Genomic DNA, 72,089 nt, shown 5'->3' on the forward strand with positions numbered 1-72,089 from the left:
GAAACATGTTAACAACTTGTTAATCATGTTCGAAACATGTTAGAAACATGCTAACAACTTGCTAATCATGTTAGAAACAAGCTAGCAACATGCTAATCATGCTAGAAACATGTTAGCAACTAGCCAATCATGCTAGAAACAAGCTAGCAACTTGTTAATCATGTTAGAAACAGACTAGCAACATGTTAACAACTTGCTAATCATGCTAGAAACATGTTAGCAATTTGTTAATCATGCTAGAAACAAGCTAGTAACTTGTTAATCATGTTAGAAACATGCTAGCAACAGGCTAAAAACTTGCTAATCATGCTAGAAACATGTTAGCAACTTGTTAATCATGTTAGAAACATGTTAGAAACATGCTAACAACTTGCTAATCATGCTAGAAACATGCTAGAAACAAGCTAGCAACAAGCTAGCAACATGTTAACAACAGGCTAACAACTTGCTAATCATGTTAGAAACATGTTAGCAACATGTTAATCATGTTAGAAACATGTTAGAAACATGCTAACAACTTGCTAATCATGCTAGAAACAAGCTAACAACTTGTTAATCATGTTAGAAACATGCTAGCAAAATGCTAACAGCTTGCTAATCATGTTATAAACATGCTAACAACTAGCTAATCATGTTAGAAACATGCTAGCAACATGTTAACAACTTGTCAATCATGATAGAAACATGATTAGCAACTTGCTTATCATGCTAGAAACAAGCTAGCAACTTGCTAATCATGTTAGAAACATGCTAGCAACAGGTTAACAACTTGTTAATCATGCTAGCAACATTCTAACAACTTGCCAATCACGCTAGAAACAAGCTAGCAACATGTTAACAACAGGCTAACAACTTGCTAATCATGTTAGAAACAGACTAGCAACATGCTAGTAACTTGCTAATCATGCTAGCAACATGCTAGCAACTTGTTAATCATGTTGGAAACATGCTAGCAAAATGCTAACAACTTTACTAATCATGTTAGAAACAGACTAGCAACATGCTAGCAACTTGTCAATCATGCTAGAAACAAGCTAGCAACTTGCTAATCATGTTAGAAACATGCTAGCAAAATGCTAACAACTTTATTAATCATGTTAGAAACATGTTAGCAACATGTTAACAACTTGCTAATCATGCTAGAAACATGCTAGCAATTTGTTAATCATGCTAGAAACAAGATAGCAACTTGCTAATCATGTTAGAAACATGCTAGCAACAGGCTAACAACTTGCTAATCATGCTAGAAACATGCTAGAAACAAGCTAGCAACATGTTAACAACAGGCTAACAACTTGCTAATCATGTTAGAAACAGACTAGCAACATGCTAGTAACTTGGTGATCATGTTAGAAACATGTTAGCAACTTGTTAATCATGTTAGAAACATGCTAGCAACATGTTAACAACTAGCTAATCATGCTATAAACATACTAGCAACTTGCTAATCATGCTAGAAACAAGCTAGCAACTAGTTAATCATGTTAGAAACACGCTAGCAACATGTTAACAACTTACCAATCATGACAGAAACATGCTAGCAACTTGCTAATCATGTTAGAAACAAGCTAGCAACTTGCTAATCATTTCGTTTCAGACTGGAAACCATCAAACCTTTGAAACTTCTAAAATCTTTTAAAACTTTTAAATCTTTTTAAGACTTTAAAACTTGTAAAACTTTTACAACTTTTTAAAACTTTCTGGTCCAGCTTTCTCAAGCCAGTTTAACGTTTGTCTACGTTTGTCTTTGTAACTATTTTATCTAGTTTTTCATTCAAATTACTTTTAATCTCTCTATGGAACAAGCATGTGAAATCTACTCTGAGTCAGTTTTAAATAAACTATTGCACTTGTCTATTTCTATGGAAGTCAAAGGCAGAATCCACTGCTCTTCTGTCTTTCATTGAACTGTTTATGGAACAGTCCTGTGTGCTCTAAAGTGCTCTAACAGTCCTCTAATGTTTAAGAAAACACACACTCACTGTCAGTATGTCATATATTATAAAAGAGAACATTAAATCAACACATTTTGTCCTATATTTTAGTGTAAACAGCAGAGAACACTTCAGCATTTATTGCATTTCACATTTCACTTTCACATTTATGTTTAAATGTTAAAAAAATAAAAATGATGCAAAAGGAATCTTTATGCAGCTCTTTTTCACACAACAATTCATAGTGACCACAAACTAAACTAAACCAACTAACTTGATGTGTGCACAATTTTCTCAAGTTTCCAAATTAGCTGAGATAAATGCATTTTTGGGTAAACTACTGTTTTACTGCAGCTTTGCAGGTTCTTGCATATATCTACATTTAAAAATCTAGTTTAAATCTAGTCTAAATCTGGCATGAAGCTAGCCATTTCATACCCATATTTCTCCTTATTAAGTTTAAATCATGATATTTATAAACTAGAATTTTAAATAGGATCTCTATTGACAGAGGACTTTATTCCAGGAACAGGCTTAATCTGTGACTGGAAAGGGTCTTTAGAGGAGTCCTGCTCTTGTTCTGTGAAGTATGTGAGTCAGTAGGAGAGTGTGTAGCAGGCGGGACGGGTGTCTGCAGGTTGTGTTTGCTTTCTTAACACTCAGCTCAGGAGTTGTGCTGTCAGACCAGTGCATTTGTGATCCACACAGACTTGGGCTCTACTGCTAAGCATCTCTTATAGATGCAACAGTTTTCAATTTGGTCAATTTTAAAGTATACTAATCCTTACAAGTAATTGTATACATGCTTTACTGTATAAGGACAAACCTTCACACACACCTATGGAAGCCTATTTCCATCAATATGTAAAGATAATTGTGAAAATGTTTACATTTGTAGCCACAATTGTGAGATACGCTACCAGTCAAAAGTTTTCAAAAAGTACGATTTTTAATGTTTTTTTTAAGTCTCTTCTCCTCACCAAGTCTGCATTTATTTGATCCAAAGTACAGCAAAAACAGTAAAATTGTGAACTATTTTTACTATTTAAAATAGCTGTTTTCTATTTGAATATATTTTAAAATATAATTACATTCAAACGCTTGGAATTTTTTTTTTGTTTTTGTTTGTTTGTTTTTTTTTTGCAAAGATGCTTTAAATTGATCAAAAGTGATGTCAAAGACATTTATAATGTTTCTAAAGATTTCTATTTCAGATAAATGCTGTTCTTCTGAACTTTCTATTCATCAAAGAAACCTAAAATTCTAACTCAGCTGTTTTTCTTTTAAATATACTTATTTTTTTAAAAAAATAATTTAAAATGTATTTTCAATAGTAAAAATATTTCAAAATTGTACTGTTTTTGCTGTACTTTGGATCAAAGAAATGCAGACTTCTTTAAGCAGAAGAGACTTTAAAAAAAAAAAAACATTAAAAATCTTACTGTTCAAAAAAATTTGACTGGCAGTGCATAAAAGTACAAATATGAGAAATTACAAGAAATCAGTGTTGTTATTGTTAACTAAAACTATTAATATAATTTTTGGTCATTGAAATGGAGTTAATTTAAAAAAATAAATTATTAATACTTTTATCTTTAACTTAAAATTGAATGAGAATAAGAAATGTCACTGGCGAATAACATAAACTTAAGTACTACAATTACTGAATTAAAAATCAAATTTAATTTTTAAAAATAATAATTTCATCTTCAATTTAAATTAGAAAATTAGAAATGCTGCTTTGACGACTAACTGAAATAAATAAGTTTGAATACTACAATTAGTAAAACTTAAACTGAAATAAAATAATATAATAAATAAAAATAATATAAAAATAATTTTAATTAAATTTTATTACAATTAAATGTTAATAAAAAATAAAAATGAAAATATAAAAATAAAAGCTATTTTAACCCTTCCAACAAAATAAATAAATAAATAAATAAATAAATATAATGATGGTGTAAATGTGTGAAACCCATATTGTCCACGTTCACATGTTCATATGTGATTGCATAAAAATGTTCCAAAACCACATTTCACAAGTATTTCACATACGTTATACTTTATGACTGCACATATGAAGTTCATGTTTTGTTTTTTTTTTCTGCAAGGGATTAATTATTAATAAATACTAGTAGTATATAATTAATACTAAAATAGCACTAATACTGACTGAAGTCAGATTTAAAAGAATCAGAGTCATTATTGTAAAACATAAAGGCACCATCACAATAAATAAAGTCAATTCTGAGAAATAAAGTCACTTTTACCTTTACTTTTAACTCTGAGATGAAGTACAGACAGCTCTGGAATGACAGCTGTACAAGGATGTCCATCAGTGTGTACATCCTCTTGATGAATAACACTCCAGCTGTCAATCAAACCTCTCGTCCTGAATCCGTCGGCTCTCGCTGTGTGCAGGTGCTCAAGCCTCCGGCTAGGAAAACTCAGGTGCTTCAAAAAGAAATGAACAAAAAAACACACACACATACACACATCTGGTGAGGCCTGAAGCAAACTAGAGGCAACTTCAGAAATGAAAGAGCCATGACTATTTCCTAAACTAATCCATGAAATATGAAAATCGCTGGTGTGATCATATTACCATCATAATCAATAAAAATTCTGTCATTTATTCACCGTTTTGTTGTTTTAAAGCTGTGTGACTGCCACTTTTTCTTCCATAATAAACATAGGGAGATAGTTTATCCACTGTGAATTTTTTCATTCAATGAAAGTGATTTGTAGTTTTTAAAAGAAATCGCTGGTGTGATCATATTACCATCATAATCAATAAAAATTCAGTAATTTATTCACCGTTTTGTTGTTTTAAAGCTGTGTGACTGCCACTTTTTTCTTCCATAATAAACATAGGGAGATAGTTTATCCACTGTGAATTTTTCATTTAATGAAAGTGATTTGTAGTTTTTAAAAGACAAAAAAAAAACAAAAAAAACATGTACTTATCAATATGACTACACCTGAGAGTGAGACAATCACTGTAAATATCCCCTGGCCTTTGTTTGTTCCAGTGCATTGTGGGATTATTATAAATTATAAAATATATAAATAAATGATAAATAAATTAATAAAAAAAATTAAAAAAAACTTTTAACTTTTTTTTATCATTATATTTTATTATTAGCGTTTTTGTCGTTTTCCACTTTTTGTGCCTAAAATATGAGGAAAACTGCCAATGGGGTGAAAAAAAAAACTGAATTATATTTATTTTTCTTAAACCACTGGCAAATATTTTTCTTAGTTTCACCAAAAACTCAATTTTAATTATTTTTTCTTTTAAATAAGTAAATAAATAAATGCATCCATGCTTAAATTATGATAAAGATACCTGCCAATGGAATGAGAAAAATTAATTAAACGTAATTCCTTTCTTTAATTAAATTAAATTAAATTTTTTATTTTAGTTTTTTATTTTTGTTTTGCAGTGTGTGATGCTGCTTTAAAATGAGTCTAGAAGAAGACAGGTCACATCATTTAATTTCTTGATATTTTGAACATGTCTTAAAAAGTGTTTTAAAACTGTCTTTAAAAGATTTCTGCACATCATTCAATTTTACTTTCTTGCAACACACTATTCCACTTGAAATCAATAGATTTACAGCATTCTCTGACGCAGTATAAACCATAGTAAAGGCCTTTAGCCCAAGGTTTTACTTTTACGTCAGAGTTGCTTTAAATCAGGTCTATCAGTGCACCTCTCCTGTCTCTGTTATTGGAAGTCAAACTTTCCCAAGCAGTGTGGTCACTTGTGGGATACTCCATCATTAAAAACGGATTAACATTAATTTGATGACTGTTTTACGATGGCAACGTGTGGAATTCGACTTGGACCAACACTTTACACACTCTTAAAGCAATCAAGCTCTCTCCATTCCTGGAGAAAGAGTGCTTCTCTTTTAGCAGAGAGTCTGTGTCTGAATACAGGCCACTGGAGGTTGGTCTGGATAACTCACTCTTGAATGGACCCTGACATTTTTATACTCACCCTTAAAACATAATCACCCAGAGCTAAATGCAGCCTTTCAGGTAAAACCCTTCACGGAATTCAATCTTTCCTTCTGTCCATGCAGACATCTGTCCTCTCATGAGTTATACAACAGTCCCATGAAATGAACGAGTGTGAGAGATGAGTAAACCTATAAATAATAAATGAAAAAAGATGAATGTCTCAGCTTGTGCAAACTGTATACATTTGTATTATATATATGACATATTGGATAATCACAATATCAACACTTTCATTCAGCAAGGATGCATTACATTCATCAAAAGTGACAGTAAAGACATTAATACAACAGGCCAATTTGATCAAATGTTATTAGCATTTTTAAAAATTTCTTTATAACCTTTGGCCACAAGGTGGCTCCGCCCTCAAACTTTTTGCATGGTGAAGACACATACTGAGTTTCGTAGCGATATGCCAATTCGTTCATAAAATATAGCATTTTTTGACAAATTCAAAATGGCTACGGTTCGACTCGGCATGCTCCACCCAATCTAAAGAGACCAGTTTTGTGAATTTTGGCCAAACCCTTGAGAAGTTCTAAGCAAAAATAGCCATTTTCATATCTCCTGACCACTAAGTGGCACTGTCCCGAAACACTGCAGGTAGCCTCAAGTCATGCTTTTTATAACACAGACTAAGTTTGGTCTCAATACGCCAAACCATTGCGGAGATGTAGCCTCACATCCATTTTTGCACGTTTTTCGTCAAATTCGTTCGCGCATTATTCAAGAACGATTTGACTTATCAACTTGAATTCCATAACTTTTTGCCAGCATGGTCTAGAGATTATCTGAGCCAGTTTTGGTGAAAATCAGACAAACCATGTAGGATGTGTATGAAAAAGTATGTTTCTCGAACTATTAAAAATAGCGAAAAAACTACGAATTTTTAATTTTGGTGTCCATTTAACTCGGCATGAGCTAAGGATTCAGAGCAGGTGCTTGGCCCCTAATTACATTTTAAAATATATTTAAATATTGTGTGCAGTTCTATGGAAACAAATTATACTTTTCCACAAAGTTTTGATTCAAAATCATAAATAACAGTGCAAATGTGAAGTGCAGTTATTTATTAAATATGTTCGAATTTATAATGAGCAATAAACAGTGAACAAACTAAAATATAAAACAGAATTTTATTTGAAAATAAAAATCTAATTTGTCATACTGTAATTTATTCACCATCATGTTTATTCGCCCATATGGTTACTTCTTTCCATTCTGAAACCAAGAGGTGGCACTATGTAAAGATAAAGCTATTATTTGCTGAAAATTGTTTCCCTAACACAGCAGTTAATCATGCATATTCATAATTGCAACATAAAGACACATTGTGCAAGCTTTGACGTCAGTGATACCACACGTCACTGGTTTTCAAGTCATGTGTCCAAACGAGATGCTGTGATATAGACAATATAAAAGTGCAAATGAGATTTATTGCTATATTAGCTTATGTAAGGGAGAGCCTGACATTTATCCTATGGCTTCAGAGGACTTTATAATGATTTAATGGTGCAGTTTTTGCCTTTTTGTAGCTTGATTGCCTCTGGTGACTGTATGCTTTCATATGGAAAAGAGCAGACGTTCTGCTGAAATCTCCTTTTGTGTTCCACTGAAGAAAGAAAGTCATGCGGGTTTGGAACAACATGAGGGTGAGTAAACGATGACAGACTTTTCATTTTCGGGTGAACTATCCCTTTAAGCTTTAATAAAGCACAGCACTCATCAGTCACAGTCTAAACATCTACTCTAACAATGCAGATACTGTATACAGTATATAATAGAATAAAAGCCCCACAGACCCTCTTAAAAGATAAACAAAGGGGAAATAACGTATTAGTGGTGACTAGCAGAGAAACATGTTTGGACATGCTCCTTCACACAAACACACATGTGTACACATTAACAATCTGCACTCAACGTTGTGTTGATGCCAGTGGCTTGTGTAGACATCTCATTGACATATCAGAGATGCTTGGCTTTGTTCTTGCTCAGATGTGGTTTAGAACAAAGAGGATTGTGGGTAATGCCGAGCCTCAACAGAGGAATGGATGGACAGGTTTACAGATAGATGGTTTTAGGGGATGCCTTGCTTTTCGCTGCATGACACTTACAGCACTAATAAAATCAGACAAATGGTCTCCACATGAGAGTAACATGACATCAGAGTAAATCAATACTTCTCATCTCTTCAAACCGAGAGAATTTGTCTTTGTGCGGGCGGCCACACCTGCGCACACGTGTCTTACATTACGGCCTGTAATGGTTTGTCCTGTGTAATATTAAAGCCCAGCATTTGGGCATTTAAGGCAACATGAAATGAAAATTGGCTTCTTTTGGAATATGAATGCACGTTATTCCAAAAGGAAGAAATAAGCATGTATTTGCAACCTTATCAAAATAAACTTGCACCGCCTCTAAAATGACTTTCATAAAGCACTTTTACTTTTCAATCCCTCTGATTCAACCATCTGCCTCCATTCTGGATTGTAATGCTTACCTTTCACAATCCAATCAATTCCTGATGAATAAAAACTCATTTTATTTTCTTGTTGAACATCTTTTGTATATATATATATACAATTTTTAGAATTATTGATGTTGAAAACAGTTGTGCTGCTTATAATTTTTGAGCAAATTGTGATTCTTCAATTACTTTACATTTAATACTAAGTTCAATACTCAAATTTATTTATTAAATTCACAAAGTGTTTCCTGTCTTCTGATCAATTTAACACATCCTTGCTGAATAAAAGCATTCATTTCTAAAAATGTCTTTAAAAGAAATTATTGGCTACTTGGTTTTATATTTTGCATCTAATGCAAAGAATCAGACATTTTTGACAGGTCTGACTCAACATACATCATAAATATATACAAGTACACTGAAAGAAAGTTGAATTAAATGCTAAAGCATGTAAAGAAGTGACTTTCTTTCTGTGGGAAAGTGTTTGTGTGAGTCTCTCAGAGGTGCTGAAGGGATTCAGAGATGTTTTTAGGTAAAGAGAAAATGTTCTTTGATGTCTGAAATCCCATATCTGTGGTTTTGTTAGTGAATGAAGCTCTGAGACTCAATCAGACAACCAGCATGGGAAATCCCTTATGACAGCAGACCATACACACACACACACGTGTGCACATATTTATGACAACACCCACACACATACCAACTGTGTGAATATTTATACAAATACTTTCTGTATTTCTTACATCCTATCAGGAATCAAGGAAAAATCACAAGTGAGATCTCAATAATGTTTTCCCAGCCCTAGAAATTGAACTGAAATGAATAGAGGCTTTTTTTTTTTTTTTTTTTTTTTTTTTTTTTTAGATTTTTCTCCATTGACAGAGAACCCAGTCATTTCTCAGATTTTCAGCCAATAATCTCAACAATGTCTCAAATTGTGCTCAAACATTTCTCATTATATTCTTCCAAGACCAAATGCTCTGAGTTGCCACCCATTCATTTTATTGCAACAAGTAACTAATCCGAAAGAGTTTAACTAAATTTAGTCTTTTTAGCTATGAAACAGCAATAAAGTTTCGCTCTAGGTACAGCAAGTGCATATTTTCAAAATGACAATCCACACTATACACATAAATAAAACTCTATTCAAAACACACACACATACACACACACCCAGTAAAATACCTTGTGCATGATATCAGATGCTGGTGGCTTGAAGGCTGTGAGCCCTGTGAATGCCTACATAAAGATGTGTTTGTTTTCTTGTATTCATCACTGTCTCAGTTCCACATATGACAACAGATTTTTGTTTACCTTTCACTCCCCCTGCTGCACTTCCTGTTGCTTGTTTTATTTGCTTTATTGCCTCACAGATACAGGTACACCTTATCACCGAACGCTTCTTTCTTCAGCCCTCTCAAAGTTTCCGCTACTTTAAAAGCTCTGTGCTGCATCCCGGTCTGTCGCTATGGTTTGTGTTTTGAGGCCTTTGTGTCTTATTTGGATGGCTGCGTTCATGAATGTGGAGGAGAGAGAATGAGAGATGGATCAACAAAAAGAAAACATGACATGGAAAAACTGAGAAACATATTGAAGATAAAAGCTCAGAATTAAGGAGTAGAGATAAAAAACAACTGTTATCAAGATCTGTTTCTTAAAAGAACATGCAATGAGCAAAATCCTTCTGGTGTCATTTGTTTTCTCTCCTGATGAAAAGCTTAAACCTGCTTGCATAAAAATAAAAGCATCTTTGGTTTCATGAAGAATCTTTAACATTCATGGACCACAAAGGCTCTTCAGAGTATTAAAAAAGAACTGTTCACTGAAAGGTTCTTTGGGGAACCAAAAATGATTCTTCTTTGGCATCACATCTTTAGAAACCTTTAAGGAGAATAGAAAGCCTAAAACAAAATATAGTTGAGGTCAAAAGTTTACATACACTTTGCAGAATCTGCAAAATGTTAATTATTTTTACCAAAGTAAGAGGGATCATACAAAATGCATGCTATTTTTTCTTTAGTACTGGTGCGAATAAGATATTTCACATAAAAGATGTTTACATATAGTCCACAACAGAAAATAGTAGTGTTTTTTGTTGTTGTTGTTGTTTTGTTTAGTGATAGTTGTTCATGAGTCCCTTGTTTGTCCTGAAAAGTTGCCATTTGTTCTTCAGAAAAATAATTTCCCACAAATTCTTTGGTTTTTCAGCATTTTTGTGTATTTGAACCCTTTCCAATAATGACGGTATGATTTTGAGATCCATCTTTTTACACTGAGGGACTCATATGCAACTATCACAGAAGGTTCTCCAGAAGCAAACACAATGCATTAAGAATGAATTTGAAGATCAGGGTAAATTTACTTATTTTGTCTTCTGGGAAACATCTTCTGTACCTTCTGAAATGCAATACTAAATAAAAATATATATATGATAATTAGGCAAAATAAGAAAAATGTACACATCTTTATTCTGTTCAAATGTTTACACCCTCGGTTCCTAATGCTTCGTTTTTCCTTCTGGGCGTTTGAACCTTCTGTAATAGTTGCATACGAGTTCCTCAGCTGTCCTCAGTGTGAAAAGATGGATCTCAAAATCATACAGTCATTGTTGGAAAGACCAATTTGTGGGACCTGAAGGATTTTTATGATGAACAACGGGCAAACAAGTGACTCATGAACAACTATCACTAAACAAAAAAACAGCTGTGGATCATTCAGGTAACAACAATTAAGCATCAAGTGTATATAAACTTTTGAACGGTAACATTCTTATAATTTCAACTATTATTTTCTCTTGTGGACTATATGTATATGTCTGTTATGTGAAATATCTTATTCAGGTTAGTACTACATAAAAAATAACATGCATTTTATATGATCCCTTTTATTTTGGTCAAAAAATTAACATTTTGCAGATTCTGCAAGGTGTATGTAAACTTTTGACCTCTATTGCATTTGCTGAACATTTACTCACCCTAATGCAGGCCATCTAAGATATATATAAGTTTGTTTCTTCATCAGAACAGATTTGGAAAAATTTAGCATCACATCACTTGCTCATTGCAGTGAATGGGTGCCGTCAGAATGAGAGTCCAAATTGTTTATAAAAACATCACAATGATCCACACCACTCCAGTCCATCAATTAATGTCTGGTGAAGTGAAAATCTGTTTTGTAAAAAACAAATTCATCATCAAGACGTTTGTACCTTCAAACCCTTCTATCCATAATGCTGCTTTGGACTCTCATTCTGTAAGCACCCATTCACAGCAAAGTGAGCAAATGATGCTACATTTTACCAAATATGCTCTGATGAAAAAACTAATTAATCCACATCTAGGATGGCCTGAGGATGAGTAAGTTGTCAGCAGAGTGGCTCACTAGGTTTTGCAACAGAGCATGTGTGTTTATATGACATTACATCAGCATGTAGTCATTTACTCACACCCTTACTGGTATGCATAGTGGCAGAGGAAGACACTGAAGGTACAAAACTGTTGTGACATCACTATAAGGAAGTGCTTTGAAGGGGATAAGGGCATAGGGACATCCTGAGAGCACAATGTTAGCATTATTACATCCACTGGACCTGTATCTACGGCAGAGATTTAAGGCAAGACAAGATAAGCATCACTTTCCCCTTACGGGCTCATGCAGTAATTAGTTTACAGTCCAAGGCCTTCGCCTCACACTGATCAAAGCAAACGGCTGAGACGCTGGACCCTCACAGCGCTGCAGGAAGACATTTTACCTGAGCCAACATCACACATACGTGACGTACGGACAGACAGGCATTCTGGTAAACATTCTTATCGAAAACTATAATAGATCATCTGTAGTTCAAAGTCTCAAGCAGTGATCTCATTTTTTTTTTTTTTTGTTGATTTCATTATATTTAACTTGAAATTAACCATATTACCATAATGCAAAAATATCTCATTCTCATTACTGTTATGCAATAACTAAATGAATAAATTGTAAAAAAAAAAATTTAAATTAACAAAAATTATTGTACAATAGTAATGTAAAATAAAAAAAAAAAAAAAAATCTAATGAAAATCACCACTGAGAATGATGAGAATCATAAAACTAATTTGTATAAATAAAATATCAAAATGTTTTAGTCGTTAATAAAACTATAAGTAAACTGAAAGTAAAACACCCAGAGGCAAGAGAACAACAAAACGAAAGCAACATTTTTTTATTTATTTATTTTTTTTTTTTTGCATTTTAGAGGTGATGTGACTTGGACATCGTTTTCCTGAGATTCAAACACGGGTCAAATACTGCACTTAATGCTTAGGTCATAGCGCCACCTGCTGGTAACAGCAGCCTCCGTTATGAGGAGGCAGATACACTAAGGCAGATACATTAAGGGTGCGAAACATCATAAAGGTCCGAAAAATACACTTAATTTTCTTAATGCAAAATATAATAACTGGTGTACGCTTGATCCTGGGTGGGGACATAATGACAGACAACAGACATTTAAAAGTTTGATCAAAATTATTGCTATGCTAGGGACAACTTAGCAGTTGCTGGACAGGAACATGTCATAGTGTTCCTGCTAAATTCTACACCCTTGGAAAATCATAACAAATGATTTCTGACTTTGGAAACTATAGTTCTTTCCTTAAATATGAAAAAGTCAAACAACCGATTTAATGAGTTACTCGAAATTTCACAAGAAGCTTATGTATTGTAAACATTATGTAAGCATTTTCTAAGTGACTTTTCTTTCGGATTTAAAATGTTTTCTTTGGATTGTATAATTACTCGAAAGAGAATATAGGAAAATATAACTTAATTTGTGTTTCTCGCTGGCAAAATTTCACACAAACAAAAATAATAATACAAAATAATTTGTTTTTTTTTCTTTCTTTATTTTTCTGTTTTGTTTTTATAACTGTACTGCATTAATGGTTTAATGTTTTGTACAATTAAAAAACAGAAAAAAGATTCATGCACGCTCCCCTTACTACAAATAAAACCAAAAAAACATGGTTACTATAGTTAAACCATGGTAACTCCTGATCTGTAAGTCCTGATCTGAATCCAAAGTACTATTTTACTGCTAACTAGTAAAAAAACTCCATTAAAATGACGAGCTGCACCTCAAATTACATGTTAGATGGAAACATTGTGCATTATGATCGAGTTTGTAGCTTAATTTACTATATTTTAAATAGTTTGACCACTGCAATTTAGTTGGTGATGGTTCAATAGGAAATCAATTGAAAGCATCCAGTCATGTCATAGGCCTACCACTGAAGTGAATGTTAAATTTACCAGAATATTGTAATAAATAAATAAATACATTTTTGTTGTAAAGCACATTTGACAACCTGGGTTGTAATTAATGGTGCTCTATACATAAAAATCCCATTGCCATAAATATTTGAGATATTACTGTTGTAGGCCTATCTGATTCTATGAGAATGATAATCAATGTGAACTGAAATTTAAAGCACCATATGATTACCTTCTATCCTTTGATTTTGTGGTGAATATGACCTGGACATGATTTGTGAGACGCATTTGTTTAGAAGGCTGCCTCGAAAACCTAATCAAACCATCACGCATTTTATGACTTTGATAAAACGTTGTATTTTATCTTAATCGGATTTTGCTTGCACATAAAAGGTCTGTTTGTGGTATTTATTTTTGTATCTCTCCGGTATCTCACTTCCTCTCCCACATCCTGTGGTTGTCAGAGGTAAACTCATCTAAAGACAGTGTGGCACAGTTTGACTTTACCTCACAGCGCCACTGCCAGTGATGAGGGCTCGAACCCTGATGCTATCTGTCGTCCTGTTCTCATCAACACTCGTTTCCTGTGCACATCACAAAAATGCACATGGATTTCAGATACCTTTAGTGAAATGAACAAAGGAAGGTCCACATAATAAAAAAAGTCCTTCAGCTCTTGGAAAGTCATTATACAGACATGCATTATGGTCAGTTTAAAACCATAATAACAGCACTTCACTTTTTCCGGTTAGTGTTAAAATGTTTCCATTGTACTTGTAAAGATCAACGTTTATAAAAGGATTTTTCAGGTTTTCTGTAAGTCAGGCATCGTACGCAAGAGGGCGCCAGTGGCTAATTGTTCAAACGAAGTTCGTTTAAGCTATTGATTTATTGTGTATGTACATAAAAGTATAAATACATATTAAAACGTATACAGTTTAACCTGGATTTCAAATAAATTTGTGTTTGTTATGAATAACTCTTTTTATGAGTTATTTTTCTAAGATGCAGAGTCTTAAGAAATCTACGTGACCGAATCCTGATACTAATAATTTTACACTATTTATTTATTTATTTATTTTTTTTTTACTTTTGCTGGATTTACTGCTTCGAGCGTTTGATCACGTAACCTCATTAAAATTCACGTCCTCGACGTTTACCAAAGCAAGATTGGCAAATTCACTGATCAGCCTCAGTCAATGTCCGCCAATCAGCCAGCGATGGGCGGGGTTTCCGTGGTCAGCGCGGTGGTGGGCGGGGTTGTACAGGTACTGTATACACTCAGTGGCTTCGTCCAAACACAATAGTTGATTCACACTAGGACGCACACTGGACAAGCTCAGACACATAGCGGATCTCGTTATTCTCTCGCCTCTCTGGAAATGTCTAAACAGCAAGTCTGATAATGTTGGGAAGAAAAATACCTGGGTCAGGTGTGCTGACCGCAGCTGCAGGAATGGACCGGGGGGAGGACAGGAGAGAGACTGCACGCAGCGCTGGCCGGTCTGCAAGAGCTGCATTTTCTCCGGGACAAACAAAGTGCCATGGTGCACTGGGCTCTGACCCTGAACAGAGAGGAGCCTGAGACATCAAAACACGAGAAAGTGAGCACAGAGGAACTGAGACTGGAGGCAACACTTAGTCTACTCAAGCAACAGCTGGTGAGACATCTTATTAATAATTTTGCTGAAAGTATGTGGTTTGGTGGTTTATTTATTTATTTTTTGGCTAACAGGCAACAAAAAGATTCAAGCATAAATGCATATTTAAATTTACTTTGCATTTATTAGTAAAAAAAAAAAAAAACTGAATCAGTGAGTTAAATCATTTTTATTCACATTAATAATAATAGATAATAAGCATTTAATTATTATATGTATCAAATATATTTTATATATCTTATTTGCCTTACTTTTATAGAGCTTTGATAAAGACATCTTCTTACAGAAGCAAACTGGATTAAACAGCTCTAGTCATATGACTGTTTACACCAGCCAATTAAAAAATGCTCACCACATCAAGACAGTTTATTCTTTCATACAAAGCTGACAAAACCATGTAAAATACACAAATGACTCCTTTAAAACACTTCACACGTTAATATAAATTTTGGTTACAAATGTTAACGAAAAACAGCTCTGACGTGATCATTTGTAATAAATATAGAAAGAGCTACCCAATGTTTTCTGTGATTTAGTCAGTTCTTACATTATTGAGTGGTTTTCTAGCAGCAAATGAGATTTTTTACTGTAATGAGGAGTCATTGGTGTATTTTGTGCATGGTTCGGCAGTGCCCTTGATGACTGAATCCATTGCAGAATCACAGGCTCAGCTGGGGGTCATATAGTAAGGGGTCATAAATCAAGGGCTCTGAGGGGGGCCAGTCCGTTTCTGATGATTAACCCAATTTAATGAGAATGGCAACAGAGGAACTGTGGCCCGGTCGGCGACACAGATTTGACCCCGTAGCCGATGCACGTTTGAACCTTTTGGACTTTTGTTGAACCCTTCTAATGCTCGACGGTCAAAGTGAATTTGGTCTATAGACACTTTAATACTGCGTTCTTACACCATCATGAAATGCAATCTCTTTTTCCAACCAAGGAAATTGCACAGCTGATATCATCTACAAAAAAAGCTCCACCTTAAGTGGATGTATGTGTGCTGACATGTTGTTTTTAAGTACATTTCTATAATTAACAAAACTAAATAAAATATAAGTACATTTCCTGAAAGTTTTCGTAGTGAAATACTTTTCTAGTTATGCTCTGCTCTATATTATATATTCATCAGCTAGAAATTGCTCATTTTGCAATCTTTAAAAAGAAAGGATTCATTCGTCAAAATGTCTAGGAACCCTGAGAAAACATCTGGCGGGTCTATCTTCTTATTTATTCAAATATCAGTACCAGGTTGCAAGAAAAATCCTAAAGAAAACCCTCCGTTATAATGTTAACCATATTATTAATAAGGATTTTCTCAGTTTAAGTGGTTTGTTTTAACTGGCTGCATTATCCACACAACCGTAGTTTACAGTAATACCCTCAGATAAAATTGGATTAGCGTTCCTCATTGTTCTCTTTCACTAACCGGCAAGTACAAAGAAGACAGATTAAAATTTGTGTGCCGTCATAGTTTGGCACAGGTGTGACTCTTTACTTTGCAAAGCTGGTTTACAGTCAACCCGTATAGATGCACTGTATTGGCATGCCATTTCCTCTGGTTCCTATACGTTTGCTCTACACAATAGTTTGTGTTCCTCTCCAGGAGAGAGATTAGTAATCTTACAGCACTTCCCCCGGGCTACCCTTTATCCTTGCCTAGTTAATAGTCAACTGCTCTCCTTCTTTATTTGCTTCCTCTCTCTGTCTTTTCTCCTCTTGTCTACGTCGTATAACAGCAGGAGTCATATCAGCCATTAAACGTCTGGAAGCATCCAGTTTTCCATGTTCTTCTGTGGTTAGTTTGGAATCAGAGTTAAGAATAGCTCAACAAGTAACACTTAGCTCTACTGTGCTTTATTGCAGTTCTCAAACTTTCATCTTAGTATTTGTAACATGAACACTGAGTTTATATACAAGTCTGCACATGTGGTTAATAAATGTACTAAATATGATGCATGATATAAAGGTGGAGGTTTTGCAGTTGCAGGGTTGTAGGTGTTGCAATTTAACATGCTGCAACCGATATATTTGAATGTGTGTTTTGTACCTGCAGACACGTCTACGCAAACAGGATGTGGGATTGAAGACTCATCTCCAGCAGCTGGATCAACAGATCAATGACCTGAAACTGGATGTGTGCAAAGCATCCACTGAACACCTAGAGAGTGACAGCAGACCCAGCTCAGGTGACTAAACCAATTCACATTTCACTTCATGGTAAAGAGTGTAATTTCTGCTCCATTTCCCAAGACCAAATGGAACTGTAAACTGTTTAAATGGCTTCAGTGTGTTGGACATAACAGTGATAAATAACACACTTCACCTTTAAAAATGTACACTGGCTTAACAGTGCTAATTTCTACTCCCAGGGTTCTACGAACTCAGTGATGGTGGTTCAGGCTCTCTTTCCAATTCTTGCACCTCCGTCTACAGTGAGAGTCTTTCCTCCTCATCTCAATCCAGTCTGCTTCCTCATCTCTCCACCTCATGTGCGCCACATGGCCGTAGTGGTTCCAGACAGACTGGCGTGTCCCGCCGTTGTTCTGCTGATGAAAGCACTGCCCAGTCTGATACACCACGATCAGGAGTGAAACTTGGAAGCAGTTGTATACGAACCACATCGGCTCGAGCAGAAAGAGCAAGACAAAGACCTGTTTCCACCGGTAAGCATGAAAATGTGTCCTTTAGGTCAATTTTGAACCAAGAACTATGGGATATATGGGCAGAATCTTGTTGTAGGCACTAACCAGATTCTGAACTGTAATTTTCTTTCAGGGGACCTTGACCGAATGATTCCACCTGGATTTGGCTCCTTCAAATCCACTGATGTGAAGAGCTCCACCCCTTGTGGTAGCCCCCAAAACCCATCAGTAGACCCCAAATACCAGAGTAACCTGGTGTCTAACAATGGGACAGAAGTGTACTGTTACCCCAGTCCACTGCATGCTGTGGCATTACAAAGCCCCATCTTCAGTTGCACCACTGATCAGGGAAATCCAGGAGCACTTGATGGAATGCCTGGAGTGGATCTTGAAGAGGAAACCCAAAACCCAATTGAAGGTTCCACTAATTCCAGGTCTGCTGGATACATCAACAAACTACTACAGCGTAGCTCCAGTAAGATAAACCTGTCAAATAGCATAAAAAGAAACGACACTGTTAGCAGAATACAGGAGCAAAGACCCAGAACCCAAGATATGTCCTACGGACATCTGAATTGTCCTCAACTTCAAGGATCTCTTCAACAAATAACAATGCCCTTAGAAAATGCACTGGAGACTGCAAAAACATCTTCAGCATTAAACAGCAATCAGCAGCAGAGGAATGCACCGGTGTTGGAGCCCAATTCCGAAAGAACTGAAGTCCAGATATTGCGCCAGGGCACACACCCAGCACCTTCCATGGATCTCCAAAAGAATTACTTTCCCATAAAGAATGCCACAAGCAAGGCTGGTATTGAATCTGAGAATGGATTCTCAGACAAAGGGAGTGGACATTTTTCCAAGGAGTCATCTATGATCCCCAAGCCAGTTGAGAGGAGATCAAGTTTTACCTTTAGAAGAGAAGACGGTAGAACTTCTCTTGGTGATAAGGGTGGCACACCTCAATCAGAATTTGTCCATGCACAGTTTGTTCCCGCAGGGTCTCAGAGGGTCAAAGTGCGACAGGCAGACAAGAAAACTAAATCTGTAAAACTGAAAAAGAAGAGCTCTGAGAAGCCTTCAGCAAAGAAACAGCAGCAAAAACACTTGTCTCGAGAGTTTTGCACCAAAGCCCGAGCTGACTTAAAGCAGTCCAGCTCATGCAAAGGGAGAGTAACAAATCTGGAAGAGTCCCAGATTAACTCTTGCTCAGATTGCAGTTGTAATGGACTTTTCAACTCGCACTGCATCCAGAGCCAAACCTCCAAGTCCACCAAGTCTCGTAAACCCCCTGAACCTGTGCACCTTCCTCTAGACCAAGCCAAAAAGAAACAGAGTTCTCGGAAATGGACTTCCACCTCCGAGATCCCCTTGCCCCCAACTCTCCATACCCAGAGACCCAAAGAGATGTTAAACTCTCGAAAGGGGGCCATCGTAAGGAGTGTTAGTGCTAGGCCTCGCTCAGGTCAATGGGGTTGTCCTCCACGAGCCCTTCCCCACTCGCTCTCCACCTCCTCTTACTTCAGTTACTTGGAATCTAGATATCCGGCAGCTCCAGTCTCCAGCCGCTACCCTCCTCGTTGCGAGTCAGAGTTTTCGGAGTACTCTGCAGAGTGTGCATCGCTCTTTCACTCTACTATCGCAGCAAGCAGTGATGGAGAGATGAGCGACTACACCACAAATCGTTTTGGAGACAGCGAGTCCAGTCAGGGCTCTCAGACGGCCTCAGACTCAGACAGCAGTCTCTCACTGGATGAGGAAGACCTATTGGAGGAAGAAGAGGAAGATGAAAGCGGTTTAGTGTGGGCTCAGGCTGCGATGGGGACCACGGCAGCGGGCTTTTCTCTTCAGCAACACCATCGCTCAGAACCAGCAGCCTGTCGCATCAAAGCTTCCAGAGCACTGAAGAAGAAGATCCGCCGCTTTCAGCCAGCATCACTCAAGGTTATGACTTTGGTGTAGCTTCACTAAAGCTTAGGGTGGATCCTGTCAAGTAAACCTTTTACCTTCATCTGAAATTTGGGACTCACATGGAGCCATTTTTAACAGACTTAGACTGGTCATGGTTCACTTGCACTTGTGATCCAAGCAAACTTGTAAGAGTATTTGGAGATGCCAATCCAAAGATGCAATGTGCTGTAATGGCCAAACCCAATCACTGATCTCCACCCAACTTTACCAAGAATACTTCTTGAGCATAATACTTGAGCAATTCTGTCATATTTCATGCTAAAAAGATTTGGACTTCTCAACACCACCAATCAGGGGTGGTCAACCTCGGTCCTAGAGAGCCACAGTCCTGCAGAGTTTTGCTCCAATGTTGATTAAAACTCATCTGCCTGTAGCTTTCTAGTAACTCTTATACCTTGATTAGCTTGTTCAGGTGTAATTGATTAGGGTTGGAGCTAAACTCTGCAGTACTGTGGCACTTCAGGACCAATGTTGGCCACCCCTGCTCTATACTGTAAATAAAGTCTTTGAATATCTTTACAAAATTACCTGTAATCAAAACTGTAAATAGCACAATGAAAAACTGCTTTGGGAATATAACTGTACTTGATGTAACTCAATAAAAATGTTGCCTTTTCATGTACATTTAAGCTGTGCATCTTATTTTTCTCTTAAAATAATTCATTTTTATCATATTATTTAAAGATGTTTTCCTTTACTTTCTTATCCATATTGTCCATTCAAGTATAGTGCAAAATTCAAGTGATCCAAAATGTGGTTGTAAACAATCCCAGCCGAGGAAGAAGGGTCTTTAGTGCAACGATCCTTTATTTTCATAAAAATAATACAATTTATATACTTTTTAATATCAAACACTCATCTTGTCTCGCTCTGCCTGAACTGTGTTTTTCCGGTTCACGAAGTTAGGGTATGTCAAAAAAAGTCCCATCTCATGTTCTCCCTTAACTTCAAAATCATCCTATATCGCTGTTTTACCTTTTTTGTTAAGGGTGTTTGATCTTCTTTGCATGTTCACTTTGCAAAGACTGGGTCAGTACTTCTGCAGTGATGTAGGATGATTTTGAAATTATTTTTGAAGTTGAGGGAGAAAATACGATTGGAGTTTTTCAACATACCCTAACTGTCTTGAACCAGAATACACAGAGTTCAGGGAGAGCAAGACAAGACGAGCGTTTGAAATTAAAAAGTATTTAAATTGTATTTTTTTTTTAAAATGAAAATAGGCTCTTCTTCCTAGACTGGGATCATTTACAACCGCATTTGGGATCGTTTGAAGCCGCATTTAAACTGTATTTTGGAAGTTCAAAATCGGGGCACCATACCAGTCCATTATATGATGAAAGATCCTGAAACGATTTTCTCAATATTTAGATGTTTTTGCACCTTTAGATTCCAGATTTTCAAATAGTTGTATCTCGGCCAAATATTGTTCTAACAAACAATACATCAATGAAAAGATTATTTATTCAGCTTTCAGATGATGTAGAAATCTCAATTTCAAAAAACTGACCCTTATGACTGGTTTTGTGGTCCAGCATCACATTTAGCAGTGGAGATGGGGAGGTGGAGGGACGCTGTAATTCCCACCGGGACAGCACAATTACTGCTGCTTACATAGGCTCATAATGATGATTGACAGGACTGAATGATTAGGTTTGGAACTTTAATTAATTATTTTTATTGTACCAGAGTTTTCAAGAGTCCATTGCCCCACCTAGGCTTGTGCTTGTATCGTGTGTAGGCTTTTTATCCCTACAAGATCAGATCCATAGACAGGACCACTATTGTTTTTTATTAATCTCTGCACGATATGGATTTATCTGAACAAGGCTTTGAAGGAGGAGAGCTGTTAAGGAAAAGAAAAAAAAAAAACAGTTAAAGCAACAGGCAATGAAAGATGAGCATTAAAACAGACATCAAAGACTGGACAATCTCTAAATCTAATTCTTTTACTCAGTCTCACAATCTCTATTAAAATTCCTGTAGTGTCACAGAGGTTGGAATGGGGTTTAAGCTTCTGAATACACTCAACACAGGTGAAGACCAGATGGTCCTTGGGCCCCTGGATGTGTTTTATCTTTGCTAGTCTGGGTTGAAAGGAGCTTAACTCTCTAACAGACTCTAGAATTTCATCAACTTTTACTTACATTTTACTGCTCTGCTTGGTCTCATCACCATGGCAATGAACAAATACCCCTTCAGCTCAAATGAGCATGTATTTTAGGAATATTTCTGGCTCTGGGAAGTGGATTTATCCAAGAAGCACCTGTTAGGCAAGCACTGTTTTTCTTTTTCTCCTCAATTTCTTTTCTAATTAATTGCACTTGGCCTGCTTTGTTGTATTTATCTTACAATTTTGCATCTAATTAACCAAATAATCTTAATGCAGATTAATATGTATTGCTGTGTTAATAATTAACTTTGAACTTGCAAGTCTAACAATGCAACACCTGATAGTAAAAAAAAAAATGTATTGTTAATTTATTCTGAGATGAGATGAACACTAATTTCCTAAGTGCATAGTGTCCTAAAACCCAAAAATCATGTTGTAATCTTGATTGTCTCAGACTGAGTTGCATCTGTGACTGAAGACATAAGAGATTAAAGACAGAGCATAGGTCACACTGTTTTTCTTTGACACTGGGTCAAGGCCAGCAAGCCTGACCCTGTGTTTGCATTCACCTCCACCAGCTGTCTAGCTGGATCATCTCACACACCCTGATGCCTTACAATGGAGCTAGTCAACAGGTTCAACATAGAGGTCATGACCACACACTCCCAAACCTTTCTTTCACAGTTTGGCCTCTAGCCTTGACCTTCCAATGCTTTTAGCCATCTAAATGAGTTGAATTGGCTCTGTGTGACAAACCTTAATTCACTGCTTACCTCTGCTGCTTGTTGTAATATTTAGCATATTAGTTGTTTCATTTTTAAAATCATTTTTACTAATAATTTTATAAATCATGCCATGATAACTATCTGACCCAGATCTACAATCCTGTGCCTTTCTGTTGTGCTGTTGACTCGTAACATGCTTTAATAATGTGACATCATATGAGGCAGTCCTATTCATGCAACACAACAGCATGATAAACAGCTCTGAAATCTTGTATGTTCACATATATGGTACTTAAACCAATTATGTTTAATTACTTGAGAATGTATGCGAAAAGGTCATGCAAACGCCTTTAAAAATTGGATAAAAGTCATAAATGGTCTATGCAAAACCTAACTGGCACACCTAGATATTTGTGTAACTTTGCAGAAATGTGTCTGCCAAATACATAAATGTTAATGAGTTAATGTGTCCAAACTTTTGACTGGAAATGTACGTTTATATGGGGATATGCAGGATGTTGCATCCTCAAAATGTCAAATCCATGATATGTCTGGTTAATTTATTAGGTTTAATACGTAACACAGCGGTTTGGGGAGGTTTTGCATATATACAGTTGAGGTCCAAAATGTACATACACCTTGCAGAATCTGCAAAATGTTAATTATTTGACCAAAATGAGAGGGATCATACAAAATGTATGTTATTATTTAGTACTGACCTGAATAAGATATTTCACATAAAAAATGTTTACATATAGTCCACAAAACAAAATAATAGTTGAATTTATATCCTGTTCAAAAGTTTACATACACTTTATTCTTAATACTGTTGTTACCTGAATTTTTTTTCTTTGGTTTTTTAGCATTTTTGTGTATTTGAACCCTTTCCAACAATGCCTGTATGGTTTTGAGATCTATCTTTTCGCACTGAGGGACTCATATGCAACTATTACCGAAGGTGGAAACGCTCACTGATGCTCCAGAAGGAAAAAAACAAAGCATTAAGAGCCGGGGGTTAAAAATTCTCGAATTTGAAGACCAGGGTAAATTTAACTTATTTTGTCTTCTGGGAAACATGCAAGTATCTTCTGATGATGCTCAGGCAAAATAAGAAAAATGTACACATCTTTTCAAATTCTATTCAAAAGTTTTCACCCCCCCTACACTTAAGGCATTGTTTTTCCTTCTTCTTGAAACTTTATATGCGTGTTGGTTTTTTAGAGAGGTCGCCTAACTCATTCTCATCATGGTGGTAAAGATGCCTACAAACTCCTGCCTGTCAGCACTTTCAATGCAAACCTCATTTCAGACCCCTCCTTCTCGAAATGCATCTGGGTTTCCAGAACTGTACGAAATTGTCTTCCTGTTAAGCTTTGCTGCAAAACAACAATGACAGAGTTTCATGCTCTGTGAATACTCAAAAACGACCTAGTGAATAGAGAGAGACTTGTAGCACTGCTAGAAGAGACATCTGTTGAACAGGGGGACAGTCAGTGAATTGTGACACAGATGACAGTGGGCAGCCGTGTGTTTGGACTGGGGATTACCTCATCACTAAAAGAAAGCAGAGACCCTTGCATCCCCCTCTCCTCTCTGCTTTTCTCCCTCCCGCCATCCTGGCTTTAATTATCACCCGTCTGTTGGATGGCCACTGTTCCTTTGTGGTTTCTCTCTCTATCTCTCACCCCCCATTAAAAACCCTGTTTCACTTGTCTGTCACGTTAACGTTGTATTAGAGATGTGACATTGACATAGAGCAGTTAGCAGCACACTTTTAAACTAAACACAACACAGTAGTTTCAGCAAATAATCACGCTAATAGTGTAGTGCTACAGTTATATAGGAAACAGATTTGTGCAATGTTTTGGTTTATATATTGCTTTTTCTTAGATTTTATTTTTAACATACACTACCAGTCAAAAGTTTTTGAACAGTAAGATTTTTTTTGGTTGTTTTTTTTAAAGAATTCTCTTCTGCTCACCAAAAAAAAACAAAAAAAAACAAATATGTGCAACTTTTGGACCCCTCTGTAGGTGTTAGGTTTATTAATACTTCGGCAGTTTAAAACTTTATTTAAGAGTTGAATGTGTTTGAAGTCTTGTTTGGTTAAATGTATTATCATTTATTTAAACATCAGTATCAAAATAACCTCCAAGGAATCATTTTGCATGTTCAAACTGAATCATCCATGTGGATTAATCTTTCAAAGGCTGTCCAGGTCAGTGGAGGCTGGAGTCCCAGTGGGTGTTGACTGTACATGGAAGACTTGAGCCATAATGAGATCCCTAATAACAGCAGTAACCCTTCAGAGTAATATGCCTCCTGTGGATAACCAAAATTCATAGCTATTCCAACCGTCTGTCTGTTTCTTCATCCCTTGTCCTATATGTCTAACTTTCCTGTCTTTATTCCTATCTCTTCCTGATGTGTATTGATTGAATCCCTTTCTCCTCCTATTCTCCCTCATCATTCTACACTATAGAAGAGTGTTAAATCTCCTGGTTTTAACAGTAGAGTGGTCACATGTTGGGGTTTTATTGACATTATTACAAGTTTACTATATTAAAGCCCCAGCATTTTCACGATTTTTTGATTCTTTTTATGTCAGAAGCTGAATTTGAGTTTTTTGGCCACCGGTTTTGATGCAGCATTAAATTATAGGGTAATACATAAACATCTAGGTGTGCCAGTTAGGTTTGCATAGACCGTTTATGAATTTATCCAATTTCAAAGGCGTTTACATGACCTTTTCATATACTTTCTCAAGTAATTAAACATAATTGGTGTAAGTACCATACATGTCAACATACTCTGAAACAAGATTTCAAAGCTGTTTATCTTCTGTTGCTTGAATAGAAATGCCTCATAAGATCATAAGGTCTTCCTTAACAAGAAGACAATTTCATTCAGTCCTGGAAACCACAGATGCATTTTGAGAAAGAAGGGTCTGATATAAGGTTTGTATTGAATGTGTTGACAGGCGGGATTTCGTTGGCGTCTTTACCACCATGATGAGAATGATTTAGGCAACCTCTCTGAAAACCAACACACATTCAAAACCTGCTCCAACCTTTGTATTATGCATTAACCCTAATAATTTAGCCAAACATGTCAAACATGCAACATCCTGCATTTCCCCATATAAACTTACATTTCCAGTAAAAAGTAGACACATCTACTCATTAACATTTAGATACTTTTCTGCAAAGCAACTTACATTGCATTGAAGGTCTACATTTTATCCGCTCATGCATTCCCTGGGAATCAAACCTATGATTTTATGAGCTACAGAAACTCCTACTGATTTTTTTTAACAAGCTGACCACAGAGTGCTCATTTCCTCACTACACAGACGAACATACACACATACACACTTCTAATAACCAGTGAGACCTGCTCGTCAGGCCGGTGTCCTGACTCCATTCACATTCATGAGTTCAGGGGTTCCTGTCCCTGCCTGCATCCATTCATATGTACAGTAACCAGAAGGACAAAGGGTACGGCCACCCCTCCCCCCTGAAAGTGTGTGTCTGTGTGTGGGATTGTGTGTGTATCCCAGAGAATGGGGGCTGAGGTAAAGGAGATACTGACGAAAGAGGACACTGTGAGATCTGTGTTTGAATATGAAGAGCAATAATGGTAAATTCAACAACATATACTGCTTGTTGCTCTCTGATGCTCTTACAGCGATGTTAATGGTACAAGTTAGGCTCTGCTGACAACAACTGATCAATTATCCTAAAAATATTTTGTTCAGGGATCAGTGTTCTAATTGGTTTAGCTTGTTTTGGGGCTTTAAAGTTGCCTAAATCATCTAATTTAAAGTGTGGCTCTTTCTAAGTGGATGAACTTCTTCTGGACTGAGAAAAATTTAGTGTAGGATTTACTATGAAATAAAAAGTTTCACAAAGAAATGGCAAGCAACACTGAAGCATGAAATTTTGTTTTAAAACATACTTTTTTACAACTTTGAAAACCCATATTTTCCCATTTAACTGTGGAGTTTGAGCCAAGAAAATAGTCTCGTTCTAGTGTGATTTAATGCTTCTAATTTCAAAACACATTTAATGTTTGAACATGTTTTCCAACAGTGAATATTTCAGTGTTTACTGTGGTCACATCCATTTTAAGTGCCTTACTGTAAAACTGAGGGATGAGGCAACATTATTTTCTGTGGTAACCAGCATTACGCCACAACTGCAGGGAATAGTTCAAGAATTCACAGCAAGCTCAAAGACCACAAACACATCCACAGTGGATCTCACCAACAAGGGGGTTGTTAAAGGGATAGTTCACTTAAAAATTAAAACTCTGTCATCATTTACACACCCTCAAGTTGTTCCAAACCTGTATCAGTTTGTTTCATCTGTAAACACAAAAGATGATATATTATAATTCCATACAAATGAAGTCAATGGCTACCATTAACTGTTTATTAGAATTCATTTTTTGGGTGAACTATTCCTTTAATGTAAAGATGCAATGTTTATGTGGATGAATGCATGTGTTGTTTTCCTCTTTGCTTGCCTGTAAATTTGGTGTCTGGGAGAGAGGAAGTTGATTATTATGTCAGAGCACATCCTTGGTTCCTCCGTTGTCAACAGCTCCAGACAGGTGGTGTTCTCCCCCCGACTACAGGCATCCGAGGCTCCTAACCCTCTTACTGCCCTGCAAGGAGCTCCAAACAACCTCCAGATGTTTCTCCAGCACTTCCTTTAAGCCATTTAAGAAAAACAGGAAATGGATTAACTAGCCAGCTCTATTCTCATGCCAATGTTCAGTAGCGGTCAGATAACTTCCCAGGATCACCCATAATCCCAGCTCACTCCCTGGAAATTGTCTAGTCAGGAATACATATATGTGACCCTGGACCACAAAACCAGTCATAAGAGATTTAAATCACCTGAAAACTAAATTAATAAACTTTCCACTGTTGTGGTTTATTAATATAGGACAATATTTGGTGGAGATACAACTATTTAAAATTATGGAATCTAATTGTGCAAAAATCTAAATACTGAGAAAATTGCCTTTAAAGTTGTTCAAATGAAGTTCTTAGCAATGCATATTACTAATCAATAGTTAAGGAAATTTACAAAATATCTTCATGGAACATGATCTGTACTTAATATCCTAATGATTGTTGGCATAAAAGAAAAGTTGATCATTTTGATTCATACAATGTATTTTTGGCCATTGCAACAAATATATCCGTGCTACTTAAGACTGGTTTTGTGGTCCAGAGTCACATATGTGACATATAATCTACCACTGAAAAGTTTGAAGACATTTTTTTTAAGAAATTAAAACTTGTATTCAGATAATTGATGCACTTAATTGATCTAATGCAGAAATGCCCAAATCAGGGCCCATGCCATGCCATAACACAAGAAGAGAGAAAAAACATGCTATTGAAGCATATCTTCAAATATGACTTTTTTCTTTTAACATTTTTTTTATTATTTTGGCAAGAAAATAAAACTCTCAGGTCCTCCTTCATTAAACTTTTAGACACGTCTGATCTAAACTAACCTGGATTAGAAGCCAGAAAACTCCAGTTTTGATAGAGCCTTGAAGAATTTACATATTTACATTCTCAGAAGAAAACAAATCTTGCTAAAGTCTGCAAAAGTCCGAAGAAACAAATCTTGCTGGTAGTGGTTACTAGATGTTCCTAGAGTGGCACAAACACTGTGGGGCAAGTTACACACCAAAGAGTTAGACGTATGTTTAAATCCTAACTCCAAGTATGTGCAATAATAATAGTGATGCTTGCCTTGACATCCTGATGAGTTCAGAAAGCCTTTTCCACGGCTGTTGTGGGAAACAGATAAGTGTTAAAATGAGGTTGATGTGCTGGTGTTGACCACATCAAAGAGCCTGCAGAAGAACAGATGGTCTTTCCTGTCCTCCGCAGCACGTAAGGTCTCAAGATAACAGAGGCCTCAGAGGAAATAAAGGATATCCCTCAGAGAGCTGAGGTTTAACCGAATCATTCTGCTCCACACCGGCTGATGAATTTTAAGTGTGTCTCTGAGGAAATATGGGGAATTGAAGAGGAACTGTTAGGATTTCCTTCCTAATGAACAGTGCACTTCTTCTGAAACATAAAACAGTTTGGTTTAGGTTGTTGCTCTGTCAGGAGTGCTAACTTTTCAAAGCAGTATTTTTGTTTTTAAAAGCATCTTAAAAGTCATGCCTGACAAAGAGGAACAGTGTTTTTATTGGAGCTTCAACACTCCTGGTTACATCCATAACACTTCAGCAGACAATAAGCTCAGACTCAGCAGGATGCGTCTTTTCATCTCTCTTGAGGAAAACTGCCCCAGTCAGACACCTCTCTCCTCCCTTCCTGTATGTCCTCCTGCACGTGTGAGAGCGTTTGCCTGGGCAGAAGTCATAAAACCATTGGAAGTGCTGCTACGATGACCCCTTGAAAGACACAGGCTCTTCAACTCAAGTCCTAATGGACTCTGGAGCTTGTCACATGTGAACAGCACTTCTGTTAGGAAAATAAAGTCCTTGAATAAAATTGATATATTGTATTTCAAGTTGACTGCTTTGAAAAACAATCTTTGTCCACAAAATAATGTGAATTTGAAACAACATCAAAGATGACTCCAAGGGTAATACAAGATACTTCCACCTGTTTTGGGGCCATTATTGCCCAGTTGGGGGTTATTTTGTAGGGGTGATTTCTTGATTTTAATTGATTCCAATTTTTGCGAAACAATATTGATTATTAAATCCCAATTATCGATTAGTCTATCCAGTTTTCAGTTACAAACATTGTAGCATGCGTCCCATTCAATAAATCACAGGTTTTGTGATTTGTTGCTTTTGATATGAAGTCTAAGATTTCAAATTCTGTTCATTTTATTACAGTATTCAAACATTAAAATGTCATTTTGGTGCTGTTTAATGTGAAGTGACAGATCGCTGTGGCACCTCAGTTTAAGAGAAGCAGCAACGTCAGCTGATCATTTCCTCCACTTTAACCAGTTACAGCACAGATTAAACATGAAAGAACATCCGAAGGTATGCTGAAAGAATATACACCATCTGAAAACTAAATAAGGATAGGATAGGACAATATTTGGCTTAGACACAAAATCTGGAATCTGAGGGTGTAAGAAAATCAAAATGTTGAGAAATTCCCCTTTAAAATTGTCCAAATGAAGTTCTTAGCAATGGATATTACATATCAAAAATGACGTTTTGACTTTACTTAATATCCTAATGATTTTTGGCATAAACTAAAAAAATCGATAATTTTGAACGTATTGTTGGCTATTGCTACAAATATACCTGTGCTACTTATGACTGGTTTTGTGGTCCAGGGTCACATATTTCAAAACAACAACAACAAAAATGAATTGAGTAGAAATATAATTATGTAATTTAAAGTTTAAAGTCCACTGTATGAAGAATTTTTGGGTATAATATGTCACAGTTTACTTTATTATTTTATTATTATTTTATCCTCACTTACATAAATGAACTACAGTGTTTTGCACTCAATAGTAAATGGGAGTAGGTTTTATAAAAATTATATATAAATACTTATTATAACTATATATAATTTACTATAAATTACTGATAAATCATAAAGACAGTATTATGTCTGAAGATGATCCAGTCCAGATCCAAATGAAAACCTGTGAATCTTGCTATGCTTACTTTATTATTGGAGTAGGTTTTACAATAAAATACTTCAAAAGTACTTCTTTCTACTTAAAAATTTCATGTTTATTTCAATGTGGTACTTAGCGTTTCTTAGTAATTATTTGTGAAATTTACTAGCAGTTTCTGGGTGAAAATTCTTTCAACATTAAATCCTACACCACAGTTTTTGGTGTATATGCCTATAATAATATACCAGCAAAATGTATAAAGTAAGCTGTGACCAGCTGGTACTGTGATCCACAGGTGTAGAATTGGGCTTGGATGGTATGGACATGTCCCTACAAATGCATACATCCATTACTGTTGTCCCTTTCAATGGAACATTAACACTCAATATCTTGTTGCTTGTCTCTATTGAACAAACAGGAGACAGCAAATCTCAATTCATATGCATTCTAGTCAAGCTATTGTGAGCTTGAAATGCCAGCAAGGTGAATGGCCTCGTTCATTCTAGATCATCAGCCCAAGTTGCGAAACCAGGCTACTCGTAGATAATAAGCAACAATAACCGATAAGCCTCATAATCCTACACATTATACACATTATTGCTGATTATAATGATACCACTAGATGAACCTGTAAGGGATGCCAAAGTGACAAGATCATAAAATTATGTGCAATTTACTAGAATAAAGCATGGTCCTGTTCAGCAAAAACACAATGTACATGACAAACATGAGGCTATTAATGAAACCAATAAAACATGATATGTTAAGATGTTAAGAACCACAATTATCCACAATTGTTAAGCACAAATATACAGACATATATAATTTAAATGGATATGACATTTTACTGTTCAAACTTAATACGTTTATTCAGCAAAGATGCATTAAATCAGACAACAAAAGTGATAGACATTTATGATATCAAAATATTTCTATTTCAAAATAATGCTATTATTTTTAACTTTGTATTTGACAGAAATATTGGCAGGAATTGGAACACGTTGTCGTATAGGCCAATCCAGAGCATCCCAAACATGCTCAATGGGTGACATGTCCTGTGAGTATGCTGTCCATGCAAGAACTGGCATGTTTTTAGCTTCCAGGAATTGTGTACAGATCCTTGCAACATGTGGCTGTGCATTATCATGTTGCAACATGAGGTGATCGTTGTGGATGAATGGCACAACAATGGGCCTCAGGATCTCATCAAGGTATCTCTGTGCATTCGAAATGCCATCAATAAAATGCACCTGTGTTCGTTGTCCATAACATATGCCTGCCCATACCATAACCCCACCACCACCATGGGCCACTCGATCCACAACGCTGACATCAGCAAACCGCTCACCCACATGATGCCATACACACTGTCTGCCATCTGCCCTGTACAGTGAAAACTGGATTCATCCGTGAAGAAAACACCTCTCCAAAGTGCCTGACGTCATTGAATGTGAGCATTTGCCCACTCAAGTTGGTTACGACGAACTGCAGTCAGGTCGAGACCCCGATGAGGACAATGAGCATGCAGATGAGCTTCCCTGAGACGGTTTCTGACAGTTCTGCCACTTCTGTTACAGCAGCTGTCCGGGTTGCTGGTCTCAGACGATTTTGAAGGTAAAGATGCTGGATGTGGAGGTCCATACGTGTATTGTGGTTGTGTGGCTGATTGTGCTTTTCATGAGCTTTGAGTTCAGCTCATGAAAAATGGGGGCAAAAACAAAAGTGTTGCGCCTATAATTTTGGTCAATGTATTAAGCACAACACAGATGATAATATAAAAGCAGCAAATCAGCATATTAGAATGATTTCTGAAGGTTTTTCAGGATTCTGAAAATCAGCTTTGCATCACAGTAATAAATTACATTTTAAAATATAATCAAATAGAAAACTGTTATTTTAAATTGTAATAATATTTCGCAATTTTAAAGTTTTTACTGTATTTATTCTGTATTTATTTGTGAGCAACCAAACTTTTGGGTTCTAATAACATTATCACTGTTATTTTTAAGTATCATACTTTTATTTGTTTATTGGCAAAAACTTTCTGGAGTTTAGAGGGTTGGATGAAAGAAAAAAATGGCAACAATAAAACTTCTGTGCCAACGTTCAAATCAAACTTATGCCATCTTTACAAGCTCTCTGAGTCTGAGCAAACAGTCTCACTGCTGCTGACCTATCATTTGTTTGAATTCTCCACCCACTCCTTCAGACACTGTGCATCATTACTCTGTTTACTCGAAGGGAAAAATGGAGAATATTCTATTTATCACCTTCATGGAATAAGTGAACCAAAACAGCTTGACCTACAAGCTCATTGCTCAAACTTTAGGGAATATCCAATTAAATTTATACCTAGCGTTCTGTGTTTAGTGCTTGTTATAGAGGAAAACATCATCTCCTCTGGGTCCCGGGACTCTCTCTAGAATTGTTTTTCAGTGTCTCACAGGAGGAGTGCAGCATGAGTGGGCATCATCTTCACCAAAATTGGGGCGTGTTGGTACATGCCCTGGTTTTAGGCTCTCAGTCTCTGTTCAGGATTCCGCTTCTGTCATTACCTCATCTCCCAAAAACAGAACCGTTGATAAAAAAGTGAAAGAGAATGCAACTTTGCATATGCATGGGGAGAATCTAACAGGGTGGAAAAGACTGCTTATCCTGTTAACAATCATGATCTGACATGACTTTTCTATAATTGAGCAAATTAAATATTTTTTGGGGATTTTTGATGACAGATTGATGTGTTATGCTTGACAAACACATGATATTGTGGGAAGGTGTTAATGATGCCACTTCCTCTTCAATATGTCATTTAAAGTGATAGTTCACTGTTATGAAATAAGTGGATGTGCTGGGAAATTAAAAATGCAGTCTATAATTTATATATATATATATTTTTATATATATTTTTTTCTACTGTCAAATTTTTGGTGTTTCTATATTGAAATGCACAGAGTCAAAAAAATAAATAAATAAATAAAGACAATATAGACAATTAAAAAATATATATTTTAAAATTATATTTAAGCTTGCAAAATAATAATAATAATAATGGTTTGATTTTTTTTTTAAAAAGAGCAACCCCCTTCATATATTAGTCAAATGTCATCTATTTATTGTCAGAATACTTAATATATTTTGTAATTTATATACAGATTTCAAAATAAAATAATATATAAATATTCATTATAACTAAACATAATTTAATATAAATAACAGATAAATAATAAAGACAGTATTATGTTTAAAGATGATGCAATTCAAATCTTACTATGATTATTTACTCAGGCAAACAAGTTTCTGTTTGCAATTAGCAGAAGAAATTATTTTTTAAATTAATAATTTTATTGATGAAACTTATTTGCTACATTCTTTGTGTATTTATTGTTAAAAACAGTTTTGTATACTTTTAATATTTTTTATTCATTGTTCTGTTAATCACTATGCCATATTTAATCAACATTGCTGGAGGTAACATCCACAAATGTGAGGTCACCTGGAGAGGTAAGGGTTAAGCGTCTGTCATTCCCTGTGTGGCCCATTCCACCCCATTCCTGCTCCAGAATGAATCAATGCTGAGCTGACAGATGATGATGTCAGCAATCTTTCAGTTTTACTGAGTCAGTACCTGAAATGCCAACAATAAAAGACAATTAAACTTATGCAAAACTTCTTTATACTGTGTGTGTGTGTATATATATATATATATATATATATATATATATTTAAATTCTTAGTGACCACAGCAACATACTGATTAAAATGTTAATTTGGTTTAAAAAAAAAAAATCCTTTAAATCACACAAATTCAAAAATGCAAGTATGATAGGAGCCAAAGACCAGCAGCCTTAATGAGTTTATTGCATGTGTTTTTATCCACCTCTATCTGTTCATCTTTTCTCTTTGCTTGTCATTTTGCACTAAAGTGCATGTTTGAAGACTGACTGCTAAGTTTGTATTTGACTTTTTCATTATGTCCCATAAATTCCTGAGAAGATAACATTTTCTGGATACTTTACTCTGGCCATAAAATCCCATAAGACATTGCCATTAGCAGAGTGTTGACACAAGGCATGCAACAGCTGATTGATGGATGTTAAAAGCGCGACACGCTGCAGCAGTTGCAAAACGAGGATGGCGAGAAAAAGAGAGACAGAGAAGGTTAAAAAAAGACAATCCACACTCTCTTCGCAGCAGATAAGACGTCTTTGTTCTCTGCTGTCTGTGACACACGTGAAAGACTTTAGACAGAGCTGCATGGGTGGGAAATTAAAAACATCTCCAAATCACCACTCATCCCCTCAAAACAAAACGCCCTCATTACACATTACGCTGCACATTAATCCAGCTCAAACTGATTCTCACAAAACTTTGTTGCGCTGAAGACAATTTTGTGGTATTATGATAATTACTAGATTTTTACATTATCTGAATAAGATGGTGCTTGCCTGTGCAAAAACCCGCCAGCATAAAGATAGGGTGCAGTGGTTGTTAACATATTGCAAGCTTGTTTATAGGCAGTTAGTAAGGTGGTTGCTAGGTGGTGCACATTTTAACATTTTATTGCCTTTCACGCAAAAATTATAAGTTTGATCATAAAGTCAACCTTTCACACAAGCTACAATTTAAGTTTTATAGTCAATTGTTCACGCCAAAAAGGAAAATATGCTAAAAATTTGCTCACCCTCAAGACAGATTTGGAGAAATTTGCATCTCTTGCTCACCAATGGATCCTCTGCAGAGAATGGGAGCCGTCAGAATGTGAGTCCAAACAGCTAATAAAAACATCACAATAATCCACATGTAATCCACACCACTCCAAACCATGAATTAACGTCTTGTGAAGCGAAAAGCTGCATGTTTGTAAGAAACAAAGCTAGTCCCTGTTGTTCTCTAACATAAAAATTCACTGTTTACAACTATTTTTGCTTGTAAACTGTACCTGATCTGTGTATATTTCTCTCCTGTTTCAGACGAGACAACTTTGATGGGAAAAACAGTATTATGGATAAAGGACTCGCATTTTAGCTGAAAGCAACAATTTTAAGTTAAAAACATCTTTTTGCTTCACAAAACGTTAACTGATGGACTGGAGTGATGTTGATTACTTGTGAAATATTTTGATGTTTTTATCAGCTGTTTGGACTCTGGATTCTGACGGCACCCATTCACTATCCATTGGTGAGCATCTGATGAAAATACAAACCCATCTACACCTTGGATGGCCAGAGGGTTGGAACATTTTCAGTTTTTGAGTAAACTATTCCATGAAGTAAATCTTAGATGTCTAACCAAGAATAAAACTGATGCTCCCAAGAGAATTGTTTTTATACATGACTTCCCTTTTCCAGTTTTGCTTTCATGTATTTCTATGCATGTTGACTTTTATTTCCGTGACAAATCCTCATGCCATATCAAATGGCTTTAAGGGCAGTTAAATGTTTTATTGGTTTATCTATGATACAGTGAAATGAGCCTTCAAATGTCATAATAAAGATTTATTGAGGAGCCTGAACAGGTGCAGAACAGCTGCAGAACAGGTTCAGATAAGACATGCTATGAAAGTAGCAGATCATAAAATATACAAAATTTCTGCTCACAATGCAATGCCCCAGCTAATGACTGTAAGATGTGCAGCGGTATATGGTTTACTATATATTTACAAGGGCACCAAAATGTTTTAGGACAATGGAAGGGATGGTTCTCACCAAAAATTAAAAAATAATTTACTCACAATCATGTAATTTTAAACCTGAATGACTCATATGCGGATCACAACAAAGATACTTTGAAAAATGTTTCAAAGGTTTTTATACTTGTAAGGTATGTTAAGTTGATTTTCTAGAATTATATAAAAAAGAGAGACATTTTCCATAATATAGTCTTCTGTTTATCTATATATCTTCTTCATCATAGATGAAAGAAATGGAATATTTTGTATTATGAAAACACACTTAACGTCTGTCCGGTATTCAATTAGATACAAAATATTAAGCCATCTGCTAACAAATGATCCTAGTGTCCAATCTATAATCATATTTTTATCATATAAAACCTAACGAACATCTTAAAATTGTTTTACTTTATATTTGCCACCTAGTTTTATATATTGTTATATAACGCAGTGACATTCAAAAACAGTCAACACAGACATTCATGTCTAAATGTGTTTTTGTGGTCAGTATGCAACTAATAATTATATTTTGCATATATTATGGTTGATCTCACTATTGCATCTGATAACTTACGTTATCAATATAATTATGCAATGATATCCTCAATCTGCCCCGAAAACATCAGGATTTTTATTGCTATTGGTTTTAGTGTATTGTTGTTTGTGAGTGAACCATTAGTAAACATACCAGCTGAGTCACACATCTGGAGTCAATTATGCTTCATTAGACGGAGTCTATCCATCATCGCATGCAGCGGTTAATGGCTCTGGGATTATAGTGTGTGTATGTATGACTTAACACTGTAGCTCACACACCCTCAATGAAAACCATTTCCCATGGATCTTATTGTAAACAGTAATCCTACCGGATCTCAGCAGGGTGGCGTCGGAGCGTCTCCCCTGCACGGACTCCCAGTGTGCCCTGGCATCAGGCCAGCGGTCTCCTCGAATCTCTGGTACCAGTCTGCTACAACAGGAGCGTAACCTAAAATAAACATCAATGAGCAGGATCAATGGCATTAACAATAAATCAGTCATTCCAAATATATGTTACCGTTCGTCTACAAATCTGCAATTACTATGAGCTCATCATCCAGCAAATGGAAATTCACCCAACACTGATCTCATCTGCCAGAGTGGACACTGACAAATAGGAACCACATATGGTTCTGCTTACATGCACCGAACACATTGCAGAATTTATTTGTATGTTTATGTATGTATATGTTCATACACCCTAAACCCATCAAAACATCTTTAATATCATATAATATAAAATACAGACATGCATTAAAAAAAAAACATACACAAACGTACAGATTATTTGTATATATATTGGTTTCATTTGCACATATAAATAAAATATATTTCGCTGACATATATGGCTGCTACATACTAACAATAGCTACATATAGGTAACTTGTATGGCAATATCACTCTAGATATTGGACAATACAGGACATAATTTTAGAACCAATCATCTAAAGAAAGCCCTGTATAATGGACCCTTTTCACAAGCCTGTGATGACGCGTTTCAAAAGAAACGTAAAGAAAAAAAGAAATCGCAAAGAAATTATGTCTCTTATGTTTCTAGACCCTTCTTTCCCGGCTGGGATCGTTTACAACTGCATTTGTGATCATTTGAAGCCGCATTTAAACTGCATTTTGGAAGTTCAAACTCGGGGCACCATATCAGTCCATTATATGGAGAAAAATCCTGAAATATTTTCCTCAAAAAACACAATAGGAACTTTAAGCAACAGCTTCCAATGGAATGGCTAGGATGACCTGTAAGCTGTTACACCGCCGTAGCAGAGAACGTAAAAATCATTAAGCAACCATAAACAAGACAGCGCAATGCGGCATTCATTTATTTAAGTACCCGAGGTGCTGTTGCCAACGGTATACAAATGTTTGTACAAATAAAAAAAATCGTTAAAATTAGCTAAAAATTAGTTTAAAACATATCGACACAGATTAAATGAAAGACTAATGGTAGAATTGTATACTGATGGAATTTCAGTGGTATAAACTATAAAACATAACATTTATCTACCTAATCTTTCACGCTGTAAAGACTACGGCAAACCAGCTGTTCTCCCATAGTAGACGGCTACAGCAGAACGTCAAGAAGTAGCAGTTAAAGTCACAAATGCGCAATATGACATCGGAATGCTGTTGCCGTTCCACCCATGGCTGCTGCTTAAAGTCTCGAATTTCTTCTCATTGGAGTACTATAGACTGCCAAAAGTTATAACAAATCAAGGCAAATGTGGTTGGCCAAACTGAACCAGGATTTGTGTTTCTTCGCATCATTTGTGCCCTTTCCTGCTAGCTAAGTCTGTTTCTATATGTTATAGCCTTTTCCACACGGTTTTTCCTGTGGTTTAGACAGCATAAATTACCATGTAATCCATATAATCCATGCTGTTGTTTACCGAGTACCTCCAACATGGCGGCACATCCGGGTAACTAACCAAATCATGACGTAAGTGCAAAACCCTTGATTGACTAGTAAGTTATTACTAGTTATTACTCAACCGTCACAGCCCATCCCTAACTCACAAAGACACGCCCCCCTTCGCTGGTGTATCTGATAAGCCATGTTCAATCATGTTCTCACCCGGTGAAAAATACACTGTGCAGCAAAGGTAAAACTGACATTTTACTGACAGACAAGACAGAACAGGTTACTTTGGGTATGGAACAATGTCTCCAATTACAAATTTTGTAATTTTTTAAAAAGAAATTGAAACAAATAAACAAATACTGTTTTGTGGCTCTTTAAGGTGTTGCGACAGATCACTGTATCGCCTTAGTTCGAACAGCACATCAACCAATCATCTCTTTCTCTTTACTAGTTAAAGCATGACATAATCAACGAAATCAGAAGGTATCTTGTTTGAACCGTGAAAAGACATCAATACACACCATGTTTTAAGTTCAAGTCCATCGACGTTAATCTACTCCCATGTCTGGTTTGTTTGTCAGACAAAAATGCCAGATTCAGCGTTTTGATTGGTCAGATCGCCTGTCAACCAAACTCCCTGCAAACAAAATATGAATTCAATTAGACCGCAGAACAGAAACAACTGAATTTAATGATCAAAACTACAACAAATAAAGTTAACATTAAAAAAGAAGGAAAGTTCCTGGAGTAGCTGTGCAGCACATTAGAAACGTAAACAAACAGGGCACCTATCAATTGAATTAAGGCTAGAAACAATAGGTGCAGTAACTGGTATTTTTCTGAACACTATCGTTACCATGCAAAATGTTGGTAAGAGTAGTAATTTCCTCCACAGCATTACAACATTTCCTGTTCTCACCTGTAACCCTCCATCAGTCTTTAATGGTCAGTCAGACTATGGTCCAGACAGCAGGTGACTCACCTGTAGAGTAAACTGCCCCAGAGAGTAATATAAACCAGACAGAGGTCAAAACTCTGGCACATCCTGAGGGCAAAGAGCACACTGGGTCAGTTATTGGTCTGCTTTACAGAGCCTGGTTGATAGTCATCTTTAATGGAAAAAAAAAATTATATGTAATTATATGTAGTTTCTGAACAGTCAGATTTTGAATGTTTTTTTAAAAGAAGTCTCTTCTGCCCACTAAAGCTGCATTTATTTGTTCCAAAGAACAGCAAAAACAGTACAATTTTTAAATATTTTTATAATGACTTTTCTATTTTAAAATGCAATTTATTTCTGTGATTTCAAAGCTGAATTTTTATCATCATTACTCCAGTCACATGATCCTTCAGAAATCATTCTGATATTCTGATTTGTGGCTCAGAAAACTTTTATTTTTATTTTTATGTTGAAAACAGCTGAGCAGATTTTTTTAAATGTCTTTATCATCACTCTTTATCAATATAAAGCATCCTTGCTAAATAAAAGTAATAGTAATTTCTATAATTTCTTTCCCTAAAAAAATAATAATTATACTGACTTCAAGCTTTTGAATGGTATAGTGTAAAATGTTAATGTTAAAAAGTAAAAAGTTAATGTTAAAAAGCTTTTTATTTCAGATAAACAATCTTTGGATCTTTCTATTCATCAAAGAATCCTCAAAAAAAAAGTACTCAACTGTTTTAAATATCGTTAATAACAATAAAAAGTGTTTCTTGAACAGCAAATCAGCATATTACAATGATTTCTAAAGGATCTAATGATTTCTAAAGAAAATTTAGCTTCAAAATTGCAGGAATAAATTACACTTTTAAAAACACTGAGACTGTTTAAAAACTTTTTGTATATATAATTTTATAATATATAATTTTATATCATGAGTTAGTAGATCACTAATATATAAATGTAAGCATTTATTTATTTATGACAAATATTCCTACAAAAACTTCTTTTCAGAGAATACATAAAGAGAATAATATATCTTTTATTTTTGTGTTTATTGTATTTTATAAAATATGTTTATTCAACACGGACACATTAAATTAATCAAAAGTGTCCGTAAAGACATTTGTACTGTTACAAAAGATTTCGATTATAAATAAATGCTGATGTTTTGAACTTTCTGTATCAGTTACCACAAAAATATTAAGCAGCACAACTTTTATTTTCTCAACTGTCGTAATCATAAGCAATGTATTTGAACAACAAATCAGCAAATTAGAATGATTTCTGAAGGATCATGTGACACTGAAAACTGGAGTAATGATGCTTTGATCACAAAAATAAATTACATTTGAAAATAAATTACATTTATAAACAATAATTTTAAATTGCAATACTATTTTACAACATTACTGATATTTCTGATGAAAAAGACTCCAAACTATTGAAAAGAGTATATTGTTACTGGAAATTAAGGCAAAAATAAAGATAAAAAAAAAAACAAATATATTTTCTATTCTTATAAGTCTGTAGTGCGGTGTATTTTAAATGGAGCAGAATCTGACTGTCGGCAGAGGCATTCTCCCTTACACCTGCCCTGCGGTGAGGAGCGCTGAGCTCATAGGGTGGGGTCGGGCCGTAAAATCTTGTGCTGACCTCAGACTAGGTACCTGCAGGGTGTAGCGGCAGTTTAGGTCACGGGGTCGTGAGCTCTCATTAATCAACTTCCTGCAGTCTTTCTCAACATGTGTTTTCATTGTAGGGTCACAGCCTATCACACACACATGTGGATACAAGCACTCAAGCACTGATGGATGAATAACAAAATGATTTGATTGATAAGGCAAATGTTTGCTGTTTAATTAATCAGTTAATTAATCAGTGCAAATTGGTATCTATGGGTATCCACAACAAAAAAACTTTCGATAAAGTGATGTTTCCTGTGTCCAGTGACATGAAAAATGTGTCAGTCAACAGAAAAAAAACAAAAAAGTGTCTCAATTGTCTGAGGTGGCTCTGATGTGGTTTGTAAAGACACAGAATGAGCAAACAGGTGTGTGACAACCGTGTTGCCACAAGACTGATGTGCCAGAGCAAATGGTAAAATTTAAGGCACAAATCCAGTGTTTTATGACTAATGTTATCTTAAATCTTACCTAAACCATTATACATACCATAATGACAGGGCGTTTCTGCACCTATAGGTATTTTTGGCTGCCTGGACGTTAACTCCCATCCCAACATTTTTTACACTCTGTTTTTGTCCAATATTAACTTATTTTTATAAACTAATTTTTTTATTTACTTTTTCCCTAAATGGTCAAAAACATTTCAAACACATCTTTTTTCTTTCAATGATGAAATGGGGGTGAAACAATTATTATTATTATTATTTTTAAAAATGTCTTGCTAAATTAAAATCTAGTATTTTATGGGTAAACTGAATATAATTAATACATTAAATAATATTTTTATATTTTTGTATACTTCATGTAATCTGACAAAATTTACAATTTTGATCACCACATTTTTAAACATTCATATATTTATGATCGATTTTCATATTTAAGATCAATCAATAGTAAAAACAAATAAAATCTACACAAAAGGGATTCGAAAAATAAATAAATATTAAGGCATGCTTTAATAAATGAAACGTGTTTAAATAAAAATCAAACATAAAAAACAGCACAATAATAATAATAATCAACAATAAAATATTTATATATTAAATATATTTTAATATTTATATTTTAATATATTAAATATATAAAAATAATCTTCTGGTAGTAAATTTGCATAATTTGTTATTTGACAAAATTACAGTAAAACTTAGACAATCAGTCTAAACAGTCAATTTTTACTATGGATTTTCATATTTTAAGCTAAAAAAATTAAATACACATAAAGATGTTTTAAAAAAATAAAAATAAAGAGGTATGATTTAAAAAAAATAAATAAAATAAAAAAATATAAAAAAAAATGAAAAAATAAAAAAAACTCCTATACACATGAATTTCTCATTCACTTTTAGTGCTGATCTGGCATATTCTTGCATTACAAATATAAGAAGGTACAGTCACAGTATTGACTGCATTTTTAAATGTGAAAGAAAGCGGTTCTTTCTGTGAAAGTCATTACGGCTAGTGTAAAAACAGGCCAGAAAGAGACTGACAGGTAACCTCAGCTCACCCTCAGCTATTGCAATCCCATCTGCTGATTGTATATAATGCAAACTGTGCTACTACATGCTAAAATCTCACTTTTCCATTCAGTTATATTCAAAGAAAATTCAATAAATCAGACACCTTGGACAAAGGGAGACACCCTCGTACAATACAGGATTTTTGTTTGCATAGAAACCCATATTCATGAACAGCTATATAACATAGTTCACATTAGGTTGCAAAGTCATTCACAAAGACATCTGGCATTTCTACATTTCTACTGAACAAAGAACTCTGCTTTTCTCAAATTCTAGGCCCTACATTTACATGTTACAGTCAATCTAAACATGGTTCTGCGCTACAGCTCTCGCCTTTGTAAGTGCACTGAAGCTTTTATTCAAAAGGTGTTTGGAATCACAGCTTGTCCCCACAGCGGGAACCCCTGTCCAAACAGTCAGAGGACAAATCCCCTCACTTCCTGCACCATAAGGCACATTCTCCATGGCAACCCACAATGGAAGCTTTAGAGGGACACATTTACAGAGTGCTAAAGGCTAGTACAGTCTAGCGTAAAAGTACTTAAGAATGCTTAGAATGCCTAGAACTCAGATTAAAATTGTAGTTTTAAGTCATGGTGAAGATTTAGGACACATACAGTTAAAGTCAAAAGTTTACACATACACCTTGCAGAACTTGCAAAATGTTAATTATTTTTATCAAAAAAAAATCCTTCAAGTTACACAAGTTCTTTGGTTTTTCAGCATTTTTGTGTATTCGAATCCTTTCCACCAATGACTATATGATTTTGAGATCTATCTTTTCATGCTGAGGACAACTGAAGGACTAATGCAACTATTACAGAAGGTTTAAACGCTCACTGATGCTCCAAAAGTAAAAAACGATGCATTAAGAGCTGGGGGTGAAAACTTTTGAACAGAATGAGGATGTGTACATTTTTCTTATTTTGCCTAAATATCTTTTTTTTTTTTTTTTCATTTAGTACTGCCCTCGCCGAAGATACTTACATGTTTCCCAGAAGACTAAATAAGCTAAATTTTGTATTGATTTTGTATGATCCCTCTTATTTTGGTCAAATAATTAACATTTTGCAGATTCTGCAAGGTGTATGTACATTTTTGACCTCAACTGTAGCTGTGTGGATAAAAAAAATACATTTATTATAATATATACCCATTTAAACTCTATTTACTTTTGCACTAAAAAACAAAAATAATAATAATAAATTCATGTGGATTTCTGTCTTAGTTTTTTATATATAAAAAAAAAAATCTACAACGCCATTTGCACTATGCTCTTATTGCTACTTAATTTTAATTTTAGTTTGGTGCAATCTATTCAGTTAAATGAAACCATGATCTGGACTCACAAAAGTTTTAGTGTTTTATTTTACAAAATAATTTATTTGACATCAATTTGCATTTTTTTACATTATAAAAATATTTTAAAATCCCCAAAACAAAATATATTGACTTAAGATGCATTGACTTTAAAATAAAATATAACTGAATTTAAATATGAATAGGCCTATTGATTTTCAAGCATATTTATCCAGTTTTAACAGGGAAACAAATTAAACTTTAATATATTTCTTAAGCAACACTGCATAAGATATACTGTTCACACACTCACACATACATTTATTTGGTTAAAAATGCTGTAAAATATATTCACAACTTAGAAGAAATGTTTTCTATTCAAATATATTTTAAAATGTAATTTATTTCTGTGATGCAAAGCATCATTATTCCAGTCTTTAGTGTCACATGACCCTTCAGAAATCATTCTAATATGCAAGGCTGTAAAGTAAAAATTTACAAATACACACATTACTGTAAATAAGTAGTTTTTTTTCTCTCAGCAGGTGTAAAAGTAAAAGTACAATTTACAATTAAGTAAAAAATGTGTACTTTTACTTGAATACATTTAAGATGTAGTTAATACAGCACTGTTCTCATTTTATTTACAGTGAGCCTTCCTTTTTTAAAAAAAGAAAACATTAAAAATATTTAATTACACATTATAATTTCAATCATTTAACACCACTGCATGTGGAAAACAAGCCAAAAAATGTATTAAAAACACAAACAACAACAAAAAAAAACTTATGCAGTGTGTGTTAGAGATGTGATTTGTCTACAATGAAAATCATTTTGCACGGTAATTATTTCACCAAGCTCTCATTAGTTAAGCATTAGTAACTTGGCTAGTAGCAGTTTTGGTGGATTTGGTCACTAGAGTAGTTTATTTATAAATTGCACAATCCTGTACATGCTTGCTTTAATCTGACTTATGCATATGCTCTGAAACAGCAAAAACCTGAGGTGAGATTTCCTGTAGCCCAACATGTCAGGAGCACTTAGCTACCATACATACACATCAGCCTTAATGAGATCAGTTTAAATGGCAGCATGAGATCACTGTTGTAAACACAAGCCAAAGCACTCATTAAACTGCATAAACACCTCTCACGTGGCTATAAACCGGGTGCTAACTGGCTGCTAATGTTTTCTTCCAGTGAAGAACATGAAAAAATTTGAATGTGAGGAGGAAGACTGGTTCACGCTGGTTAGTACTGGCCTGGTGCTAGTTATAGCAAGGAACTATCAATCCCAAGATGCTAAGAGGCAAGGATTGTTGAGCTCAAGTAGGCTTGAGATGTAGACCAGAGACGTGACTCTGTCTGACCGAAGGAAATTTATCACTGTCAGCTGTCCTAGTCATGTGATATAGAGGCTTAATAATGTTTGGGTTACTAGGGAAACCTTCTCTCATGTCATATCATAAGCCTCTTATTCTACCCATGACCCCTGGTTCAGTCTCACTAATAAAAGATGCCATAATTTAAAGCAGTAATAAAAGTCCTATTATAGACATCAGATAAAATCAATTCAAGAATCAATAGCAGCTGAGCTAAATCTGCTTCTTATTCTTTTTCCTCTAGTTTCCTGTTATGAGATGAGCTGCACAGTCAGTCCTGCTTAATATTAGTGACAAACTGACTGCTGGTGTAGGTTTAATTTGGATCAGCAGCTGTTTGCATGTGGTCATCTTTTGCATAATCAATAGCACTCTACTGACATATTGAGCACTTTAGCCAAAGGTTGCTCATAAAGACACTTAACAAGGTTTCTGTTCTATTCAATCTATTCAAATTACGTTGTGTGCCTTCTAATATTTTATTATTTGTGTTACACTGGTTAATTAAGTGTTATTTTCATCTTTCAACAGATGCAAATCCAATTAAATCCTGCAATTATCCAGTGAACACAATCTACTACTCTTAATTATCTGTACAAACTATACAGTGTATTTATTTCTTTATTAAACTGTATTTATTGCCTTATTTATAGTATTTTTTTAATTACTGCCATTATTGGCAGTGTGGATTGCACAATATATTAGTATGGAAGCCTGTTTTAATGCTGCATTATGGGAAAGAAAGCAAAATACTAAAAAAAGTTTCTGAATTAAGTACAGTTACATATACAAAATAAATAAATAAATAAATAAATAATTCAAATGTTTGATTTAAGGAATTTTTTTTATGTTTTTGAAGTTTACTGTAACATTAATATTGTAAACTATTATTACAAATTAAAATTAACATATCTATTTAAATATATATTAACTTAAAATTATATCATTACTGCATTAATATGCATTTATTTTGTACAGAAATCTTTTGTTACATAATCACTGTTTTTACTGGCACTTTTGGTCAATTTCTTTGTTTTTTAAAGAAGTCTCACCAAGCCTGCATTTATTTGATCCAACGTACAGTAAAAACAGGGAATTCTGAAATATTTTTACTATTAAAAATAACTATTTTCTATTTGAATATGTTTTAAAATGTAATTTATTCCTGTGATCAAAGCTTACTTTTCAGCATCATTACTCCAGTCTTCAGTGTCACACGATCCTTCAGAAATTATTCTAATATGCTGATTTGCTGTTCAAGAAACATTTATTATCATTATCAATATTTAAAACAGTTGAGTACATTTTTTCAGGATCCTTTGATGAATAGAAAGATCCGAAATCAGCATTTATCTGAAATAAAAAGCTTTTGTAACATTATACACTATACCATTCAAAAGCTTGGAGACAGTATTATTTATTTTTATTACAATTTCAACTGAATGGGAAAAAATTATAGAAATTAATACTTTTTTTAAGCAAGGATGCTTTAAATTTATGGTAAAGACATTTATAAAGTTACAAAAGATTGTTCTTCTGACCTTGCTATTGATGAAAGTAACCTGAAAAAAATTATACTCAGCTATTTTCAACATCATAAAAATAATAAATGTTTTTTGAACAGCAAATCAGAATACTAAAATGATTTCTGAAGGATCATGTGACTGGAGTAATGATGCTAAAAATCAGCTTTGAAATCACAGGACTAAATTACATTTGAAAATATATTCAAATAGAAAACAGTTATTTTAAATAGTAAAAATATTTCAAAATTTTACTGTTTTTGCTGTACTTTGAATCAAAGGTTTAGTGAGCAGAAGAGACTTCTTTAAAAAAAAAAACATTAAAAATCTTACTGTTCAAAAACTTTTGACTGGTAGTGTAGATTAGTAAACAACATCAAAGTTGCAAGATTTTTTTTGAGGAAGCAGAATCAGGTCAAGACTGGAAAATGGCAACATCACATTTTTGCTGATCTGTTGCTGTTTTCAAGTGCAAAACTTCCCATCGAATTACAATTTACAGAAATAACTGAACGTTTACTTCACAGTCTGAAGGATCTCTCCTGCAGTGCCACATTATCATCTGCTCCTTAAACACACAACCACATACCAATGCAGTTTTATCAGACGGCCCCACACTGAGGTGCAAAGGACAAACACGGCAGATCTCACCCCCCTCAGAGCAAAAACAACTCAACGGACAAACCAAAACCATGCGTTAGGGAATCTGGAGATAATCAGCTTTGAAAGCAGTTTGGTTGAGTCACAAAATGTTTTGGACCCTGTTTACACGTGTGCTTAAAAGCAAAGTGGGCCATTTTTGCACCACTAGTAACACCAAACAAGTTAAAAAATAAACTCAACAAGCAGTATCCCTCCGAACCTAGGCTATAGGTTGATTATTGTCTAAAAAATAAAAATGAAGTAGATTACAAATCCATTTTGTACCACTAGTCACATTGCACACTTTATCTGTAGTAGTAAACAAGGCCTGTGCGTGACACTGTATAACTGCACATGACACTGCACATTTCTGGACTCTTCTCTCAGTCCTGCGAACAAATCAACAAGTCAACAAGCAGAAGCAGGACATAAAGTCATCAGTCAAAGCAGAATATGTTAAAAACACATAAGAGAAATCATTTATGAGATTAAGACCCATTCAGCGAGACGACAGGAATCCTCATCCGCTTGTAGAGTCAACTTTCACAGACTTTAGTTATGAATATGACACTGAATAGAGGAGTCTGGGAAATGGGCTATGGTCCATAAGTTTTGACTCGGATGGGAGGAAACTCTTTCTGCCTCACTGACTTTGAAAAGTTCACATGACGCACTGACATTTCATTAGCATGGCCCTTTTTGTCTCTGTGAATCGTGAGGATTTGTGATTTTTTTTGTAAACCAGTTGTTGATTTCTCAATCATTTTTTCTGAAACAAACAATTCAGCGCTGAAAGTCTAATGATGCTGTGGACAAAAGCAAGACAAGAAACAGCTGAAAAAACAGTGATGTCTGCAACCAATACAAAATAACAGAAAAAAAAGACATAAAGAATGACAGACAGAATGATGGATAGAACGATATATTGAAAGAACAATATACAGAATGAGATAGAAAAAGACAGATAAATTGACAAATAAGTAGATAGATAGATACAGTTGAGGTCAAAAGTTTACATACACTTTGCAGAATCTGCAAAATGTTAATTATTTTACCAAAAAAAAGAGGGAAAATGCATATTTTTTTTATTTAGTACTGATCTGAATAAGACATTTCACATAAAAGATGTTTACATATAGTCCACAAGAGAAAATAATTGTTAAATTTATAAAAATGACCTTGTTCATAAATTTACATTGGCTTGATTCTTAATACTTGTTACCTGAATTATAAACAGCTGTGTTTTTTTGTTTAGTGATAGTTGTTTACGAGTGCCTTGTTTGTGCTGAACAGTTACACTGCCTGCTGTTCTTCAGAAAAATCCTGCAGGAACCACAAATTCTTTGGTTTTTCAGCATTTTTGTGTATTTGAACCCTTTCCAACAATGACTGTATGGTTTTGAGATCCATCTTTTCACACTGAGGACAACTGAGGGACTCATATGCAACTTTTACAGAAGGTTCAAACGCTCACTGAAGCCTTACAAGGAAACACAATGCATTAAGAGCCTTTTGGAATTTGAAGATCAGGGTAAATTTAACTTATTTTGTCTTCTGGGAAACATGTAAGTATCTTCTGTAGCTTCTGAAGGGCAGTACTAAATGAAAAAAAATATTAATGATATTTAGGCAAAATAAGAAAAATATACACATCTTTACTCTGTTCAAAAGTTTACCATCCCGGCTCTTAATACATCACCTTTCCTTCTGGAGCATCAGTGAGTGTTTGAACCTTTTGTAATAGTTGCATATGAGTCCCTCAGTTGTCCTCAGTGTAAAAAGATGGATCTCAAAATCATACAGTCATTGTTGGAAAGGGTTCAAATACACCAAAATGCTGAAAAAACAAAGAATTTGTGGAACCTGAAAGTTTTTTCTGAAGAACAGCAGGCAGTTTAACTGTCCAGGACAAAAAAGGGACACAGAATTAACTATTAAGAATCACAGTATTAAGAATCAAGTGTATGTGAACTTTTGAACGGGGTCATTTTTATAAATTCAACTTTTATTTTCTCTTGTGGATTATATGCAACATGTAGATACCCATGTAGGAACCTGCTCTAGATCACATTAAGTTCAACAGGTTCAAGATTCATTAGATAAGAAAGAGCTGGAAAGAGACTCAAAGATGGATGTGCATTTATAAATACAGAAGAATTCTACAGCAGGGCATCTGAATATCCATATATGCAGGAAAAAGAATGCATATTTTCAGAGGCATACAGACAGAAAAACAACAGAATGAGTGCACATAAGATTGCCATGTCTGTCGAGCTGGTTTGCTCTGGACAATAAACCCAGACTTTATGGCTTTTTATGATCTGTTTGCTCTTTCCTGCTAATCCGGGTCAACATCTGACAGATAACACACAACACATACATACCTTCCAGCCACCAAGACACACACGCAGAGAGAGAAGGAGAGAGAAAATTTATAAGTAATCAATTTGGATGACTAGGCAGCAACTTATTGTAACTTATGCCACACAAACAGCGTTTGAGACTCAACCCATCACAAATGATTACAACAGAGGTAAGCTATTTATATTAAAGGAATAGTTCACTCAAAAATTAAAACCTATTCATCCTCAGGCCATCAAAGATGTAGATGAGTTTGTTTTCCTTATCAGGACAGATTTGGAGGAATTTAGCATTACATCACTTGCTTTGCAGTCAATGGGTGCCATCAGAATGAGAGTCCAAACAGCTGATAAAAACATCACAATAAATCCACAGGTAATCCACCACTCCAGTACATGAATTAACAGCTTGTGCAGTGAAAAGCTGCGTGCTTGTTAAACAAACAAATCCAACATTAAGGTGTTTTTAACTTTAAACCATAGAGTTGTCTATCCATATTGCTTTCTGCATTGAAAAAGTATGATTTAGGAGAGAAATATGCACAGATCAAGCACCGTTGTTCTGTTGAGAAGACAACAGGGGATTGACTTTTCCACTGATGGATGCGGTATCATGGATCATGGACTGGTATTTTGGCCTGAAGCGACGGTTTAGAGTCAAAATGCCTTAATGATGGCATTTGTTTCTTGAAAACACACAGCTTTTCACTTCACAAGATGTTAACTGATGGACTGGAGTCGTGTGGATTACTTTTGGATTACAGTGATGTTTTTATCAGCTGTTTGGACTCACATTCTGATGGCACCCATTCACTGCAGAGGATCTACTGGTGAGCAAGTCATGTAATGCTAAATTTCCCCAAATCTGTTCCAATGCTGAAACAAATTCAACTACATCTTAGATGGCTTGATGGCGAGTACTTTTTTGTTGGTTCAGTTATTTTTATGTATTGAATTAATTGCATTTGTAATCAATAATATTCTTGTTTTATCTGTCATCTTTGATGGATTTTGTTTACTTCAGGAAAAAAAGGGGGAGGGGGGGGCTAAAGATTAATTACATGCCCTGCAGATCCGCATGAGTTTAATTAAGGACGCGACTGTTAATAGCCCAACCTACAAAGACAAACAGGAGTCACAAAATTGATCGCTGTCTGGCAGCGCACACACACACAGACACACGCAAATAGTGTAAACATAAAGCATTGCCAAGAGAGAGTCTCTGCATTAGGTTTTGCCTACATTATAGAAATCAAGCGTGCAAAAAAAGTATAAGTAACCTAAAATCAGCTTACATATGCATGCTAAATAAAGTCTTAGAAAATCCAAGAACATTTAAAAAGGTTTCTGTGAGGGTTAGTGGATAGAAAACATAAAAAGCTCATTATGAAAATAACTGAAGTCAATGGAAAGTCCCCATTATGACAGAAAACAAATGTGTGTTTAAGCTCTGGAAAGCTGTGAAGTTGGCAAGTTTCACCAGTCATATCGCTCTGTCTGCTAAACGTCTTTTAGCACGTATTACATCATTCACTAGTGATACTGCACTATATAATCCAAGATAAATATCTGTAAAAGGTTGGACTGTTTGCTGAAACATCATCATAAGATCAAATACAGTTCTATTGTGATGTTTTTTTTTTATTATAACTGTGAAATGAAATCGGACGGTTAAGAAATACATCATTTGAAGGTCTTAATTTAAATAGGCCTAGAGATTTATAGGTAGTTACTAATTTGCTAATTACCTAAGTGTCTCTCTTGACCTTTCTGGCAGTTCTGATTTATCAGCCCTATTGATTCATATTATTGAGCTTTTATTTTATATCAAGGTCAAATGATTGGAAACAAAAGGTCATATGCAGCTGCAATGATCTGAGACAAAGAGATACAGAGGATACTAGAGGATCATACTAGAGGATTCTTATATTTAACAGACAGAGCTTATACTTGTTTGGACACCAGCAAATATACACAATGAGACACTGTGGCCCTCTAGTGGAGAAATTCTGTATTAAAACCATTCTTATATAGGGCCTATGCAAGATCTTATGAAAAATTAAAAATTCAGTATACTTAGGTTGTAATTTAAAAAATCATCATGAAAGGGTAAACCAGAAATAACTTAGCAAGGAAATATCATCATGCTTGACACAGTTAAAGTCAGCCAATGAGGGAGTTTGTTTACAACCTGAAGATCATTTTGATATTTTTAACCCTCTTAAAATTTTATCGGACAAGATGAAACGTATGAGATACAAACCAAATAATAATGTAAAACATTACAGATCTGATTAAATCCATCGTTTACTTACTACTGATGTTTGTGTTGTGGAATTTCAAGGGCGTATTTTAATAGTGATGCTAGGCCCTACCAATATCCAGCGACTACTACTATCCCTATAGACCATTTGGTCAGATGTAAACATACTGGTCCCGATACACTTCCTGTTTTTTTTTTTTTTTAACTTTACACAAACATCACAAAAAAATACAACCAGCATAACATTTGACTGGATGAAAATGTTATATTAGCACCTTTAAGATGTATTTGTATATGTGAAAAAAAAAAAAAAAAAAAAAAAAAAAAAACAGTAAGTGCTAATATATTTTATCCAACATATTAAGATGCTTTGTATAGTACAGAATGACTCATGTCATTTTCCCAGTACTACAAATTTTCATGCATCTCTGCTATTTATGATTTTAAGACAGCCACTCCAGTTAAATATTTTACAATAGCACCTAATTATATGAATATGTTTATGTGTATGTGATGAAGAAAGAGAGAGAAGCGAAAGAAGTAAATGTAATCTATTTCCCCAAATTTTATTCAAACCTGTCACTGTAGTTAATCATGGCGTTTAATGAGAATGTTTTCATCTGAATTCATTGATTTGGTCCAGCTGATAATTCACTGTGCAAGCTTCACAGGAAGTCCAGTGCACTCTAGTGTGCATGAAGAAATACCACACAATAATACATCTGATTTGATTAAGGAGGATGAAATAAAAAATAAAAAAACAGCTGTAGACTGTAGCTCTTATAGAGCTCGTTCTCTTGTAATGCCTTTGGTTTTTTCTTTAAGTTGCACATTAAGACATTTCCCTTTACTCAGAAATACAATTTAAATACAACTGGCAGTGAGTATCCGCTCCTTAAAAAAAAAGTCAAATGCAGTTCATTTTTTTTAACCTTAACATTGTATTCTTCTATTTAAATATACAATATACTAGGGACATCAGCATTGATTCAACAGTTAACTCAGTATCAGAAAGCACAAAGGTGAAGTGTGTCACTTCTGAACCATTAGTGGTATCAAATGGAAAAGCTAGTAACCAATCATGTAGGTCTGACCGATGAAAAATTGATTTTTCAATTTTATTTAGTGCTGCTGTTGGCACAGAAATGATACACTTGACCTTTAATTAACAGATGTTAATTGGAGGCTGGTACAGTAGCAAAGGCTGAATACATGGATATGTGCTAGTATGGATTACGTCTCGCTGAATGCATTCCAAACGTACATGAACAGGTACAAAGACACAGACACCCACACAGTGTAGCATCTACAATCCCTCCCTGAACCAAAAGAGACGCAAACAGAGGAGTCTTTACTGGAACAGTGAATTAAATGGATTATAACTGCAAATTTACAAAGGTTCAGATAAGCAGACCTGCATGAACATGATTTACAAAGATATGCAAGAAGAACAAAGAACAAAAGGAGGAAGACTCATTTCTGGAAGAGAGAAAATTAAAGCGACAGAGACACTAAAAAATAAAGTGGTGAGATTTTTGGAGATACAGCTGAAATGTTTAGACCCTCTGTTTATTATAAACTGACATCATATGATAATATTGCAGCATGGCGCTTTCTTCTGGCTATAATTGTAGCAAGAAACAACAGAAGATGAGTAAACAGCTGTACGATACATCATGTGAGTGTGTGCAGATGTTGCAGATCCTGCTTAGAAGAGTCTGGCTTTCTTCTTCAGTTCGTTGCGTTTCCACAGAGGTAACCTATCGAATTCCTGAATTTCCATCCCAAAGATTTCAAAGAACAACTCTGGAGCCAGGTGGCGCTAGAAACGCAGGTGAATAAGAAGAAAAAGAATTTAAAAAAATAACTCAAAAAAATAGTAGAGTCTAAATTTACGATTTATGTTTTAGAACTGTATAAAATTAGTTCCATTTGGATTACACATATCAGACTGGCTTTAACATTAGCAAACTTATTTCTGCCACAGGATAAAAAAGAAAAAAAAAATCTAGTCTCCCAATTCAGACTTTTTGCAAGAAGTAAACTCAGAATTCAAAGTTTATATCTTGCAATTCTGACATTTTTGCTCTCAGAATTCTGAGTTTACATCTCACTTTTTTGATTCTGCCACAGTAAAAAAATAAAAACTGCATTTGCCTTTTTTGATTTGCACAATTCTGTTCTTTTTTGTCCCTTTTCTCGTAATTGCAAGTATATACACTACCAGCCAAAAGTTTTTGAACAGTAAGATTTGTTTTTTTTAAAGAAGTCTCTTCTGGTCACCAAGCCTGCATTTACTGGATCCAAAGTACAGCAAAAACAGTACAATTTTGAAATATTTAAAATGACTTTTCTATATGAATATAGTTTAAAATGCAATTTATTCCTGTAAATTCAAAGCTGAATTTTTAGCATCATTACTCAAGTCCCATGATCCTTCAGAAATCATTCTAATATTCCGATTTGCTGCTCAAAAAACATTATTATTATTATGTTGAAAACAGCTGAGTAGAATTTTTTCAGGTTTCTTTGATAAATAGAAAGTTCAGAAGAACAGCATTAATCTGAAATAGAAATCTTTCGTAACATTATAAATGTACATATCATTACTTTTGATCAATTTTATGCATCCTTGCTAATAAAATTATTAATTCTTATAAATTACACTGACTTTTTATTATTTCAGATAAATGTTGATCTTTGGATCTTTTCATTCGTCAGATAATCCTGAAAAAAATGTCCTGAACTGTTATAAATATAGATAATAATAATAATAAAAAGTTTCTTGAACAGCAAATCAGCATATTACAATGATTTTTGAAAGATCATGTGACACTAAAGACTGGAGTAATGATGCTGAAAATTCAGCTTTGATCACAGGAATAAATAACACTTTAAAATATATTCAAATAGAAAGTAGTTATTTTAAATAGTAAAAATATGTCACAATATTACTGCTTTTTCTGTATTTTGAATCTAATAAATGCAGGCTTGGTGAGCAGAAGAGACTTCTTTAAAAAACTTTTAAAATCTTACTGTTCAAAAACTTTTGACTGGTAGTGTATATCATCTATTAAGATTTTTTCTTCTCATAATTGTGAGTTTCTTTTCATAATTCAGAGAAAAAAGTAAGAAACAAACTCAGAATTAGAAGAAAAAAGTAAATTGTGACATAAAAAGTCTCAATTGTTTTATTTTTATTTATACAGTTAAGAAATGGGTGAAATCATAGCACAGCTTATTATTAACGATTTGCATCTGTTTGGTTATTGTGCATATAAAACACACAGTTTATTAGTACTATTACAGAAATCGTACCCGTTTCTTATCGATTCAATTAAAGTATGACAGACAAATATGTTAGCTTGTGTTAAAACTGCATAATCCAAATGGATTTAATATGTAATACAAATACAAAAATAGTACAATCTTAAAGTGGGCATTTTTGTTATATCATAATAGTGTTTTCTTGCACATATACTGTGAGAAATTACCTCTAGTCTGGTTCTGTCCACATCTCTGGGCAGTTTGGAGCGACTGCGGCTGGTTACCATAAGCATTTCATATGGATATACCTTCAAATGACACATGTCAATCAGTACAAAAAATTAACATCTGCACAAACTCTTTATAATGATTGAAATGTAGAGTCTAATAAATCAGGTGCATAGTTACAATACATCTAAATAATTTGCTAAATGCTGAACAACCTAATAATGGATCTCATATTCAATATCAGATAATGTTATGCTAGTTTAATGTAACACTTGCTTTCGGTTCCAGCATATTAGGCATAGACACTCCTCTGTCCATTCTGGTGGCTGTACGGTGGCCATCATGCATGGGCTAGAAACAAATCATTAACAGAGAAAGAACATGAAGCTAGCACTTTAATGAGAGGTCAACTGTATCTTTCAATCTGATTTCACATCATGTAGTATGAATAAGTATAAGCATGTATTTTAAAGCATATTATTATTAATAATATCAAAGATGCAGTAAGGATAGATGGAAACACAGAGTGTTTCAAATAAGTAGTTGCATCTACATACCTGAAACTCTGTTAAAAAGAAAAAAAAGATTTGTTTTTATATTCATACATGAAAATAGCCACTTTGAGAAATGCTAGCTATCTCAATTTCTGCACTACATGGTGCTGTATCATCTATATGCATTTAGACTACATCTACAATATATATGATTATTATTGCTCTCATTACATAATAATGTATGTAATAAAAGTTAAACTAAAAGACAGATGAAACCAACCTCTCATTCCACCGCACACGTCTCCATAACTGTTATACTGAGTGAAATCAGTCGACTGAGGCTGGATCAAAATACACAATAGAAATAGACAAAATTATATCATATTACATTATATTAATAAGTAACATTAAATACTGAGTGACAAATAATAAAGGGATCTTACCCGATGCAGTCCATTTCGCCCATATCCTGGTAGTGAGCCTGTTTTAGAGGGTGAATTTTGACCTGCAATTTTAATAACATAGTACAAATTTACTATGAAAAAATAGGTTTAATAATGCATATATGTATGAGCGTGTAAGTGTTTTTCATATTAAGTATACTTTAACAATTTATCTAAAATAATATGCAATGCAATATATATATTAATATGCATCTCAGTCCATTAACTCTGCTTTTTTTAAGGGACACTTCACCCAAAAAATTTAAATTCTGTCATCATTAACTTCCCTAATGCATTTCTTCCTTCTGTGGAACACATAAGATGTTTTGAAGAATGTTTGTAATCAAACAAGAAAGACAAAAGTTCCATACAAATGAACAACAAAACTCATCCATATCATGTCCCATTGACTTTCAGTGTCTTTTTTGTTTATATTATTAATGTCGATGGGTTATCAACATTCTTTAATTTTTCTGGCTGAATATACATTTAAATTTTAATTACAATATCCTATACCTTTATTTCACAAAACCACAGAGTGTTGTTGTTATTATGAGTGTAGCAAATAAAAGTAGACTCCTTACAAATTCTATTGATGTATCGCTCTTATCTGTACGGAGCAATTGAAATTCTTTTTGGCGTTATCAGAAAAACTGCCACAAAGCCACTGTGTTTTTCGACCCCAGAGGGTTAAAATTAAGGCATTCAGGTGGAATTGTAAATTCATTCTCAATTATATTGGGAATGGCTCACAACCCTGTTTCTCAATCATTAAGAAAGTCAAGATACAGAATATGAACGTCTAATATGCAATCTATTGTACTGAGGAGCATTACTGCTTCCATGTTCGTAGCGCTGTGCTGACAGGCTCCGTGCATGACGTTCGCGGATCATCTCTTTCTCCATCTCTTCTTTAAGTATCATTTTCCCCAAACCCGACTGGATCTTGAATCAGAAACAAGAATCATTTTAGACTTTGTGTTGCATTGTTGAGCAGTTTGCATCATTCTTTTAGTAACAGACATCTCCTGACCTTGTTGAGATGTTCCTCCTGAATCTGTCTGCGTTTCTGGATCTCCTCCTCGTCTTCCTCTCTTGACCTTCTCCTTCCATCTGTTCCTGAGCGGCACAACAACAACAAAAACACATTAATAGGACACATTCACACATACAAACACATGAATAAAGGATGGTGGAGGAGAGCTAATGCAAAAGTAAATAGCCAGTCTGTGTTTTTCTACCTCCTGATACTTACAGAACTACAGTTTACAGAATAGAATGAAATGATCAATTGTGTATTACATCAAGAAAAATGATTACAGTAACACATGGACAGAAAGACAACACAAATGTTTGAAGTCGATCTCAGTATTTGCCCAGCTAACAAAAATAGGCTCAAAGAACATTTTGCTAGCTAGGTATGAAATTATTATTTCTAAATTGTATCTGAATCCAGTTTTGGAAATGTTTTAAAAATGTTTTTACTTGTTCATTGGAATGTTAATGGAACATTCCATTTTACAATTTTGCAAACATTATTGGAATGTTCGTTTTGAAAGTTCTTTGAACGTTCCAAAACTAGTAGTAACATTTAAAAATGTTAGATAAACATCCAACTAAAATGTTTCAGAAAAGCGTTCCATAAGTAATGTATAAATTATGCTTTATGCTTTTAATATTCTATTTACATCAAGAATTTGTGTTCATATCTTAGAGTGAAACTTGCCAGAATGCTCTAAAAAGATTCTGTTAGCTGGGCGATTTCAAACTTTATTTTATTTTTTAAAATTTCATTTTTATGCCAATTCGGCATTAAAAGACCTTTTTTTTTTTTTAAATGGAAAGAACGGCATAATTTAAAATAAAAGAGTAAACAATAAACAAACTCCTACAGGACTGTAAAAAAACTACTGTATTTAAGATTTCAATTTGATATTAAGTATTAAACTATTAATATCTAAATCAGGAACAAAGTTAAAAAAAGTACAGGTTTTATAGAAACCTGATTTTTTTATTTTTTCAGAGCAGAATCAGCTTAAAGGGTTACTCCACCCCAAAATGAAAATGTTGTCATTAATCACTTACCCCTATGTCGTTCCAAACCAATAAAAGCTTTGTTCATTTTCGGAACACAATTTAGAATATTTTGGATGAAAACTGGGAGGCTTTTGGCTGGCTTTTGGCTGTTTTGGATTTTCATGACTTTCTGTCTTCAGTCATGAAGAAATTATGTTTCTTGAGGAAAACATTTCATTATTTTTCTCCATATAATGGACTTCATTGGTGATCCGAAAAACCATAATTTCTTTATGACTGAAGACAGAAAGACATGAACATCTTGGACGACAAAGGGGTAAGTAAATTATTTGTAAATTGTTGTTCTGGAAGTGGACTTCTCCTTTAATGAAGCTACGAGAATACTTTTTGTACGCGAAGAAAATAACGACTTTATTCAACAATTCGTCTCATCTGCGTCAACGTAGCGCCATTAGAAGTAACCAGTAACCACTGGACGCAAACTGCGTACACTGTGCTGTGTCAGCCGCACTGCAAGGATATTAATCTATTTACATTTATTTACGCTTTGATGTGAATGAAAACTGCGTATCTGTGTGGTGGACAGTGTTGCCAAGTTTGCTGTTTTCCCGCGGAATTGGGCTACATTTGTACTGTTGCCGCGGGTTGTTTTTGATGTCTGCGACCCCAATAAGGTCATATTTAGCCCCTGAAATGCGGATTTACCAGGGGTACCCAGACAAAAAAAACATCTATTTTATCCCCCGGAACACGATTTTTAATGGGGGATCCCCCTTGAAATGCAATTGGGCTAGTTTTCAGTAGCAATTTGGTGGGTTTTGTTGTGAAAACCTGGCAACCCTATTGGTGCGGCTGACAGAACAGCGTATGCAGTTTCCACCCAGCGTATATTCTCTGGTGACTCAGATGAGATGAATTGTTGAATAAAATCGTTATTTTTATTTTCTTTGCGTACAAAAAGTATTCTTGTCACTTCATAAATTCAGATTGAACCACTGATGGCAGATGGACTTTTTTGACGATGTCTTTCATACCTTTCTAGGCCTTGACAGTGGTATTTACTTGGCATTCAATGGGACAGTCAAAAGCCTCCCAGTTTTTCTCCAAAATATCTTAAATTGTGTTCCGAAGACAAACAAAGCTTTTACTGGTTTGGAACGACATGGGGGTAAGTGATTAATGACAAAATTTTCATTTTGGGGAGGAGTAACCCTTTAATTAACACTAACATTTTGCTTTATCTACAAAAATCTGTTAAATCATCTGCTTTAAATCCTCAGGGCAAGGTTATAGTTCACCAAAAAATGAAAAACTTACTCACCCTTTTTTTTTGTGAAACACACCTCAATTTTTTCACAGCACAAAAAAATAATACAGAGACTACAATACATGAGGGTGACTAAACAATGGGAAATGTTCAATTTTGGGTGAACTTCAAGGCAGAAGCAACAAGACTGTGGGGAACAGATGTATTATGGGTCACCAGCACAGTACCTAGGGCAGCATGGGAGATCGGAAAGGACCAGCAGCAGTCTGTCTCTATCTTTGCTGGGTAGTCTGGACCAGGGGCGTACGCTGAGGGGAATTTGGCGGATTTGATGATGTCATCAGCAGACTTGCTCTGGGCTGCAAAGGCAGCTGAATCTAGATCAATAAACCGGGGGGAGGCTGTGGACCATCAGTGTGGCTAGACCGACAGATAGCAGAAAATGCCTGCTACAAGCCATATGTGGCATATGGTCATGGGTTTAAGGCCTCTTATAAGCCACATTCACTATTTACAACAAAGAAAATGCAGAATTTACTACTGGAGGCTATTGGCTGTCTGCTTGCATGCTAAACATGCATAGCTATATCATAAATCATTCAGCCAAAATAAGCCATGCAGCAATCTGACAAACCATGACTGGGGTTAGAACACATTGCAAGTGTTAATACGCAGACGGCGGGATCAGACCTGCTGAATCCATCTACTGATGACTATAGCAACTCTAAAGGGGATTATTATGAGGTAAAAGAGTTTTATAGTACTATGAAATCATACAGTAACAGTCAAAAGAAAAATGTCCTCCATGGTGAAAAAAGACATTTGAAACTAAGCTTAAAAAAAAAGCCTCTCTTATTCAAAATTTACTGACAGCAGACTGATTAATAAAAATGAAGACTGCGATATTTACATTATTTTCAGTAGTAAGGATGAAGACACTTGCCATTATACCTAAACACCAGAAGTAACAATGAATAACTAGTAAAATATGGGAAATTCGGCCAAACGTTGTGCTGTTCCTGGCTGTGTGTAGTAATGTTATTTATTTTTAATTTTTTTTTTAAATATTTTGAAATTACAATTTTTGCGTTTTCTGTTTTCTTTTTTTTTTTCCATTTTCAATTGAGTAATTTTGTTGTATGTTTTTTTTTTTTTTATATGTCCAAATATTTTATTAATATTTTATTTTAACACATCAAGTAAAAATAAATGAAAAGGAGAAATGTTGCTTTGGGAAAAACTAATATATATATATTTTATTTATTTGAGCTATTTATTTTATTATTATTTTTTTTTTCTAAGTTTAAGTTAATTATCCTGGTGTGTAGCACCTACACTCTGTGTTTAATTACAATATACCTCAACAAAAGAAACAAGCAGCTAAAGTTTATTTTTAACAAGATCCCATCATTTTGTGCTGATATTAACAGATTTAGCCGCACATGCAGAGATTATTTAGGACGGAATAGAACAATATGAACTCAACAGCAAACCTGCAGCTCATAAGCAGGAGCAAAAGCATTATATCTCATTTTACATGCGAAGAAGGCATTTACATATAAGGAATAGCAGCAAAATAAATGAAAACAACAACAAAAAACAACCAATTTAATTTTAACAGTCAGAGGGAGTGAAAAATTGTCAACTTATAATGTATTGGCATAGATATTACATATTAATATTATAAGTAGACCGCAGGGAAAAAAAAAAAAAAAAAATAATAATAAACAAAATTGCATGATAATGACCCCCTTAAATGTTAACGAATTGAAGATTTACATTTTTATTTCTTTTTTTTTTTTGGTTGTTGACAAACAATAATATAAGGGTGTCATTTCTTTTCTTCTTTTTTTTTTAAATAACAAATATGATATGAAATTACAGGCTTGTAAATGAGGGGTCAGTAAATACATTAGCAGATAGTATGCATATCTAACTTTAAAGGGATAGTTCAGACAAAAATGAAAATTGTGTCATTAATTACTCACCCTCATGTCATTCCAAACCCGTAAGACCTTCGTTCATCTTCAAAACACAAATTAAGATATTTTTGATGAAATCTGAGAGCTTTCTGACCCTGTATAGACAGCAACACAACTACCACATTCAAGGCCCAGAAAGGTATTAAGGACATCATTAAAATAGTCCACGTGACATCAGTGGTTCAACCAGAATTTTATGAAGCTACAAGAATACTTTTTGTATGCAACGGAAACAAAAATAACTTCAATCACTTAGACTATATCTTTCTGGGCCTTGAACGTGGTAGTTGTGTTGCTGTCTATGCAGGGTCAGAAAGCTCTTTTTTTAATTAAATATATCTTAATTTGTGTCCCGAAAATGAACAAAGGTCTTATGGGTTTGGAACGACATGAGGGTGAGTATTAATGACAGAAGTGTCATTTTTTGGTGAACTATCCATTTAAAAAATCTTGCAATTTTTTGCAAGTTTTGTCATTTATGAATATGAATGAAAGCTCATCAGGCACTCATCAGAAGAAGATGCTTTAATGATGATTGATTTATCGGTTGATTAATATTTATAGTGAAATGAGTTCAGTTGAGAAGACTTCAAACAATACTTACATGTTTACATTGAGGTGGTGTTTAATGGCACACAAGCAGATATTAATGAGGTGGAGGGACTCACAGTTTCCAAATAAACAAACAAACAAACAAAACAGAAATATGGTAAAATGACATACAAACCATACACAGTCATGATGTGAAATATTCTGAAATTCCTTCACCTTGATTTTCTCGCCATAAAAATCTTCTGGCTAGTTTGGTAAGGAATCTTTAAACAATCTTGGCTGTCAACTAAATTCCCTGCTGTCGTGAGCCAAGCAGCATTAAAGAAAACATGCAGTCTTTGCACAGTATACATTATCAGTCTTGCCTGTACATTTAGTATGTTGTTTTAAATGTCATGCAGATGCTGAGTAAAACTGTGTAAACTGACTTTCACAGTAAACAGAGCAGCTAGTTGCTCAACATGAGTACTTCAATGCTTACAATGATAAAACTATATAACATTTTAAATACAATCAATAAAAAGTAGTAAGTAAATACAGGCAAGCATTCTACCTCAATCAGATGCAATCCTTACAGGAATAGTTCACAAAAAATGAAATTTGCTAAAAATTCTATCACTCTCAGGCCATCCAAGATATAGATTGGTTTGATTCTTCATCAGAACAGATTTGGAGATATTTAGCATTACATCACTCGCTCATCAATGGATCCTCTGCAGTGAATGGGTGCCGTCAGAACGAGAGTCCAAACAGCTGATAAAAACAACACAATAATCCACAAGTAATCCACACCACTTCAGTCCATCAATTAACATCTTGTGAAGTGAAAAGTTGTGTGTTTGTACGAAACAAATCTAAGATTAAGATGTTTTTAACTTTGAAATGGTTGCTTCCAGCTAAAATATGAGTCCTCTATCCATAATATTGCTTTCTCCAGTGAAAAAGTTGCCTTGTCTGAATTACAAGAGAAATATACACAGATCAAGCACCATTTAAAACAGTCCAAAACAGTGGGGACAACAAGGGATGTTGCGACTTTTCTTTTGAGAAAGTGTTATTATGGTTTATGGACTTGTATTATGGACCAAAGTGACAGTTTAAAGTTAAAACATCTTAAAGTGGTCATCGGATGCAAAGTTCACTTTTACATGTTGTTTGAACATTAATGTGTGTTGGCAGTGTATGTACACATCTACCCTATAATGATAAAAATCCATGCAGTAGTTTTTAATTAATCTGTAAACATAATACCCCCTTTTTCAAATCGAGCAATTCTCAGATGCTTGTCGGTGTGGCATCCTAATAACGTGCTAGTTAGCAAGTTTAGAGGCTAAACGCAGCTAAAGTAAACAGGCTTGTCACTCCACAGAGAGAAGAGAGGGGCGGGGTCAGCAGAGCTCATTAACATTTAAAGGAACAATCCCTCAGAATGGAATGAATTATGCAGAGCTGATTTTGGCAAGGTAAAAAGTGTGTTGTTTTACACAACCATTGAGAATTTTTAACCAAAGTATATTATAGACTTTTTTCATTAAGACCCTAAAGAATCATATCAACTTGTGGAAAATGAGCATCCGATGACCCCTTTATTGATGGATTTGTTTCTTACAAACACACAGTTATTTGCTTTACAAGACATTAATTTATGGACTGCAGTTGTGAGGATTACTTGTGGATTTTTAATCAGCTGTCTGGACTCTCATTCTGACGGCACCCATTCACTGCAGAGGATGAAGAAACAAACTTATCTACATCTTGGATGGCCTGAGGGTGAGTGAATTTTTTAGCAAGTTTTCATTTCTGAGTGAACTACTCCTTTAAAAACAGTGATTCCGAACCAGCGGTGCGTGCACCTCAGGGTGTGCATAAAAAGTTGCAACTTCTTATTTGTACCACGGACAGTGTATTTGCTGTTGTGTGATATACTTGAACATCTACGGCATTTCAGTTTGACAATACACAGAGTGCGTATTACTAATTTTGACAAATGTTCTAGCTTTAACAATTATATGAGCATAATTTTTTAATTCAGTTCCATGAAAAGGTAAATTGGTCTAATTCGAATCTGAAAATTAAGACCTGACTAACTCCTAGTAGGTGAATCATAATAATCAGCATTTAAATAACATTAATGATAATGCTAAATAATATCCAGTCATAGGGAGTTATGTGGGAACATAAGACAAAATGGTTGGGAAACACTTTTTGTACATTATAAATCAACAGGCATGTGTGAAAATTCTAATCATCTCTTTATTGTAAAAGCCTTGAATTCAAAGATTCTGAATGACTGTACCATATTGTTTGTAGATAGGGGGTTTTCTGTACATGTTTACTCCTTGATCTGAAAGAAAAGAAAAATTTAATTAGCTCATTTTAGCTCTTAATATAAGAGACATTGGGTTTAAAACATAAAAAACAAAATCAATAAAACATACAAAATGCACCGAGGAACAATCAAGTCTGAGAAACTGATAACTGCACCACATACAGTTTGGATATACTATTACCAAAGAAGGATCTTTACATTTTCAGAACGAAAATGCTAGTGGTATTTGCTCGTGCAGACTTTTCATTTCTGTGTTGCTTTAAGACAGAGAGATAACCAGACACAGAAAGTGCTATATAAATGGTGAACATGTGCTTAGACACAGGGGCATGCTGGGATTGACACACAGTGGGCCGCTGGCAGACTCCAACAGTACCTGGCAGGTGAAAATGTTTAGGAGTCAGAAGGAGAGGAGGGGTGCTGGCCCCTGGGGAACTCCGACCACTGGACGGCTCAGTGCCTCCAAGCACAAACACGGTCAAAGGTCAAAGGTCAATAGGAAGAATAATTCAAATTAGGGCTGGGCGAAATATTCAAATGACAATTAAGTGCATTGACCCATGGTATGGTAGCATCGTAGCATGTGCTGTATTGCAAATTTATGATAATTTATTGAAATGAAAATCTCACCGCATTACAATAATAAAACATTAAAACATTACTTCATTAGAGTAATGATAATCTAATAATCTAATCAGAATCATCATTGAAAATATATAGAACTAAACAGCCATTGCAGCCAGTTCAATTCAAAATAGTTGAGGCAAAGAGGAAATTGCAGTAGTTATAATAAATAAATTATTAAGTTAAAAAAGTTAATTAAGGAATGTTTCCACACTGTTTTTAATAAATAAATACAAGAAAGGTTATTTGATTATTTGATGTATATGCACAGATCTGGTTATTTATTACCAGGCATTGCTGCATTTACATATATCTACATATACAGTAACTTTTACTAAAACAATTTAATACATGAAAAAGTCATACAAGTGAACATTAAGTTCCTTATTGATTATGACAAATATTAAAATTCAAATTAGAATACTTGCTATAACACCCAGCCCTAGTTTTTTTTTTTACAGAAGATTTGGATAGGTTTTCTCTAGTTTAAAGCTATATTTGGATACTGGTGGAGAACAGTGTCATATTAGAAAACTGTAAATAATCCATGGAAGGAAAAGAGAAATTTATTTGATTAAATATTAATATTAGTCTTTCGAGCACAGCAGACAGGGCTCATAGCTCACCGGGTCTGTGGAAGTGCTGTGGTGAGCGAGACAGGGTGGGGGTGTAATTGTGGCGGCTGTAAATGGGCGAGCCGATGGAGCCTTGACTTGTCGACCGGTGGAGGATTCGTTCTCTCATGTCATAGTAACCCTGAAAAGCACAGGAAACACACACTGTTAAAAAAAAAAACTGTTTAAACTCTATTGTTTAACTTGAAAATGTGAGATTTTGATTACAATACAAAATATATAAATTCTTGAATATTTAGAAAAAAAATTAAAGTACATTGCTCCAATTAAAACATACAAATATTCAGTAACATTATGTAACAGTTTCCTTTTTGTCTGCATGCAAAATAAAACTCTAAATCTGACTTACCTCAGCAGTTGGTGTGGGTGATCGGGTCTGAAACAAGAGGGGGAAAAATACATTTACAAATCTTTATTTTTGCAGTGAATCTCAGAAAACATGTCGTGTCTGGGTCAAATTTAACCCCAAAATCAAATATGAGAAATTATATTTTGAGAAATCATATCATAATTTGCTTTGATTTTGATCATAAATTGATTGATTTGATTGACTGATTGATTTATGCATTGCTTTATGCATTTATGTATGCATTTTACCTTTATATTCATGGAAATTAAATACATTATTATCCATATTTACAGCAATACTGCTTAATATTTTTGTGGAAAGAGTGATACTTTTTTTCAGAATTCTTTTACGTTAAAAAACAAAAAATAAGTACTCTGCCTAAAAAAAAAACAAAAACAAAAAAAACAGCTTTTTTAAAAGTATCATGGTTGCGTCATATGTGCTGTACTGTCTTGAATTTATGGTTATTTATTTATTACTACGGTGGAGCAAAGAGCAAAACAAATCACAATTCTGAAAACAAAATAACAAATTACAAAGGCAATGCAAATCTAAAAAACACAATAACAATTCAGGAAAAACAACAGCAATTCTGAAAACATTATAACAAGTCAGAAAACACAACGACAAATCAGAAAAGGTAGGTATAGTTTGAGACAACGCCACTGGTTTAAGAATAGATTACCGCTGACTGGACAAGACATCTGTTACTCAAGGTATACAAGAAGAACAGAAGAGTCGTGAAAGTTCGGAGATGGTCTTAAAGTAGCTCAGTTTATGCTAATGCGAGGGTGTTTCTAATACAGCCTCTATGGGAGTAAATTTTGCATACAGCTGTTAAGTTTAATATTCCTAATAAAAATACTGTTTAACTCTTAATATGTTGTATTTATATTCCCCTTTTTTCATTCCCAGTTGCTCAAATAACAAAAGAAATGCGCAACGAGTGTTTTACTGATAAAGGCAGTCAGAAGAGAACTATGCCAAATTTACCGTCACTCCCAATGCCGCTGTATTAGAAACACCCTTGCATTAGCGTTCACTAGTTTTTTTGTATTCTGATTCAAGGGTAATATAATACAGAGTATAGTGTTGTATATATATATTTTTTATTCCATAGTAAGGGCAATTCATACAATACATTTAAACGGACCTATTTTAAGACCATCTCCGAAACTTTCACGACTCTGCTGTTCTTCTTGTATACCCTGATTGCCAGATGTCTCGTCCAGTCAGCAGTAATCTATTCTCAAACCAACGGCGCTGTCTCCAACTATACCTACCTTTTCTGGTTTATCTGATTTGTCGTTGTGTTTTCTGACTTCTTAGTTGTTTTTGGATTTGTCATTGTGTTTTCTGACTTGTTATAATGTTTTCGGAATTGCTGTTGTTTTTTCTGAATTGTTATTTTGTTTCTTTAGATTTGCGCTCACGTTTGTAATTTGTTAATTTGTTTTCAGAATTGTGATTTGTTTTGCAAATAATTTTTTGCAAGTAATTTATTCATTTAAACACTGCATTACAATAATGAAACAAAAGCATTATTGTATTACAATAACCATAATCTAATGACAGTCAACAGTGAAAATTATAGGACTTACAAAATTAAAGAACATCTGGATACAGTGCAGATAAATTGTATGGCCTTAGTGGCCACAAGGGGCAGTCTTAGGCATCTATCTGAATCATAAAATAACAAATGTGACCCTAGACCACAAAACCAGTCATAAGGGTTGATTTTTTGTAAATTGAGATTTATACATCATCTAAAAGCTGGACAATATTTACTTAATATCCTAATGATTGTTGGCATAAAAGAAAAAATCTATAATTTTGACCCATACAATGTATTTTTGTCTATTGCTACAAATACACCCATGCTAATTAAGTCTGGTTTGTGGTCCAGGGTCACAAATCGGACGCAATACAATCTTCTGCACTACCTCAAGACTGCTAGTCCAGATCCAGTGTGGGGTTTAGGGAAGCACTAATAATATGAGAATGACTGAGTGGAACGTGGACAGATGAAAAGTCACGTGACTAACTTACTCTGTCTTCAGGCATGGGCGAACACTCTCTCCTGGAGCTTTGCAGCTGTCAACATAAAGGTGTGACCAGGTAAACATGAAATAAAGTACTACTGTAAGTAAATAAATATCACTTTTATACACGCAGGAAAAAATGCATTAGTGTGTGTTTAATACCATAATGAACTCAACAGCTCTGTTTCAAACCCTAGTGAGCGGCACCCTATGTGCCTTCTAAAGCAGCATCCGATAATATATGATAATTTTATCTTCAATATAAGTGAATATATGCAATGCTGCTGTGGAATTTGGCTAAATATTGCTACCTACTGCACCTATTGAACCAGTCTTCACATCAGGAGCATGTGACCTATGAAGCTGTCTAGATAGAAAGGTCACTGGGGCTTGAAACGGAGCTTTTGTTTGACTTATTTTTACCTCTCCCACACTCTCTCTCTCCTCTGACTCATCCAGTGAGGTGGTGTAAAGTGGCTCATAGTTGATTAGATCTGGACGCTCAATGTCATAAATGGCTTTGACCTTGGGAATGGCTGCTAAATCCCTGTAATCAAGGATCTCATTGTCTACTTTTGCCTAAGGGACACAAACACACACAGGGATTCACACAGACATCTGAATTTCTACATGACAGCAGTGAAAATATAAGAAAGCCTCTCCCATGCCAATATATAGGTTGTAGTATGGGCACTTAATAAAAAAAGCAGCAAATCTTGCAGTCCCACAGTTGTTGCTTTAATTAGGGCCCTATGATTTCCACAATGTGGAAAATGCAGACAGAATTGCAGAATCCAGTTATAAAAATGGAATTTGCCAAATTTTGGATGAATAAATCAAATTAGGTCAGTACACTTAAATCAAAACATGTTATGGACTAGAGTCTGTGAATATTAAGCCGCAAAAATACTATTGAAATATAAATCCTGCGTGTCTCTGTGTGAATAAATGGCGCAGACATGTGGTTTCGTTTACTACGCACACTAAAGCATACATGATGCTCGCTGTGTTTTCAGCCTCTGCTGTCTCAATATATATGTGTTCAGTACACGAACACATAAACAACCTCTAGAACTGCTCACCGTTTCTTTTAAAAAAAACTATCATCATATCATATACAAATTTATATGGAACCTAAAGGTCTATATATATATATATATATATATATATATATATATTTTGTAATAAAATCAGTTCAATGAAGCCATTCAAATGGAATCCAGAAAATTAATGGAAGACACATAATTTGTTCAAAACAAAACTGAATTTTAGAAAAATAAACAAATAAACCTATATCATAGGGCCTTAAACTTATTAAACTTTAACTTATTTTGTTAAATTCAATTCATTAGACATGCTTTTTGAGTAATACTTTTTATATATAAACATTAAAACAGAGTCTTAAAAAATTAAAATTGGAAAAACAGAATCTGGATAAATTAAACCAAAAAAAAAATAAAAAGGAAAATAAAATAAAATGGAATTTGGGAAAAAAAGAAAACACATTTCACAGAGCCCTATTTAATATGCAAACATTTATATTTCAACACTGCTGTCAGAATTCACAATGACAGGAAAGAGAGCCATCTATCAGGACTTCTATCTATTTTAACAGCCAGAAACACTACCAGACAACTTGGCTAAGCCCATTTATAACATTTTTAAAATTTAGTAAAACAGTATAGATATTTAAGCAACCAGCTTTAAAAGCATTTACACTACTATTTCAAAGTTTGGTGTTGGAAATCTCTTATGCTCACCAAGAGTGTTTTTATTTAATCAAAAATACAATAAAAACAGTAATATTGTGAAATATTATTACAATTTAAAATAACTGTTTTTTATTTGAATATATTGTAAAATGTAATTTATTTCTGTGATGTAAAACTAAATTATTTTGCACTATTACTGCAGTCTTCAGTGTCACATGATCTTTCAGAAATCATTCTAGTATGCCGATTTGCTGCTTAAGCAACATTTCTTATCATTATCAATAATGAAAACAGCTGTGCTGCTTAATATTTGTGTGGAAATATATTTACACTATGATAAACTGATGCACTTACATATATGGTGTGACCCGGTGAGCTAGGTATGCTTGAACCAGGTCTGGAACATATACTTTCGGACGACGAGCGTGTCGGCTGTGGAACAAGCACAGGTTTAGAACTAACAACATATATTCAACATAAGTAATAAAAAAAACATCAGCATTGCATTCGCACTTTCATCTAAACAAGTTCAGTAAACCTAATAAATGTTGCATTAGCCTTTACCAGAAGAGTTGTTTTTTGAGTTATGTTACTTATATTTGCTCTGCTGCACATCATATGAGCCTAATGTAGTCTTTTATACATCAACGCATTTTGTGAATGCTTGCACTTGGCTGTAAAGAGATACATTATATGATCTATTAAAATATTCATGGCCTACTGGCCAATCATGCTGCAGGAAGAGCTAAGACGCATCATAAACATCAAAGAATGCATAACAAATCAACATAAATATATGATATATACATAAATATGCATCAAATCATACATATATTCAAATATAAATGTTCTAAGACATTTGAAAAATGTCAAATTGTAAAGGATAAGACTAAATGATGACAGCATCCTCGAAACAAATCTAAAGGTAAAATAAATCATTCATTTGCCTTCCACACAATGAATGAGACTCGTCGATGGCAATTTCATGTTTCCGATGGCAGGAAATGCTTGAGGATCGAAATGTAAGAGCATCTGATATTACTCAGCATATTGAAATGCTGAAATGCTGAAATGCACCATGCGTGATTACAGCAGCTTAGCTTAATTTGAGGCCTGTTTGGCACAGTAGCTGGGCTAAACTATCTGTTCTGCAACACTAGCGTGTGAGATGAATAAACCAGATGTTAATGATGGTTTATGGCTAAAACTGAGAGCAGGCGGGCTGAGCGCTGCAGTGTAACTGCCAGTGAGGAGCACTGCAACCTGCCGCCTCCAGGGGGCAGCACATGGTCATGCGATGCCATGGCGCAGCTAACAGCGAGTACAGTACCTGCCTTTCTGTTTTGCTGAGGAGAGCTAGAGACGCAGGCAATAGCTGTGGAGGAAGACACAGGGGTATGGTTGGACATCACACAAAATTGTGAACCGCCTAGTCTATAGTGGTGTTCCCGGAATGACTGTTTTGTCTACTAAAAACAGCCACAAGGAAAAAGTGCAACCTCACAGCTAACAATATTATCTGTTTACTTTCAGAAAAGAGTTTGCAGAGAAGAACATACAGACACAGGACACACATGTAAAAACAGAATGACATGGAAAGGACCATACCCGCTGTCTCTCCTCGCCTCTGGGTGAATGTTTACAGCTTGGATGCCAAACCGTTGATCCTGTAAAACAATGAAGCAGATGGGAAAAATATTGAAGGCATGTCAGTTGGGTAATGTTTCGACAAAGCATCTAAAGCAGAAATGTAATTTTCAGAGGTGACCATTTTGTGGCATAGTCTTTAGTCATTCTGCTAAAATGTAACAAAAAGTAACTATATATATTAATAAACTAATTGTTTTATTCAGCAAGGATGCATTAAATTGATCAAAAGTAACAGTAAAAACATCAAATTTGTTTAATTTCACAAAAAAAAAATTCAATTTCAGATAAACAAGGGTTTGATAAGGATGTTAATTTGATAAAAAGTGATGGTAAAGACTTATATTGTTAGAAA

The 72,089-nt window shown here is 34.7% G+C and overlaps 2 protein-coding genes and 1 long non-coding RNA gene across 18 annotated transcripts in view; 1 reads left to right on the top strand and 2 right to left on the bottom strand.

Annotated features, from left to right (window-relative positions):
* Positions 1-14,992: 14,992 nt before the first annotated feature.
* Positions 14,993-20,552, top strand: dact2 (dishevelled-binding antagonist of beta-catenin 2). The gene is given in 5 exon segments (XM_051125219.1): positions 14,993-15,145; positions 15,147-15,341; positions 17,398-17,530; positions 17,714-18,007; positions 18,120-20,552. Coding segments are annotated over 5 exon segments (2,511 nt in total). The 5' UTR covers positions 14,993-15,085; the 3' UTR covers positions 19,949-20,552.
* A 13,353-nt stretch (positions 20,553-33,905) lies between these two features.
* LOC127175061 (uncharacterized) lies at positions 33,906-40,004 on the bottom strand. Its single transcript, XR_007828936.1, has 4 exons — positions 39,493-40,004; positions 39,032-39,147; positions 36,967-37,085; positions 33,906-34,054 (listed from the first exon to the last, which is right to left on the bottom strand). It is a non-coding gene; the product is annotated as an uncharacterized LOC127175061 (long non-coding RNA).
* A 12,663-nt stretch (positions 40,005-52,667) lies between these two features.
* Positions 52,668-72,089, bottom strand: part of ablim1a (actin binding LIM protein 1a) — a 54,571-nt gene continuing 35,149 nt past the window's right edge. For 4 of the 16 annotated variants that reach the window (XM_051125864.1, XM_051125863.1, XM_051125849.1 and 1 more), the window contains exons 8-21: positions 71,696-71,754; positions 71,418-71,462; positions 70,442-70,519; positions 68,799-68,954; positions 68,383-68,427; positions 66,334-66,360; positions 65,976-66,105; positions 65,102-65,185; positions 64,693-64,740; positions 60,090-60,239; positions 57,592-57,677; positions 57,395-57,503; positions 56,559-56,620; positions 55,979-56,456 (exon numbers count right to left, since the gene is read on the bottom strand). In XM_051125864.1, coding sequence (XP_050981821.1) covers positions 56,343-56,456; positions 56,559-56,620; positions 57,395-57,503; positions 57,592-57,677; positions 60,090-60,239; positions 64,693-64,740; positions 65,102-65,185; positions 65,976-66,105; positions 66,334-66,360; positions 68,383-68,427; positions 68,799-68,954; positions 70,442-70,519; positions 71,418-71,462; positions 71,696-71,754 — 1,193 coding nt within the window. In that variant the 3' untranslated portion in view covers positions 55,979-56,342. The other 12 variants (XM_051125851.1, XM_051125855.1, XM_051125865.1 and 9 more) reach the window with 11 other exon arrangements.

Source organism: Labeo rohita, chromosome 13 (assembly GCF_022985175.1).
Source record: "Labeo rohita strain BAU-BD-2019 chromosome 13, IGBB_LRoh.1.0, whole genome shotgun sequence".
Taxonomy (NCBI): Eukaryota; Metazoa; Chordata; class Actinopteri; order Cypriniformes; family Cyprinidae; genus Labeo; species Labeo rohita.